General features: G+C 37.5%; 1 protein-coding gene across 2 annotated transcripts; it reads right to left on the bottom strand.

Moving 5' to 3' along the window:
- Positions 1 to 34,597: 34,597 nt before the first annotated feature.
- LOC131195528 (desmocollin-2-like) lies at positions 34,598 to 68,690 on the bottom strand. 2 transcript variants are annotated; one of them, XM_058177503.1, is made up of 17 exons: positions 68,143 to 68,689; positions 58,615 to 58,699; positions 57,181 to 57,383; positions 56,399 to 56,509; positions 54,878 to 55,033; positions 52,841 to 52,985; positions 51,640 to 51,812; positions 50,646 to 50,780; positions 48,630 to 48,815; positions 46,902 to 47,161; positions 45,852 to 45,991; positions 43,935 to 44,147; positions 43,598 to 43,840; positions 41,933 to 42,060; positions 40,130 to 40,399; positions 39,521 to 39,566; positions 39,296 to 39,433 (listed from the first exon to the last, which is right to left on the bottom strand). In XM_058177503.1, the coding sequence occupies exons 1-16, from the start codon at positions 68,218 to 68,220 to the stop codon at positions 39,531 to 39,533; spliced, it is 2,562 nt and encodes an 853-aa protein (XP_058033486.1). In that variant the 5' UTR covers positions 68,221 to 68,689; the 3' UTR covers positions 39,296 to 39,433; positions 39,521 to 39,530. The 2 variants fall into 2 exon arrangements, with proteins under 2 accessions (XP_058033485.1, XP_058033486.1); XM_058177502.1 differs by lacking the exon at positions 39,521 to 39,566 and having other exon boundaries at positions 34,598 to 39,433; positions 68,143 to 68,690.
- Between the last annotated feature and the right edge of the window lie 3,399 nt (positions 68,691 to 72,089).

Genomic DNA, 72,089 nt, shown 5'->3' with positions numbered 1-72,089 from the left:
AAAACCATAAATAAGCTTAATTTTAGACTAGGGATCCAAGCTGGAATAGCAGACACATGTGTAGCTTTGAGTGTGCATGTGGAACATTTGCACAAAATTATTTGTTTATTAACACATACCTTTCTAAGATGGATACATTGACATTTTAGCAGAAACAGTACTGTTGGCATCAAAGACAGCATAAATCTTGCAATGGTGGAGAGCACTTAAGCTGTAAAGTTGTTAGAAAGAGCGGAAACTGAAATAAGCACTCAGGACAACTACCAAGGTAAATGTGGACAATTGCAACATATCTATGTATCAGAAGGCAACCCAAGAATCAGGCAACAGCCACCCACTATTTTATTTCCTAAGAGTGCCCATGAGGTCTATGTGAATCTCCGAATCCTTGTTAGAGATATAGGTTAGGCTTCAGATTGCTGCTTTTAAACAAGCAAGCAGCTTCCCTTTTCAACTGAAATAAGGAGAAGAAGAAAAAAACCTAAAATGAGTAGGACAAGAAGCTTGGCACACATCAAGACATAAACCATATGTTACATCATTACAATATGTCATGGGCAAATTGAATGTTAGGACAAAGTGAAGATACTGTGGCTTTGCAGAAAGTGCCAATCAATCTACAATTTCCAGGATTCTTCACCAGACTGATTGGAACTATTAAGGAGATCAAAAGTTCCCTATCTTTATAAAGAGTTCCCATTTTCTGTTCTGTAATCCATGCCTTGCAAAGCTAATATCAGGACCAATTAGTACCCAGTGCTTGGGTGGAGGCTGAGAGAATATGAAGACTCAGCTTCAAATCACTTCAGTGCTGAACAAAAAAATCTGCAAAAGCCTTTTACCTTGACATTTAACTTGTGTATGCTAACTAAATTCTCTTATCCCCCTTTGATTAGTTTGACGCTATGTGCTTTGCCACCCAGTGTTTCTATCTATACAAATAGAAGAACCCAGGGGTGCTATTCAGCAGGTTCTGACAGGTTCTGGAGAACTGGGAATAGAAATTTTGAGTAGTTCAGAGAATCAGTAAAGACCACCTCTGGCTGGCCCCAGAGTGGGGTGGGAATGGAGATTTTGCAGTATCCTTCCCGGCCACACCCACAAAGCCATGCCACGCCCACAGAACCGGTAGTAAAAAAAATTGAACTCTACCACTGGAAGAACCTATTTGTATATGAACTTGGGCTGAATTTGTTTACAGTACACATGTTGATTGGGGAATTATGGGAACTGAAATCCATGCGTCTTAAAGTTCCTGAGGTTGTAAACACAGGGTTACACACACTGAGACAAAGAGCACAAGGGACTTCTAGAAGAAGGAAGAATTGACAAACATTGCCTCCATCCCTTTTCATCTGCAGGGGCTCCCACAGTATTTGCCTCAGTTCCACGAACAGGACAACTTATTATACACACAATGTAAAATAATATAGAACAGTGATTCACTGCTGCTCCAATGTCTTTTTAAGTATCCATTTTAATTTGCTAGATTTTAAATATAAACTATAGCTTGCAGCAAGTCTTCCACTCAATACTTTACAAGATTCCTTAAATTGTTTTAAATATATGAATGCGAGATGAACCTAGTCCATTTTTAATTAACTTTCCCATTTTTCTCATTTACCAAAATGTTTTCACCCAGGATCAATCAGAATTCTTTTATCCCACATATTTTTATTTTTATTATTAGAATTTTTTTATCCTGCGTTTATTATTTTATAACTCACTTAAGGCAGCGAACATGTATAATAATAGTCCTTCCTTCTTCTATTTTCTCCACAATAACCCTGTGAGGTAGACTGTGATGAGAAGTGACTAGAAATCCCAATCTCCTAGTTTCTAGGCCAGCACTTAATCACCATACCAAATTGACTGTATGAGTAACTAATCAGTTGATAGTGTCAATTATGTAATTCAGTGCAAACCCAAGAACTGTGAAAGAGAAATGCATGAGATTTTCTACGCTTGGTTTGTCTGAGCCTGAAAATGACCTGAAATGTTTCTTTTATTTATTAATGAGAATTATATAGCTATCCATTCAGCACATGACTCAGGTCAGAATAAATCATCCAAAAATGACAATTATGAGCATATAAAAATGATGCAATGTACCAGTGATAAAAATATATATATAAGGATATAAAATGCCAAGAAAATTTCAGCCAATGGGCTCATATCATTGTCTATCCTCAATATGGAAAGAACTAGATCTTTAACACTTATAAAAAGGAGGCACGGTCAAGGCCAAACCAAATTCCAGAGGTGACAACAGCAAAGGTATATCTCTTGGCTCCCCAGATTTCACTGCCTAAACAAGAGGATCTAAACTTCACTGACCTTATCAGAAGTTAAAGGATACGCAGAAGTGATAGGAGATGGATGATTCCACAAATAATTTGGACCTGCACTATGAAATAATAAGTAGCTTAGGGAGAAAATTATTTATCATGGCACATAGTTTTAAATTTCATTGAAATCCAAAATATTCAGGATAATCTGATTGTGAACAAATACTGCAAGGCATATCCTTAGAGTTACTTATACACTTGTTTGTTCTCACTATGTGATCTGCTGAGCGGGTGCTCTTCATGAATAACAATAAGATAGATATCTCAGTTACTTCAACTTACATTTCATTCATATTATTACTTTTTTGCGTTATAGTTTTTGGATACTTATTTTTAGTATCTTATGTTTTCATTTCTTGGTTTGTCTGGGAGATGCCCAGCATGACTGCTGTGAGTTGAAAAGCATGTGGAATATTTAAATTAAGTAGATATTTAAATAAATGACTGAAACTATTGGGATTTAGGAAGCATGTCTTCTCTTTCTTCTGGAATAGCAAAGCTGGCTGTTCCTTTGTGTGAGGGTGAGTCCATCTGCACGGTAAGTGGGAGGGGCAGATATGGCGGAAGGGGGGGATCGCATCGGTTTAGGGGCTCACGCGTTCGATGTATACAGGCGATCGCGTGCCCCGATCCCCCTGACTTCTCCCGTTCCCCGGATGGTCAAGACCCTCAGAGCCTGGGCCTTCGTCTGATGTTATGCAACGCACGGTCCGTGGCCAATAAGGCCCCCCTAATACATGATCTGATTCAGGGGGGTGCCGCGGATATTATAGGCATTACGGAGACCTGGTTGGGCACTGAAGGGGGCGTGCCCCTGGTTGAGATGTGCCCACCGGGTTTCCGTGCATTCCATCAGCCGAGGGCCCAGGGTAGGGGTGGTGGGGTGGCGGTTGTTATTAAAGAGAGTCTAGAGCCGAAGGAGACCACTGTACCTCAGATTGCCGGGTGTGAATCCCTCTTTGTGAGGTGGGGTCATAGATGTCAGATGGGCTTGCTGGTCGCGTACCTGGCTCCTTGCTGCGTGACAGCCGCCCTGCCCGAGCTTCTGGAGGTGCTTGCCGGGGTGGCAGTGGAGACCCCCAGACTTTTAGTCATGGGGGACTTTAACTTGCCATCTGCCGGCCCGTCATCGACAGTAGCTCGGGAGTTCATGGCCTCCATGACGGCCCTGGACCTGACCCAAGTAGTGGATGGCCCTACTCACATCGGGGGAGGCACACTGGACCTGATTTTCATCTCTGGTCAGTGGTTGAAGGATCTGGACTTGAGAGATATAGTCACAGAACCTTTGTCATGGTCAGATCACTCTCTCCTTCGCCTGGACTTTCTGACCGCTACCCAACACCGCAGGGAGACGGAACCACTATGTTGGTACCGTCCCAGGCGCCTGATGGACCCAGAGAGGTTTCGGACGGAGCTTGGGCCATTCCCTGAGGGTCTGGCTCACGGCACGGCAGAGGAACTAGCCGCAGCCTGGGAACGGGCTGCGGCTGGGGCTTTAGACCGTGTTGTGCCTCTGCGGCCTCTGACCCGCGCAGATCCCAACCGCCCTTGGTTCTCCGAGGATCTGAGGGGATGAAACGCCGGAGAAGACGCCTAGAGAGTTCCTGGAGGTCCAGCCGCTCAGAGGTTGATCGGACACTAGTTAGATCCTATACTAGGACCTACCTAGTGGCACTGAGGGAAGCGGCTGCTACGCCTCCTCCCTCATTGCGCCGGCAGATAACCGCCCAGCTGCCCTGTTTGGTGACCCGCTCCCTCCTTCACCAGGGGAGCGGGATGACCCGCAGGACATGCTGAGGAGTTTAACGGTTATCCATACGATAAAATCGTTCAGCTTAGGGACGGTCTGGACCAAAATTGTGGCGATTCGGACGGGGCATCTGAGGCGGTCTTGGTGATGTTGTTTGGGATGAGTTTGACCCTGTGACTCCGAGGACATGGACAGGTTGCTGGGTAGATTGAATGCCACCACGTGTTTACTGGACCCGTGCCTCCTGGCTGGTGCTGGCCACCAGGAGGTGACACGAGGCTGGCTCCAGGGATTAGTGCTTCCTTGTTGGAGGGAGTCTTTCCGCCGCCTTGAAAGAGGCGGTGGTGAGGCCCTCCTCAAGAAGCCTTCCTGACCCGCTGTTTTAGGTAATTATCGTCCGGTCTCCAACCCGCCGCGGCAAAGGTTGTAGAGAGTATGGTGGCATATCAGTTTCCCTGCACCTGGAGGAAACTGTCTATCTGGACCTGCTCCAGTCCGCTTCCGCCCGGTTACAGCACTGAGACGGCTTTGGTCGCATTGGTGGATGATCTCTGAGGGCCAGGGATAGGGGTTGTTCCTCTGCCCTGGTCCTATTAGACCTCTCAGCGGCTTTCGATACCATCGACCATGGTATCCTGCTGCGCGGTTGGAGGATTGGGAGTGGGAGGCACCGCTATCGGTGGTTCTCCTCCTATCTCCGACCGGTCGCAGACGGTGTTGACGGGGCAGAGGTCACCCGCGCGCCTCACTTGTGGTGCCGCAGGGCCGATTCTCTCGCCCCTTCTGTTCAACATCTATATGAAGCCGCTGGGTGAGATCATCAGTGGCTTCGGTGTGAGGTACCAGCTGTACACTGATGACACCCAGCTGTACTTTTCCACACTGGGCCACCCCAATGAAGCTATCGAAGTGCTGTCCCGGTGTTTGGAAGCCGTACGGGTCTGGATGGGGAGAAACAGGCTCAAGCTCAATCCCTCCAAGATGGAGTGGCTGTGGATGCCGGCATCCCGGTACAGTCAGCTGAGTCCGCGGCTGACTGTCGGGAGCGAGTCATTGGCCCCGATGGAGAGGGTGCGCAATTTGGGCGTTCTCCTGGATGAACGGCTGTCTTTTGAAGACCACTTGACGGCTGTCTCCAGGAGAGCTTTCCACCAGGTTCGCCTGGTGTGCCAGTTGCGCCCCTTTCTAGACCGGGATGCCTTGTGCACAGTCACTCACGCCCTTGTGACGTCTCGTCTGGACTACTGCAATGCTCTCTACATGGGGCTCCCCTTGAGGGGCATCCGGAGGCTACAGTTAGTCCAGAATGCAGCTGCGCGGGTGATAGAGGGAGCCCCTCGTGGCTCCCGAGTGACACCTATCCTGCGCAGGCTGCACTGGCTACCTGTGGCCTTCTGGGTGCGCTTCAAGGTGTTGGTGAACGTCTTTAAAGCGCTCCATGGCATAGGGCCGGGTTACTTACGGGACCGCCTGCTGCTACCGAATACCTCTCACCGACCTGTGCGCTCTCACAGAGAGGGACTCCTCAGGGTGCCGTCGGCGCGACAGTGTCGTCTGGCGACGCCCAGGGGAAAGGCCTTCTCTGTGGGGCTCGCCTCTGGAACGAACTCCCCAGGACTTCGCCAACTTCCGGACCTCGGACCTTTCATGAGCTTAAAACTCACTTATTCACCTCGCTGGACTGGGTTAGTTTTTAAGTTTATGGGTTTTAATGGGTTTTATTTCTAAATTTTAATTGTGGCCAATTTAATAAGTTTTTTAAATTGTATTTTAATTGTATTTATAGTGTATTATGTATTTTTACTTGGCTGTGAACCGCCCTGAGTCCTTCGGGAGAAGGGCGGTATACAAATTTAAATAATAATAATAATAATAATAATAATAATAATAATTATTATTATTATTATTATTATTATTATTATTATTATTATTATTATTATTCTGGGAGTTGAAGTCCTCCAGTCTTAAAGTTGCCAAGGTTGGATATCCCTGTTCTGGAATATCATATCTCCAGAGACTTTGATGGTCCTTCCACTGTAAGTCTTTTCATAAAGTATTAAAGATCTGATAGCTAAGCTACTGTGTGAACCCATCGTAATATTGTATTTTAATTGTGGCCAATTTAATAAGTTTTTTAGTATCTTATGTTTTCATTTCTTGGTTTGTCTGGGAGATGCCCAGCATGACTGCTGTGAGTTGAAAAGCATGTGGAATATTTAAATTAAGTAGATATTTAAATAAATGACTGAAACTATTGGGATTTAGGAAGCATGTCTTCTCTTTCTTCTGGAATAGCAAAGCTGGCTGGGGAATTCTGGGAGTTGAAGTCCTCCAGTCTTAAAGTTGCCAAGGTTGGAGATCCCTGTTCTGGAATATCATATCTCCAGAGACTTTGATGGTCCTTCCACTGTAAGTCTTTTCATAAAGTATTAAAGATCTGATAGCTAAGCTACTGTGTGAACCCGTCGTAATATTGTATTTTTAGTCATCCAAAATATAATGTGCCTTTTTAATATATTTGGTTTATTTTTTATTTTAAACTGATTGTTAGCCACTCAGAGTTCTGTTTTGAATGGGCAGCCATGTAAATTCAAACAAACAAGCAAACGAATAAATGAATGGGGGGTTCTTTCATTCTCTATAGTCATCTCTTAATCACTCCTTGCCTATCTCTTCTTTGAATCCATTAAAAACTTTCCAAAAAACTTTCCAAAAAACTTTCCATTAATATAGCAGAACCCCTAAGCATAATCTTTGATAAAGCCTTCACTACCAGTTCCCTTCCCAAACTTTGGTCACAAGCCACAGTCATCCCCATCTTCAAAAAAGGAGACCCCAGCATAGTCGGAAATTACGGACCTATCTCTTTGTGCTGCGTCACCTGCAAAGTCATGGAATCAATCATCAACCAATCCATTACCTCACAATTAGAAACTAACAACCTACTCTCCAATAAACAATTTGGTTTCCGGGAAAAATTATCAAGTAACTTACAACTACTCCACTGTAAAAACATATGGACTACAAATCTTGATCAAGGCAAAACAATAGATGCAATCTACATAGACTTCGGGAAAGCTTTTGACTCAGTAGTACACGATAAACTTCTCCTAAAACTAAAATCCTACGGCATTTCAGGACCCCTTCACAAATGGATATCTGCTTTTCTGTCTAACAGACAACAAGTGGTCAAAATTGGCAATGCTTTATCAAATCCTGTTCCTATCAAGAGTGGCGTCCCTCAATGAAGCGTCCTTGGACCAACACTCTTCATACTATACATTAATGATCTTTGTGACCATATCTCAAGTAATTGTGTTCTCTTTACTGACGGTGTCAAACTATTTAACACCACAGACAATACATCTATCATTCAAAAAGACCTTGATCATCTAACCGCTTGGTCTAAAACTTGGCAACTCCAAATCTCAACCAGCAAATGCTCAGTCTTACATATAGGAAAAAAGAACCCAAACACTAAGTACATACTAGATGGACATTACCTTACAGATGACCCCATTCCCGTTAAAGACCTTGGAGTTTTCATGTCAAATGATCTAAGTGCCAAAGCCCACTGCAACTACATAGCAAAAAAAGCTCTAAGAGTTGTAAACCTAATCTTGCGTAGCTTCTTTTCCAAAAACACCACACTACTAACCAGAGCATATAAAACATTTGCTAGACCAATTCTAGAATACAGCTCGCCTGTTTGGAACCCTCACCACATCTCTGACATCAATACAATTGAACATGTCCAGAAATATTTTACAAGAAGAGTTCTCTATTCCTCTGAAAACAACAAAATACCTTATCCCACCAGATTTGAAATCCGTCGCCTATGACAAAACCTAAGTTTAACTCACAGAATCATCTATTGTAATGTCCTTCCTGTTAAAGACTACTTCAGCTTCAATTGCAATAATACTAGAGCAACCAATAGATTTAAACTTAATGTCAACCGCTTTAATCTAGATTGCAGAAAATATGACTTCTGTAACAGAATCATCAGTGCTTGGAATACTTTACCTGGCTCTGTGGTCTCTACCCATAATCCTAAAATCTTCAACCAAAAACTGTTTACTATTGACCTCACCCCATTCCTAAGGGGACCATAAGGGGCGTGCTTAAGCGCACAAACCTGCCTACTGTTCCTGTCCTATTGTTTTTCTTTTCTTCTTCCTATATACATATATGCTTATACCTCCTTATATTTACCCATATATGTGTTTATATATTATATAATCTTTTTGTATGATACCTACATATATTGTTATGACAAAATAAATAAATAAATAAATAAATAAATCCCAAAGTAAAACATCATGAAGGAATTAGTTCATTGTTTCTTAATTTTTAGAGTAAGAGTAATTATAAAAACAAAAAATAAATAATAGAACCCTTTATCACCTTATAAAAATATAGTTACAATGGGAGAAAAGGCAGGAAGCTGTGCTAATCCCAACTGAAATTGACAGAGAAATTTAGGAAAACAGTTCTGCCAGTTTCACTGCTGAAAATTAACATGCATCATTTTCAGAATCTGTCCACCCCCAGTTGAATAGAAATTCTTTTAGGATTTTGGAAAAAAAAGTGGGGATAGAAAATCATTTGGTTAGGGGAAAAAAGAATTTGCAGTTGGTATGGCAGCAGACTAACCAGTCTTTGCTGAAAATAAAATAGACAAATCAGGAATGGGGGACTGGTTCTCAACAACAGAAGAAAACTATTGCTAGTTACTTTCTTTAAGTAATACGTTATAAAGTTATACTTTTAACTCAGGAAGCTATTCTTAATCTGACCCATCCATTGCTCTAGCCACTAGTCTGCCAAAAGAGAAAAAGAGAAAAGATGCCTCAAAGTGCAGCACTTTAAAAGTTCAAGAGTATCACTTGTGGTATATGTGTACATGTGCTTATGCATTAACCATATATTTACTAATTAATGTAGGTTCAAAGATACACGTACATCAGTCAAGGCAACTCATCCCTGAAAGCAGGACCACATAATACAGTATATGACATTCTGCCACAGATACCATTGGGAATGTAACATTTGAGTCTTGGTGAATCCATGATGACATCATCAACATTACAAGAATAATCAAGTTAGCATTTGAAGTTGCTATGAGACTGATGAATGGGAGGGGATTTATTTCATTCACTTGTAAAGTAACCATGGCAGCATATGCTATCCACAAAAACACTGTCTCTCCCGCAGTGCTTTCTGGAGTGACCATGTAAACCCATACTATCAGATTGTTGCATGATTGTGTCAGGAAACACTGCAGGAATAACACCAAGACAAATTCCTTGTGTGTCCAATCACACTTGGCCAATAAATTCTATTCTATTCTATTCTATTCTATTCTATTCTATTCTATTCTATTCTATTCTATTCATATCTGTGATGAGTCCCAACTTCAAGAATTTTAACTTATAAGAAAGGGAGAAAAAACTAAAAGATAAATATATTCCAGCTATCTTGTTCAGGAAATAAATTAATCAGGCTAATTTTCTGGGAAGATTTAATTTAAAATCTGTAGAGAAATCTATCTCCAAAAGCATACTGTAGAATGTGGCTGCTGGGCTGTTTTCCTTAATCTGCACATTTTTGCTAATGATTAATAATGGCTAATTATTTAGTGATATCTGGAGCACAAATGTTTTGGGGAAACAGTTCTGTTTTAAGTCTAAAAACGTATCAATTATTAGGAGAGCAGCATTCAGCAGCCTTGAAAATATGCTTTGGGAACATGGAAGGAATTGCTTTTTATTACGTCTTGATGATCTTCACTCTGAAAGTTTCCTAGAAAGGCCTGTTGTCTTTTAATCAGCCTGTTTCGGGGGAGGGGGTCTTGTCAGCAAAAAGAAAATACTGGGAAGTAATGGAGGAAATCATGACTAGCTCACCAGATAATCTGTGGGGAATACCAGGTTTTAGAACGCAATATGTTCTTTATATCCCAACTGATTTTCTTGTTACACTATCCACCCTGGGGAAACACTTTCTATTTTGGCATCTCAGGAGACTATTCATAGCAAGGTTAAAGGACTGGTTATGGAATGTGCCTAAATCCATAACTGAGAGGAGAATTATCTTCCTGTGTTTTTCAGCAGGAATAAAACTTTCCCTCCACTGCTAAGGAATAAAGTCAGGTTTTAGTTTTGATGATACTATAAGACATTTGCCATTATTGGAGGAAACACCAATGAGTGTTCAAACTCAGGTAAGCATGCCAAACTTTTTTTAGCTTTGTTATTCTGTCAGCTCATACAGTGGGGCTAAAAAGAAACAGCCTGACAATAGTCAATGCAGGGGTGGTATTCAGCAGGTTCTGACCAGTTCTGGAGAACCAGTAGCAGAAATTTTGAGTAGTTCGGCAAACTGGCAAATATCACCTCTGGCTGATCCCGCCCGCATTTATTCTCTACCTTCCCTTGCCATGCCCACCAAGACATGCCCACAGAACCTGTAGTAAAAGTTTTTGAATCCCACCACTGATTCAGTTCTCTTTCTCTTTCTCTTTCTGCTTCTCTTTCTCATTCTCTGTCTCCCTCCCACTCTCTGCTTCTCCCTCTCCCTCTCCTTCTGTGGCTGAGTGTGTACATGTGTGGATCTTTGTGGGTAGAGATTTTTTTTAAGAGTGTTTATTAGGATATATAAGGAATTTCAGCTTTTTAAATATATCTACTTTAGAGTGGGTTAGGTACGACCATTACTTGTTTTAAAAAAAGAATGCATATTTTACAATGTGTTATGAGTTGCAATATTTATTTAGAATATACATTGGAGATTTTATAGATACAAAACAAGATATATTAGGGAGTAGTATAGGGAAAACTAAGTAGAAATGAAAGTTATGTTTAAAACTATGTAAATATAAATTTGCAAAAGATAATGAATAATGATTGTTCACCTACAGTATGTAAAAAAATATGAAGCAGAATAGATTTAAAAAGTTCTACGGACATGAGACTAATCCATATATCTCTTCTTGGAAAAGTAGATTCTCATATGATTTCTGGCAAATTTATTGCTCGCATATTGGATATGAATTCTTGGTGTATGAATGACTACATCATTGTTTATTTTTATCCTCAAAAGGTAAATTTAGTGGGCATTTACTTTGGGGAAACACTTCTATGCGACAGTGATTTTGTGTTGGCACATACCAAGTTACAAAGTTCTAATATAATTATGCTTTTGCTAAGTATGCCATTACAAGCAAATTAATATTTTATCACAATAACTCCTAGCATTAATAATGAAATTAGTGCCACAGTAAACACAATGGAATCTGTGTAATTACTATGAGTAATGTGAGCTAATAGTTAAAGCTAATAGTGTACAACCCCCTATATACTACAATTGCAGTTAAGGGGCAACTTAAAGAGGATTTAAATCCTTTCTGAGAGCTTTAAGTTAAATAAATGACTAAATTAGGGTAAATGAAATGAAAAGCTTTGTATGTTTTGTGGGTCTGGATACCATAAAAGACCATTTGCGGCTTACCTTAGAAAAGGAGGGCAATTACTGCCAAGAAAAATAGCCGAACTTCATACATTCTGATTATAGTTACAAACCAAATATTCCAGGCCAGGTCCATTCATGAAATCCAAAACATTTGAGCAAGCAGACTGGCTTAATTAGGCAGGATAGGTAATAACTCATTAATCTTATTCAAGCATTCTCTTGGGGTCCTAACTCCTTTTTATGCCTTGGAAATAGATCCTACGTTCTGTTAGTTTAAGTCTTAAAAAGGCAGGGCCCAGTGCCACGACCTTGGAAATGAGACAGATAACAGAAACCAGACAGCTGTCTTTTCTTCCAAGTAAGAATGGAAATGTCTAAAGGGATACAGATACAATAAACAACGTTGTTGATGGTATGTGCTGATAATATTCTGCTGGTGTGAAAAGAAACAGAAAGGTTCTAATAGTTTATCAGAGATGTAAGAGCCACTTTCTTTTATCTTCCTAAGGGTAACAAACCAAACATAAATAACCTTCAGTTGTTGCAACTGGAGCTCTGTGTCTCCCACAGTTCCTTGGCAAGTGGCTGGGTGGTCACTGGAATATGTTCCAATAAACAGTATACTTGTATATCTTGGATCATTTTGGTTTCCTTGTTTAAAGAAAAACTGCATTTTTTTCCCTCACACCGACAACACACATGAGAAAGGATGAGGTTGTATAAATCAGGGGTCTCCAACCTTGGCAACTTTAAGACTTGTGGACTTCAACTCCCAGAATACCTCAGCCATAAAAGTTGGCTGAGTTGAAGTCCACAAGTCTTAAAGTTGTCAATGTTGGAGACCCCTGGTATAAATGATTTGCCCTTTATGAGCAGCCTCCCTGTCCCAAAACTTCCATAGTAAATACCAGCTTGGGGTGAAGATAAGTGGTATATTTAAACCAGCGGGCTGAACTATGGCAACTACATGGTGCACCAATTTTATATCATTTCCTAAAATTGGACTGTCAGCCAAACCAATCAAATGATGTTTTAATGGATACTTGGGCAATGAGAGCACTGAAATAGTTCCACTTGTGAATGTGAATGAAATGTTCCTCAAGTGGAAATCTAATCTGTACAATGAATAGTGAAGCAGATTTATAATCACAACATAAAGTTTTGTATAAGAAAATGCCTGATAGGGAGAGGCAAAGGCTAACACCTACCTACCTACCTATGTCCTACCAAGAGGAGAGTCAGAGACGAAGAACTCCACTATAAGGCATTTTGTGCATGTCTGGGAACAAAAGCAGAAGGAACTTCTGCAATGCATTGCTCTTCTTTGGATTCTGCATTCCTAGGGATTTTGTGGTGCATTTCTTAGTGACAGCACCAGGCTGACCCTGCTGTGGGTTCAGAAACTAAGCTGGTCTGATTAGCATCTTGTTAGAAAACCACCAGGAATTCCAGGGCTAAAAACTGAGAAAATGTCTTGGAAGCATACCATTGCCAACTCTAAACTTCACTGAGATATCCATGTAATACTGTAATAATATTGAATACAGAATTGGAAGTGACCTTGGAGATTTTCTGGTCCAACCCCTTTAAGCAGGAGATCTTATACTGTTCTGGACAAATGGCTGTCCAATCTCTTCTTCCACTGTTCCACTGGTTAATTGTCAGGAAATTTCTCCTTAAGTTCTAGGTTGGATCTATCCTTGATAGTTTCCATGTGTTACTTCTATCACTAGGAGTCCTGATCACATTGAAGAAGAGTTTACTATTACATTCTTAGATAAAAGTAAAGCGTGTAAGGGACATTGGATGGACAGAAGCACTCAAAACTGAGTCTAACTGGACTCAGTATAAATCCAAACCTCAGTATCCACCATCCTGAGAATTTCAAACCCTTGCTTTCACTTATGCTCACCTTTACTAATTACTAATTATAGCTCTCTTTTGTCACATTAAAAGTTTATTTATTTATTTAATTATTTGTCAACAAGTACAAGGAACAAGTATTAGTATAGACATAGACATGAACATGAAAATTGGCACAAATAAATGGATATAAATAAGGAGAACATAGCCATAAACACATAAAATGAGTACATATAAATGGAGACAGTAGGACAGGGATGGTAGGGACGCTGGTGCGCTTATGCATGCCCCCTTAGGGACCTCTTAAAAAACATGTGAGGTCCACAGTAGACAGTTTAAGGTAAAAGCTACAGGGCAGGGGTGAAATGCTCCCGGTTTGGATCAGCTCGCCCGATCCGGTAGCAATGGTGGCTGGTGGTTCAGAGAACCAGTGACAAAAATCCCTGGCCCCGCCTCCTGCCTCTGCTGAGCTGTACCATCAGCAGAGGGTTTTTTTCCTTTTAAAAGCAGTTTTTCTTCAGCCGAAAACATGCCTTTAAAAGTAAAAAAAAAGCCTTTGAGAATCCCGCGGCTCAGCTGAGATCATCAGAGCCTTTAAACTCTTTTTTTAACAACCTCTTTAGCGACGAGGTTGTAAAAATAAAGGCTTTAAAAGGCTCCTCTGGCGATCCCAGATGAGTTCCTCATCACCAGAACCTTTAAAACCTCTTCAGCTGAAGAGCTTGTTAAAACAATTATTTTAAGAGGTTCTGGGCTGCTATGAGGGAACTTCAGCTGAGATCGTCGAGGAGCTTTTAAAATCTTTTTTTCCTCTGGCAATCCCAGATGAGTTTCCTGATCCTCACAGGCTTTTAAAATCATTTTTAACAGCCCCCACTTACAAGAGCGCCCACCCAATGCCCCGTCCTCACTTACCTATAATTGTTGCTCCTTTCATGCTTTACTTCAACTTTTGTAATCAACTGATTCTGCCTGCCTAAAATCCATCTCCTCGTGAGCAACTCAATCTGCCTGCTTTGCTGGCTGAGGAACTCTGGGAGTTGAAGTCCACAAACCTTAAAGTTATTAAGATTGGAGACCCCTGATCTAAAAAAATAATATAATATAATATTTGTGCAGCTTTCTGAGAATTGGTGTGTTTCTGTAGTGTTTCATTCTAACTACACAAACACACAAAATCTCATAAAGCTGTATGTGGCATTTTATGTGTGTGTGTGTGTGTGTGTGTGTGAGTTGTGGTGTGTGTGTGTGTAAAATGTGAAAGTGTGAGGTTCCTGCTTGTTGCAGGGGCCATTTTGAGTGAAGTGCAGCTGCTTTTACATTGTGTGTGAGTCAATCGTGTTGTGCTGTGTGTGTGTGTAAAGTGTGAAAGTTGGTTTTTGGTATATCTTATTGTTTCGTATACTTTGTTTATTATTTTTATTATTTATTGTTATTGGCCACGCCCACCCAGTCATCTGATCACCAAGCCACGCCCACCAATTAAGCCACGCCCACAGAACAGTAGGGAAAATTTTTAGATATCACCCCTGCTATGTGGATTAGAGAGACTAATAACAGAATCAGATAGAGTGTTCCAGACATTTACTACTCTATTGCTGAAGTTGTATTTTCTGCAATTAATATTAGAGCAGATTACATTTAGTTTGTATCTATTGATAGCCCTTGTATTATTGCAGTTGAAGTTAAAGTAGTCATTAACAGGTAGGACATTATAGTAGATAATTTTGTGTACTAAGCCTAGGTCGGAACATAGACGCGTAGCTCGAGGTTATCCAGGCCTAAAATTTCAAGCCTGATGGTATAAGGAATTTCATTGCGAGCAAAGAAGTTGAGTACTCCTCTTGTAAAATACCTTTTTGAATTGATAGTTTTATTCTACAACCACATGATGGCAGTACATTCCATAAATTGTCTTGCTAATGGCTAAAATGTAATCAGCCTTAAATGTTCTTCTGAGTGATGAATTATGGTTACCAAATTTTTGGAGTTGGGTTTACTATCTGAATTAAATATTAAAATTTGTACAAAAGTAGAAAAATAGATAATTTAAATGCTAAATGCTAAATTATTGTCTACTTTCTTTCACTTTCTTTTGACAAACATCCTGACCAATTCAACAAGGTACATCTGCAATATATGTTTATATTTCAAGATTCTTATGAATCCTGGAACAAGCGGAACAAGCACGTTGCTCACTTTTCCTCCTCTCTCTTCCAATTTCCCATCTCATTTAATCTAACAATTCTCATATTATTTTTTTAATCTTACAAATAATATCATGCAGAAATATAACATATTATTCCATCCAGATTTTGGCTTTCAATATGCTTCTGTTAAATGATTTTTTTTTAAAAAAATGCAACTGTTTTGCTTTAATGGAAGCAACTTTTGATTTTTTGTTTTCTTTAATTAATGATGTGTATTCTTTTAGGCTCCCTAAGGGATAGGTAACTCACCTTGCGTAACAGGGTGAGCTCCTGTTACTTGTCCCAGCTTCTGCCAACCTAGCAGTTGGCTAGGTTAACGTAAAAAATGCAAGTAGAAAAATAGGGACCACCTTTGGTGGGAAGGTAACAGCGTTCCATGTGCCTTTGGCATTTAGTCATGCCAGCCACATGACCATGGAGATGTCTTCGGACAGCACTGGCTCTTCGGCTTAGAAATGGAGATAAGCACCACACCCTAGAGTCAGGAATGACTAGCACATATGTGTGAGGGGAACCTTTAGCTTTACCTTTAAGGGATAGGTGCTTATGGTTCCTAAAGGACGTATATGATTTAGGATGTTTCTCCTTTATCAGATAGCATGGAGAGTGATATTGTGTGTGTGTGTCTGTAAATGCATAAACATTCCTTTCAAGTTTCATCAAAGTCTGTTAATGTTTACCCATCTTCATGCAAAACCTTAGACATGGAGGACTTTGAAACTACCAGTACAGGGGCTATAACAAAGAGATTCAATTAACCATGTAGACAATCTAGAGAAGCTTCCTTCACAATCTTCTCCTTCAACTCTTGATAAATTTGAAATAAATCATTTTTTTAAAAAATTTTTAAATAGTTTGTAGGAATTTTTCTCTTACAGCCACATCTTAATGGATATTAGTCTGAAAGCAACTGTAGATTCCATGACATCAAGCAGTATCAAAAAAACTGAACTGATTGTAGCTTATTTATTTTTATGAATCTCTTCTTCTGGACCACTCCAATGAGAACAGACTGTGAAAATTATGCTGTAGATCCAGTTTCCCATTGCAGACTTTTGACAATTTTTGGTTCACTCTCTTCAATCTGGCCACTGAGTTTCAGATCGTGGTACAGAAACTCTTGCTTAGCAGCTTTGCAAATTTTCTCTACTCTTTAAAGAAAAAGATTAGTAACATTAATTATTGTGCTTTCTCTGTTTCCATTTAATCTTCACCCCTAGAGCAAAGCAACCAAAGGGCCAGGCTGCTATGATTTTCTTTCTTTCTTTCTTTCTTTCTTTTCTTTTCTTTCTTTCTTTCTTTCTTATTCATTCATTCATTCATTCATTCATTTTGTGTTGCAAGGATTGTAGAACTTGAAAGAGGGCAGTGATTTGGGCTACTTGTTCTCAGTATTTTTAGTCATCAGAAATAAAGACCATATTAGATCACCTGCAGACAGTTTATGAGAGTTTGGGGAGTAAAAATGTTGATGGCATGGAAATGCCCTCCCTCCCTCAACTGCTCTTGTTCATCTTGTCTTTCTGGCTGTTGAGCAGGCTACTATGACACCAAAATTACTATCAAAAGAGAAAAAAATGAGGTCTCTGTTATTTATAAACTAAGCTGTAATGAACGTCTATGAATATTTCAGTAGTATCGCAATTACTCAGAGAATGTGCTGCAAATAAAGAGTTGTAATCCAGGTGCTAGAACTAAAAAATATTTTGCTGGGATTAGTATCTCACTGAGGGGATGATGGAGTGATTTCTTCCCACCCCCCACCCCCCCACACACACACTTTTTCCATTTCTTCTTTTTTGCAAATTGAAAAATAGGAAGGTAACTAGAAAAGAGCAGTGAAGTTAAAAAGGCAGAGAATTTAAGAAGCAAGACTATCAGAGGCAGAATGCCTGAAAATCATCAGAAACTGATGGTCAACAAAATTTATTCTGAGGAATTTTTTATTGGCTTTTAAAAAATATCCAGTGCATATTAAGATGAAAAACCAATGGCAGTCAAGGTTATAAAAGATGATCAACTCATTCAGTTTCAAATATTAAGATTTGAACTCAATTTATAGCAAAGTTTCAGTAGTCTTATAATTGTTTCCATAGAATTATTAATTCACAGCTGATTTTTAGAGAGAGAGAGAGAGAGAGAGAGATAATAGACAGAGAGACAGATAAAAGATAGATGATAGAGCTATAAATAAGATAATCTTCTAAGTATTCCCTTTAATTAATGCTGTATTTTGAATTGAATTGTTGTGCATAATTCTATTTTAACATACACAAGGGCCATGGGACCCTTTTATTTTCCATCACATACTGACATCTTGTGGCCAATTCTTGCTATATAAGCTTAAGTACCCTGATAAAATTACTCATCAGATTATTATAGGAGAGAAGAGTAAATCTTTATCTCTCCAGATACCATGGAACAATATCTTTTGTCTTTTTTCATCACTGATTGTGCTGTCTTTGATTGTGAAGAGATAGTTCAGCAGAACAACTCTTGGAATGCTCCAAGTTCCATGGCTCTGTTTTAAGATATTCTTCATTATAGGATTCAAAACACATAGATGAGATGTCTATTTATTTATTTATTGAATTTGTATGCCACTATCTTATAGATCCCTTAAAACTGCTGCCAAAACATTGTACATTGCAGTGAATGTTCCTCCTCAAAAATATCTGTAATTATGCATTTGGAGTTCTGTAAGTGAAGAGTGGGAAGTTCATAAAATGTGATGTTCTGCAAAGAAAGATTTGGAAATATTTCTTACAGACAGCTGGATATGAAGTAGTTTCTGAAGCAAACACAAAAAGAGCCTGAAGGGTATTGTGCCTGTTCCTCTGGCTCACACAAGTACGCACATAGAGTTTCATTTTCCTGGGATAGCAAAATACTTCTGAAGAAAAATTTGGCAAATCCTGGATGACACTCCCATGCTGATACTTCCATAAATGTGATCCAACCCTGCCTGGAAGGGAACATTTCAGTCAGTGCACTGATTCAGCTTCCATTAGCATTCTGTTCTCAGGTTCCCAACACAGCCTTTCAGCCACTCATTCATTACCTTTCTCATACATTCTATTTTGCCCAGTATTGCTGCCAGGATGTCAGATTTTAATACGCAAGTAAAGTTCAATAATGGGTTTGACCAATAAATGTTCATTAGTATCATAATAAACAGCTGCAAAGAGATTTGTCTGAATCTTTCACTTTTAACAGGGAATCCTAAACGAGAAATTCATTTTTCTCTGTAGCCTAAAGTTACTTTGTCTTAAAGAATAGAATAGAATAGAATAGAATAGAATAGAATAGAATTTTATTGGCCAAGTGTGATTGGACACACAAGGAATTTGTCTTGGTGCATATGCTCTCAGTGTACATAAAAGAAAAGAGACGTTCATCAAGGTACAACATTTACAACACAATTGATGGTCAATATATCAATATAAATCATAAGGATTGCCAGCAACAAGTTATAGTCATACAGTCATAAGTGGAAAGAGATTGGTGATGGGAACTATGAAACGATTAATAGTAGTGCAGATTCAGTAAATAGTCTGACAGTGTTGAGGGAATTATTTGTTTAGCAGAGTGATGGCCTTCGGGAAAAAACTGTTCTTGTGTCTAGTTGTTCTGGTGTGCAGTGCTCTATAGCGCTTTTGAGGGTAGGAGTTGAAACAGTTTATGTCCAGGATGCGAGGGATCTGCAAATATTTTCACGGCCCTCTTCTTGATTCGTGCAGTATACAGGTCCTCAATGGAAGGCAAGTTGGTAGCAATTATTTTTCTGCAGTTCTAATTATCCTCTGAAGTCTGTGTTTTCTTGTTGGGTTGCAGAACCGAACCAGACAGTTATAGAGGTGCAAATGACAGACTCAATAATTCCTCTGTAGAACTGGATCAGCAGCTCCTTGGGCAGTTTGAGCTTACTGAGTTGGCGCAGAAAGAACATTCTTTGTTGTCCTTTTTTAATGATGTTTTTGATGTTAGCTGTCCATTTGAGATCTTGCGATATGATAGAACCCAGAAATTTGAAGGTTTCTACTGTTGATACTGTGTTGTCAAGTATTGTGAGAGGTGGAAGTATGGAAGGGTTTTTCCTAAAGTCTACCACCATTTCTACGGTTTTGAGTGTGTTCAGTTCCAGATTGTTTTGGTTGCACCACAAGGCTAGTCGTTCGACCTCTCGTCTATATGCGGATTCGTCATTGTCTCGAATGAGACCAATCACTGTTGTGTCATCTGCGAACTTCAGTAGCTTAACAAATGGATCATTGGAGATGCAGTCGTTGGTATACAGAGAGAAGAGAAGTGGGGAGAGCACACAGCCTTGGGGGGCCCCTGTGCTAATTGTACAGGTATTTGATGTGATCTTGCTTAGCTTCACCTGCTGCTTCCTGTTTGTTAGGAAGCTTGTGATCCACTTACAAGTCTGTTCCGGTACCTGTAGCTGGTTTAGCTTAGTTAGAAGAATGTCTGGAATGATGGTATTGAATGCTGAACTAAAGTCTACAAAGAGGACCCTTGCATAGGTCTTTGGAGACTCAAGATGTTGTAGGATGTAGTGCAGAGCCATATTAACAGCATCATCTGTTGATCTATTTGCTCGGTATGCAAATTGCAAGGGGTCTAAAAGCGGATTCGTGATGGTTTTCAGGTAGGAAAGCACTAGCCTTTCAAAGGTTTTCATGACTACAGATGTTAGAGCAACTGGTCTGTAGTCATTCAGTTCCTTGATGGTGGGCTTCTTCGGCACTGGGATGATGGTAGAGCGTTTGAAGCAAGAAGGAACATAGCACATCTCTAGTGATTTATTGAAAATATGGGTGAAGATGGGGCCAATTGGTCAGCACAGACTTTTAAGCAAGAAGGAGTTATCTTGTCTGGGCCTGGAGCTTTTCCTGGCTTTTGTCTGTGAAATAGGTCCTGCACTTCCTTTTCTGTGATCACTAGGGGTTGTGAACCCAATGAAATGGGGTCAGTTGTAGGAGGCTTGGCTGTTGTTGGTGTGTCTGAGATGGGGTTGTGGAGATAGGTGGCTGTAGTTTCCTTTCAAACCTGCAGTAAAACTCATTCAGGTCATCTGCCAGTTGTTGATTACCTTCAGCCTGGGAAGGAGGTTTGCCATAGCGGTGATATTTTTAAGAGTTTTCCACATGTTTGCTGGTTCATTTGCTGAAAATTGATTCTTTAGCTTTTCAGAGTAGCTTCTTTTTGCTGCTCTTATCTCCCTTGTTAGTGCATTTCTGGCCTGATTGTACAGCATTTTATCACCTTTTCTGTAGGCTTCCTCTTTGGAATGTCGTAGCTGCTTAAGTTTAGGTGTAAACCAAGGTTTGTTATTACTGTGTATTCGCAAGTTCCTTGTAGGTACACATAGGTCTTCACAGAAGCTGACATATGATGTTACAGTATCTGTGAGTTCATCCAGGTCTGCAGAGGTATCTTTAAAAATATTCCAATCAGTGCAGTCAAAACATGCCTGTAGCTTTAATTCTGATTCCTCCGTCCAGGTTTTCACTGATTTAATTATTGGTTTTATGGCTTTAAGTCTTTGCCTGTAAGCAGGTACAAGGTGAATCATGCAATGATCAGAGTGTCCTACAGCTGCACGTGGTAAAGATTCTGTGCAGCACCTTTTATATTTGGTAGCTGAATCGATAGGTATGTGGACAAGCTCCATTTTAGCCCAAGGTTAAATGGATATCTTGCATCCCATCAGGAATGGATTACATGAAAGTTTGAGCTAACAAGAAACCAGTCCAGCCACAGGACCTTAAGAGCTCAGTTTTACCCACAAACTCTCCATAGCTTCCTTTCGTAAAAGGGAAATTGCTTAAACTGTAATTTGAGGTACACCACAAGTAGGAAATCAATGAGGTCACCTGAACAGAAGGCCTGTGTGCTTTTTCTGCCCAGCCTTTTATAAATATCAGTTGCTCACGGCTGCCTGAATACAGGGGTAGATGACATTGCCCTTTTCCCATTCCTGATGGGTTATGTGCCATCAAGTGAGTGTCAGTTCTTAGCAACCTCAGAGACAGATCTAGCCCATTGTAAATGTATCCTGTATCCTTGTTTTCCAACTTCAATTCAATGCTATCCAAAAATCCAAGCTGTGTTAAGTGCTTCAGAAAGTCATAGTCCCAAAGTGCTTTTTCGAGAGGCAACTGGACTTTCTGGTTTTCCTTTGAAGACATTTCGCTGCTCATCCAAAAAGCTTCTGAAGAAGCTTCTTGGATGAGAAGCAAAACGTCTTCAAAGAAAAACCAGAAAGTCCAGTTGCCTCTTGAAAAAGCACCTTTGGGACGACCATGACCTGGATGACTGAGAATCTCCATAGACAGAAAGTCATAGCAACTCTAGTTCTGATTAGCTGCAGTGCCTGCACGCACCCTCCCTTCCAGTGATTGCACATGACATTATGCAGCCTATTCATCCTGGTCTGCTTGGCTGCTATGTTCTCTACTGGTCAGCAATTGCTATTTTTTAATGTAATTTTGTAATTCATCCAACAATGACTCATTAGATCAGTGAACTATCTTCCCCCTAGAATAGGAGTGTCAAACTCGCGGCCTGGATGTGTCACGTGCTGGCTCCGCCCCGGTCTGGTTTAGCAAAGGGGAGGAAAGTCCTGATACATCACGTGATGATGCCATGATGATGTGAGTTTGACACCCCCTGCCCTGCCCTAGAAACTCATGCTCTATTCCAGGGGTCTCCAACCTTGGTCTCTTTAAGACTTGTGGACTTCAACTCCCAGAATTTCTCAGCCAGCTTTGCTGGCTGAGGGACTCTGGGAGTTGAAGTCCACAAGTCTTAAAGGGACCAAGGTTGGATACCCCTGCTTTATTCAACACCTATATCACCCTTTCTGTTCCTGTCCAGGCTTCTTTTCCATTCTGCCCACAATACTGCAAAGCTTGTTTTCTTCCACTCTACTTTTTAACGATAACAACAAAGTAATGTCCCTGCTTTTTTTCCATGAAGCTAGGTTACCCATTCTTCCTTGCTGTAAAATTTCCACAGGTCTACAAAAAATAATAATAATAATAAATCATAGGAATGTTCCTCTGCTCCTACCTGTTCCCCTATTGGTCTGATTACTGTGCCATCAGAACAATAATGGTACCACATGGAGAAAAAATAAAAAATGTGTTGGTGTTAAAAAAGATAATGTGGGAAGGAGGTTGAGAGCATGCATGTGTACAAACATCTGAAAAGCATAGGAAAGTAGGCTAGTGAAGACAGAACAGTCCCTAAAAGTAAAAAGAAGGCAATGCAAATCAGTCCATACCGGAGCCAGCAAGCGAGGTTTCTCTTCCCTGCCCAGAATCAAGGAATGACCAGGCCATGTAGTGACTATAGTTCAGACTGAGCCACCCCCACATCAATCCAGAATGGTATTTCTTCAGTTGGGTGTAAGAAATAGCTGGTAACAGTCAGGAGATAAGCTGCTTAAATTCCAGTGTGGAATTGCCCAAGGACAGTAGCCTGGAATCACACAACTGCAAACATCTGGTATGCAGACATCCAACTTTTATTAGCACAGTAAAAGTCAATTTTCTTTTTTAGAAAACATCTTTTTCTAAGCATGTTTGCTTACCGGGATATTTTTTAAAAATTTGAAGTTTATAATTTAATATGGCTGTGCTGTCCTATTATAGATATATTTCCTACATTTTGCACTTTGCTTTTATATATAGATTATACTGGAGACTGTCCAAAAGCCAGAACAAAATTATTATAAATAATATTGTTAACTTATTTAAATAACACTTAAGGCCATATCATAATGTAAAACACTAATCAAACCATCTAACTAAAAACAAAAATTCAAGAGGGCCTCTGGTGGCTCAGACTGCTAAGACAATCTGTTATTAACACAGCTGCTTGCAATTACTGCAGGTTCAAGCCCCACCAGGCCCAAGGTTGACTCAGCCTTCCATCCTTTATAAGGTAGGTAAAATGAGGACCCAGATTGTTGGGGGCAATAAAAGTTGACTTTGTATATAATATACAAATGGATGAAGACTATTGCTTAACACAGTGTAAGCCGTCCTGAGTCTTCGGAGAAGGGCGGGATATAAATGCAAATTTTTAAAAAATCACCATCTTTATAATTGTAGTACCCTGATATACAAATGTGGCTCTCAATTGCTCTGTTTCATTCAAAGAAGAGACCATTTTATATGTAAAATTTGGATTCAGACATGTAGCTCCAGACTCCAGGTCCCAGTGAGCCATCCATCTTATATATGTTTCAAGATAATGATAACTTCCAAATGCAATTCAAGATTCTGGTTCTCACTTGTACAACCTTCAAAGCCTAGCTATCTGAGGAACCACCTATATCCAGTTGTCTCTGCCTACCCAGGACAGTTTAGTACTGTACTATAAATTCTTCCTAAATATACACTTAATTTATTTCTTCCAATCCTCAATTGCAATAGTCCTTTTATTTTTATCTTATTTGTCACAACAGTATATGCAAACATTGATATAAAACAACAACACATCATAAAAGAAAAACATATATATAAGCAAAAGTATGCAACAACTATATTAATTTGATATAATGAAAGGGAACAATAGGGTAGGCACTTTTGTGCTCTTAGGCATGCCCCTTATTGTCCTCTTAGGAATGGGGTGAGGTCAATAGTAGACAGTTGAAGTTGAGGATTTTGGGATCCTCAGAGTTTTTGAGGAAGCTTTGGGATTTTGAGTAGAGACTATAGAGTCAGGTAGTGAGTTCCAAGCAGTAACAACTCTGTTACAGAAGTCATATTTTCTGCAATCAAGGTTAAAGCGGTTGACATTAAGTTTGAATCTATTGTTTGCTCTTGTATTATTGCGATTGAAGCTGAAGTAGTCTTTTATAGGAAGGATATTGCAATAGATGATTCTGTGTGTTAAACACAGGTCTTGTCAGAGTCGGCGGAGTTCTAAGTTTTCTAATCCCAGGATTTCAAGTCTGGTGGCATAAGGTATTTTGTTGTTTTCAGAGGAGCGGAGAACTCTTCTTGTAAAATATTTCTGGACGCATTCAATTGTATTAATGTCAGAGATGTGGTATGGGTTCCAGACAGGTGAGCTGTATTCAAGAATAGGTCTAGCAAATGTTTTGTATTTCTTCCTTGCTGTAAGACTGAATATTAGCAAGTCTGATCTGAATCCACTGACTATGTATTCAAGGACTCAATTGCTGCTCCAAGTAGTAATGAACTCAGGCTGTCCCTCTCATTTACTAAATAATGAGAGCACAAATTTCCTTTCTTCCTCCCCCTCCTCCTCCTCCTCCTCCTCCTCCTCCTCCTCTTCTTCCTCCTCCTCCTCCTCCTCCTCCTGCTCCTCCTCCTCCTCCTCCTCCAAAACACAGTTGGAAATCCTTTATGTCTTAGTTGACCTAGAATTCTTCCATTTCTCAAATCTTCCGGGTGTCACCATTTGCCTTTATCAACTCATTGCTTCTTAGCCTTTTGGCTAAGATTAAGTGTACCCAACATTAAATAACAATTAAATAAGAATTGAAATGCTCTGGAAGTATTTCGGCGGAAGGTTGGGGTGCTCGACAGACTTGAGCCAGGTGCCCTTCTTCTCGCACCGCCGACATGTAGCGCCCTTGAACTTGCATTGTTGACGCTGGTGTTGTCCTCCGCAACTTCCGCATTCCTCCCGGTCTTCTTTGCCACGTTTCGGTTCGACAAACCCTTCCTCATCCTCGCCGCCTGATTCGGGTCTGGATCTCTTCTTGGTGCACCGGGTTGATTTTGTGCTCGCCGGTGTGAGTGGCTTTGCAGGGTCTCCACCGCTTGGGTGGACATTTCATGCGCCTGGCTTCGCCCAGAGCGTTTGCCAGCGTTAGATTGCTTTTTGATAGCAGCCGCCCGCAAACGCATGTCTCTGACCCCACGGATGAGTTGCTCAGCAGCCTCGTCCAGGTCTCGGTACCCACAGTCTTTGGAGGCTTTCCGCAGGGCGGCCATGTAGTCGCTGATGGATTCGCCCTCAGCTGTCGGCGCTCTCCAAATTCAAAACGCCGCACGTATTTGGACGGCGTTGGCGCGAAATGGTTTTTTAGCAGGGTTTGCAGAGTTTGCCATGATACCGATTGTACCGGCGTTGGCTCTGCCAGGGCTTCCGCGATGTCGATGACCTCGGGACCGCAGTGGCTCAAGAAATATGCCCTTTTGCGGTTGTCTGGAACTCCTTGCAGTTCGCTTGTTTAGGAAGCTCAAACGGGTCATGTACGTTCCCCATTTCTCTCTGGCTGGGTCAAACGGCGCGGGCGGAGTGTAACTGGCCATCTCCGCGTTTCTGCCCTGTGTTTGCTGGGTTCGGTTCTTCCTTGCTTCAGCTCGGTTCTGGTGCTCCTAGCCTCGAGATCCCACCTTCGTCGCCAGTGTTAAGTTCGGGAAGTAACGAGGCTGGAGACCAGGGTAGTGACAACAGCTCTTTAATATAGGGTGAACCCAGCAACCTGGCTGGGGAAAAACCTCTCCTTATATACTGTTTAACCGGCGGCTTCAACCAATCAGCAACGTGCTTGTTTCCCGCCAAAACATTTAAAGATACATAACAGTACCACATGGAGAAAAAATAAAAAATGTGTTGGTGTTAAAAAAGATAATGTGGGAAGGAGGTTGAGAGCATGCATGTGTACAAACATCTGAAAAGCATAGGAAAGTAGGCTAGTGAAGACAGAACAGTCCCTAAAAGTAAAAAGAAGGCAATGCAAATCAGTCCATACCGGAGCCAGCAAGCGAGGTTTCTCTTCCCTGCCCAGAATCAAGGAATGACCAGGCCATGTAGTGACTATAGTTCAGACTGAGCCACCCCCCACATCAATCCAGAATGGTATTTCTTCAGTTGGGTGTAAGAAATAGCTGGGAACAGTCAGGAGATAAGCTGCTTAAATTCCAGTGTGGAACTGCCCAAGGACAGTAGCCTGGAATCACACAACTGCAAACATCTGGTATGCAGACATCCAACTTTTATTAGCACAGTAAAAGTCAATTTTCTTTTTTAGAAAACATCTTTTTCTAAGCATGTTTGCTTACCGGGATATTTTTAAAAAATCTGAAGTTTATAATTTAATATGGCTGTGCTGTCCTATTATAGATATATTTCCTACATTTTGCACTTTGCTTTTATATATAGATTATACTGGAGACTGTCCAAAAGCCAGAACAAAATTATTATAAATAATATTGTTAACTTATTTAAATAACACTTAAGGCCATATCATAATGTAAAACACTAATCAAACCATCTAACTAAAAACAAAAATTCAAGAGGGCCTCTGGTGGCTCAGACTGCTAAGACAATCTGTTATTAACACAGCTGCTTGCAATTACTGCAGGTTCAAGCCCCACCAGGCCCAAGGTTGACTCAGCCTTCCATCCTTTATAAGGTAGGTAAAATGAGGACCCAGATTGTTGGGGGCAATAAAAGTTGACTTTGTATATAATATACAAATGGATGAAGACTATTGCTTAACACAGTGTAAGCCGTCCTGAGTCTTCGGAGAAGGGTGGGATATAAATGCAAATTTTTAAAAAATCACCATCTTTATAATTGTAGTACCCTGATATACAAATGTGGCTCTCAATTGCTCTGTTTCATTCAAAGAAGAGACCATTTTATATGTAAAATTTGGATTCAGACATGTAGCTCCAGACTCCAGGTCCCAGTGAGCATCCATCTTATATATGTTTCAAGATAATGATAACTTCCAAATGCAATTCAAGATTCTGGTTCTCACTTGTACAACCTTCAAAGCCTAGCTATCTGAGGAACCACCTATATCCAGTTGTCTCTGCCTACCCAGGACAGTTTAGTACTGTACTATAAATTCTTCCTAAATATACACTTAATTTATTTCTTCCAACCCTCAATTGCAATAGTCCTTTTATTTTTATCTTATTTGTCACAACAGTATATGCAAACATTGATATAAAACAACAACACATCATAAAAGAAAAACATATATATAAACAAAAGTATGCAACAACTATATTAATTTGATATAATGAAAGGGAACAATAGGACAGGAACGGTAGGCACCTTTGTGCTCTTATGCATGCCCCTTATTGTCCTCTTAGGAATGGGGTAAGGTCAATAGTAGACAGTTGAAGTTGAGGATTTTGGGATCCTCAGAGTTTTTGAGGAAGCTTTGGGATTTTGAGTAGATACTATAGAGTCAGGTAGTGAGTTCCAAGCAGTAACAACTCTGTTACAGAAGTCATATTTTCTGCAATCAAGGTTAAAGCGGTTGACATTAAGTTTGAATCTATTGTTTGCTCTTGTATTATTGCGATTGAAGCTGAAGTAGTCTTTTATAGGAAGGATATTGCAATAGATGATTCTGTGTGTTAAACACAGGTCTTGTCAGAGTCGGCGGAGTTCTAAGTTTTCTAATCCCAGGATTTCAAGTCTGGTGGCATAAGGTATTTTGTTGTTTTCAGAGGAGCGGAGAACTCTTCTTGTAAAATATTTCTGGACGCATTCAATTGTATTAATGTCAGAGATGTGGTATGGGTTCCAGACAGGTGAGCTGTATTCAAGAATAGGTCTAGCAAATGTTTTGTATTTCTTCCTTGCTGTAAGACTGAATATTAGCAAGTCTGATCTGGATCCACTGACTATGTATTAAGGACTCAATTGCTGCTCCAAGTAGTAATGAACTCAGGCTGTCCCTCTCATTTACTAAATAATGAGAGCACAAATTTCCTTTCTTCCTCCCCCTCCTCCTCCTCATCCTCCTCCTCTTCTTCTTCCTTCTCCTCCTCCTCCTCCTCCAAAACACAGTTGGAAATCCTTTATGTCTTAGTTGACCTAGAATTCTTCCATTTCTCAACTCTTCCGGGTGTCACCATTTGCCTTTATCAACTCATTGCTTCTTAGCCTTTTGGCTAAGATTAAGTGTACCCAACATTAAATAACAATTAAATAAGAATTGAAATGCTCTGGAAGTATTTGCAAGAAGGTGAGAATGGAGCAGCAGCAAAATACTTAAGAAAAGCAGGAAAACCCCTAGATTAAAACCATTTTTTGCTGCTTGTTTAAAAAAAGGAGGGCGCAGAAGAGTCATTGGAGGGGGGGGAGAATTCAATTCTGGAAAAAACTGAACCTTGAACTGAGCCCAGACCCATAGCTGGGAATCAGCCAAGCTGGCAAAATGTTTTGCAATCTAAAACTTTATAGATGTACTGAGATAACACTTAGAATTCCCAGCATATAACATATGAGAATTTGAGGAATTGCAGTCCTAACATGTCTGAAAGGTGCCAGATTAGGAAAAACATGTTTGGTAGATCAAATCACTTGGCTGTGGAAGCAAAAATTTAAAAAAAGCCTTTTGAAACAACTGTGAAGACTGACTGCAAAGGATCTCTTCCACAGAGTATGTTAGTGTAATAACATCAGTTACTATTTAGCCTACAATCTGAGTTATTTTATAGTTATTGAGAATAAATCATTCTTGATTATAAAAAACCAGCAAAGATCCTGAAGAAAATCCTGAAAATGTGAATCTATTGCAACAGGGTTTGTAGGGGTTGCAACAACATCTGGAACAGGCCTCTATCTAGATTTAGATCATGTGATGTTTGCAAGCAGGCTTATTTTAATTCTTATTCCTCCACAAAGCTGAAATAAAAAGTTACTTAAATCTATGCATTCAAAGCCAGACTTGGAGCCAGGAATACACTAGTTGAGTACAAAATGCTGGCTTGGTAAAAAGGAGAAAGATTAATGACATAGCTAAACAAGCTTTAGCAAAGATATCCATGCTAATTGAGCAGATGCATATTAATCAAATGGGCTCCTCCCTTTTACTTTTGATAAAGGTACTTTAATCTCTCTGTCTCTTTCATTTCTATTTTTCTTGCTGAGGTCTGCAAAAAGTCAAAAATCCCTACCTGATTTGACACGTTGTCCATACATTTCTATCTTTAAGTTTGTATAAGAACCTTTGAAAATAGTAACAATTTTGGAGGTTTTATTTTTAAGAAAGTTTGAAAAAAGAATCCTTCACATGGCAGCAATTAGGATTGTGTGTTCTTTGGAGTTTGTTTTAACCTGTCAGCAAATGAGTCATGTCGAAATATTATTTTGCAATCTTTGTTTGTTAGTATTGCAGTCACTTGGACTGATAAAACATGTTTGAACAATCTCGTGGATCTTTTTCTAATAGCAGGGTTGAATCACACTAAACATGAAAAATCATGTACAGTACCTGCATTTTCAAACACGTTTTGTGGGAAGTATGTGTAGCTCTGCAATAATGTCAAAATTTCCAGAGAAGGAGGATGTTCTTTTCTGTAGTTTTGGCTACCTAAACTAGGTAGGACCAGTTTCTCTGCCAGAGACCAACTTTGGCAAAAGAAAAACTAGAATGTTTATCTTTCTTAAAGACCATAATGAATCTATAGCCCACCCACGGATACAGCCCAAAGTTTGGATCCAGTACGTAGATATCACAATAAAAAAGACCAACTAGAGAAAACACACAAAATCAACATTTTCAAAAGAATAAAACACACAAGAGAAGAAGACAACACCATGCAACCTTCCTGACTATCCTTATCAGCAGAAACAGTGATAGCAAATTAAAAACACAGGTCTATTGTAAAACTACCCACACCATCCAAGTGCTCCACAACCAAAGTAACAACCCAATCTCCCATAAGAGAAAGTCTGTAAGTATGCTATTCATATTAGCACAAACACACTGCAGCATCCTTGAACATTAGAAAAACAAAACTAGAAGACATAACCCACATATAATCACAATAGTAACTAAGAGATGGGGAGAGTGAGAGAACAGAATGTACAGGGGTTCATCAACTATTGCTATTGATCCATTGCTATTGCTATTGATCAGTCTTCAGGCTCTTGTGGAAGTCAGGAGGTTGGTAGCCAATTTTACCTCAGGAGGAAAGATGTTCCAAAGGGCCACATCAGATTTTTTTCTTGGGTCCCACTGGTCAGAATTCTCTGACCAATGGGGTTTGTATTTGGGAAATAATTGGAAAATAACCCTAAAAATCAGACACCAAAACATAAGAAGAGTAATATAGTGTATGCAATCCGATGTAGTGAAGTGTGCTCAGAGCTCTACATTGGAGAAACCAAGCAGCCTTTACACAAGGGGATGGCCCAACACAGGAGAAGCAACACTTCAGGACCAGAATCAGCAGTATATCTTCATGTAAAAGAAAAAAGAACATTCTTGAGGATAATAATGTTAATATTTTGCACAGGGAAGATAGATGGTTTGAGGGAGGAATGAAGGAATCCATTTATGCCAAAGTGGAAAATCCTTCCCTCAATAGGGGTGGAGGCCTCTGACACAACCCGGCCCCTATTTTTTATGCTGCTTTTTCATCAATCCCCAAGATTGTTTAGGACCACTCCAGAGGTTCACCAGAGAGGTCGCACTTAGTGACCTACCTAGGATAAAGGATTTAGGAGTTGGAACATTTACCTTCCAATGACTCTTTGTCTAGTCACTTAATAAGCATATCCAGATTAGGTGAGAAATGAAACTCCCTGGAAGACATAACCCCCTAACCAACTTGCTCAGGCTGAAGAAGCTACTTGTATAAGCAGCAAAACCTTTCAAAGCAACAAGAAAAGAAGTTCAATTGCCATGCCTCGACTTCCAGACAACTCGACCTGAATGACTGAGAATTTTAATCAACAACAAAGGAGTATGTGAGATGTTTGCAGTCTTTGAACTGATTTTCTGGTTTAACTTTAATCAAAGATGCAAAAGATAGACAATAAAATTTGCACAATTCTAGCTATCCAAATTGAAGAGCAGGATTTGCAATTTTATATAAATCTTGCAAGAACATGTGTTGAAATTATACACTTGCCTTTTCTTTAAAATGTCATTTCTTTGCCACTAAGGGAAAAAGAAGCTGGTTTTTTCCCATTTTATATCCATCTCATGCACAAAACCAGACTGATGGCCAAGCTAATCTCACTTCAGTGGTGATTGGCTTATGTGCAGCAAGTATCATAAGTATTGCTGGGCAGACTAAACAGTCAGCATACAACAACTTCTAGTGACTCACACTGCCTCTTCTCCCCAATCATCCATTGTCCCTTGGGACAAATGACTCACCTATTGGTAGAGCTAAATTAATAACTAAAGGAATGTGGGTTGATGCATGAAATGACATTTCTATATAATTGCAATTACAAACAGCATTGTGCGACTTTTCTGTTTGTTCAGCATGAAAGCTATAATGAAAAGTTAAATGCTTGAGAATAATGATGGATATATATTTTGGAGTCCCTTGAAAAAGTTATTGCATAATTCATATATAGTGCAAATATTGTACTTATAAAGTCAAACACAGCGGGCAAAGGCTTTATGTATGTAGACTTTTACTTTTATTTCATGTATTTTACTTTTACTTTATTTATTCAGCTTAATTTCAAAACTCATATGCCAAACATATTATCATGATTCTCATCAGGTTCCTCTGTCCTTTCACTCTCAATAGATTCGTGTGAAAGAAAAGAGGAAGGGGGGAAAAGTAAGAGGGGACAGTAACCACTTTAAGCTCTGGATTAGAATTGTAAATAAAAAATGTGAATAAATAAATAAATAAATTCACATTCCAATTAAATAGTTTCTTTGCCTTTTCAATCCATTTATGCTGAATAGTAGCCATGGATTCTATTTGTGTTGAATAAAGCTTTTCAGTTTTTCATGGTCCTATTAATAGAAACATCTACTTGAGGCTGTGTTTGAAAGCAACTTAGTACTTAGACTTGGATAGAATATGGCAGTTCAGAATCTCATTGGAGTTATACAAATATAACTTTTTGTTCAATATGTTTTCTCAATGTATTTAAATGCTTTATATTTCACCTGAGATTTGCTAGAGATCCTAGCTTAAAGCACCTGTTCTGTTTTATTTTGGAAAAGGGTTGCTGAGGTAAGAGCAGCATGAAGATTTGACAAGAAGAAAATGGATTTCCTTGGATGTTTTATTATGCTCCTGTGTGCATAACTAAATCAAGGAAAATAACCTATACACTGCTGTTGATTAGATTCTGGATAATTTCTCCAAAATAGTAGAATTATGCCTTCCATATCTAATTAAAAACCACTACCTTGCCTGCCAGCCTACAAAGGCTAACTTCTCAATTTGCCAAGCCTGGCAGCAAAACAATGCAATGATTAAATATTATGATGCCTGCTAATGGCAGGACAATAGCTCCAGGAGTCTTTACAGCAATACTTTGTTCTTAGCCTTCTTCCTTTATTAGGTAGCTCTGGAGAAAAATAATTTGAATTTTCTTTTTACTGATCAAGTCATTTACCAGCTATTTCTCTATCAGTACAAAATGAGGTTTAAGGAAGAGAAAGACAAAGAACATCATCCTGTCCTTTACTATGCTATCCAAAAGTCAAATTAACGATTTATTATAAACACATTATCATTTTTATCTTTTTAAAGCATGGCCCTTTTATGACTTGTGGACTTGCACTCCCATAATGTCTGAGCCAGCATGGCTGGCTCAGGCATTCTGGGAGTCAAAGTCCACAGGTCTTAAAGGGGCCATCACCCCCCACCCCACGTTAAAGGAACATCGATATAGGAATGAAGGGCTTCCAAAACCTAGGAAGAACTTAAAGAAAGCCATGATGGTGGCAGTAATTGGTCAAATTTTAATTCCTGTCCCTTTGATTTGCTTAGATTTTTCTTTGTGAAATAGTGTAGGAGAAATTACAGAGTTACCAATGAACTATGGAAGATATATGGACGTGTATCCATATATATATTTCCATTTGCTATGAAGTTTTTGTTTCTCCAGAAATCATGAATGATACTGGAGTACATTCAAGGGGAAAATAATTAATCAGGGTAAGTCCTAAGTACAGAGCACATAATTATTTAGTTAACTATAGCATGTACATTATTTCTTCTCCCATTCAATCGTGTCCAATTCTCAGAAACTGCCAGGAAAGTTCTTGTAGCTTTTTTGCAAGGTTTTTCTAGAAGTTGTTCGTCATTGTCTTCTCCCTAGGACTGAGAGAAAGTGACTGGCCCAAGGCCATCCAGCTTTCTTTGTGCCTAAGGCAGGACTAGAATCCAGTCTCCAGATTTCTTTATGCTTTAATCACATTACCAAACTGGGTCTCTTGTTCAATGTTCAGCCAATGTATTTAAAACACAAAGATTGCTTTGGAAATTTCTATTTAGGGTCCATTTTTTCCAGATTAATTTAGATCACCTCTTTATTACGCTGTTTTATTCAGAGTTGGAAAAGCACCTTAAAACCAATTTTTAATTACCTATAACTAGCAATCAGATATATATTGCTGACTGAAAGAGGAAAACAAACATGAAACAAAAAAGCAAAGTGAAACAACATAAGACTATACTTCAGAAGAGCTATTTTTCCAGTTTTGTAAAACAAAGAAGTTAGCCCCTTCATTAGACAAAAGATCTCTCTCAAGAGCAAGTTCTAAAGTAATTCAGTTTTTAAAATAATCCACATTTATAATCTTGGTGCACCATAACAGGAAAATGATTACTCAAAGCTATGATGACTGACTCCTTAAATCTTAGTAAAATGTATGAATGAATGAACAAACAAAATATCAGCTCAAATATTCACCCAGAATTTTGTTTTTCTTGTATTTCCTTCAGGATAATTAAAATGACAAAAGGAATGGTTTTATCTAGCTCTATCAGCTGAAACTGTATAAGATGATAAAACTGTGCAACCACCTATGAACTGATCAGATCACCATAATTAACTAATCTGAGCTGTAAATATTCACTGCTTAATTCAACATTTGTTGAAAGAAAAAAGTGAAAGCAACAATGATTTTCAGTGATCTGGGAGAATGTGATATTTCAAAGCATGGCATATCAAACTCCAGTGAAATAGGGCAGAAATAAAATAACTTAGAAAAATACCTTAGTAAAAATGCACATTGTGCTTTTAATCTGATTTGCATTACAATTTTTTTACAGGCAGATGAATTTTACTATATCATTTTATATAAAATTGGCTAAATGCAAATATAATATAGCTGATATACAATAATGAGATATAATCCTTGATAAATCAAGGATTAAATACAATTGACAGAAATTGTTATGTAGTAATTGGTGAAGATTGTAATTTAAAAATGTTTGTGTAAGAATCAAACCCTTTAACAGTTAAGAACCATTTTGGCTCTATTCTTAATCTACCATCATTGAAGTTGACAAAATCCATACAATCAGAAAGTTCTAGAAAAGATTTACATTGTGCACTCTGTGCTTGGATTTTTCACTCATCAACTCACATTTAAAAACTGTTTCTGCATTTTCTTCTCTGTTAAATGTCATTTGATCGACAATGGTATTCAAAGCGCATCATAGTTATTATATAACTGAGCAACATTGCAACACTTGTAAAGGATGTTGACTGTTAATTATTTTTCTGCATTGTAGACAGAAAAATGGTAAAGCCTGAAAAATAAATAAGCTCCAGCTACAACCTCAAACTATATCTATTCTTCCCAGTGAACATTAGTTAGAACATTAAAGAAATAAGCAGATTTTACAGAAGTTATCTTTATTTTTACACAAAAGACATTGTATTATTCATGTAAAAATGCTTTGAAGATATGAAGTTATACAGTATGTTTAAACAACTAGAAACTACTTAGAAACAGTTGCAAAAAATAACAAATCATTTTACATTGGAACATACTTTGGTGGTCAATTGTGATATTTTTAACTATATTTTTGTAATTTAATACATAAAACCTTTACATATTTAGATTTAAACAAGCATTATTTCAGTCTTTACCTCTTTCCAAATTAGAAATTAAAGACTACTACAACTTTTAACATTCTTTTTAAGGGAGATTTTTCTTATTAATCTGGCAAAAATGCAGAGAAGGGGGAAGTATATGTCCCATTCTAGCCTGATCTTTATGTCTCAGCATTGCTGCATGGAAAAAAAATCTGGATAACAACCAACAATTGCTTTTAGAAAGAAGTTTGTCTGCTATTGACCTCTGATAAAAACATCCCTAGTTTTAAAAAAATACAGACACCCTAATATCTTTGCACTCCAAAGCAATGAAGAATTTCAAATAATATAATTAAAAGATTTGCTAGTACAGGAAGTCCGACTTATGACCACAATTGAGCCCATTTCTGTTGTTAAGTGAGACATTTGTTAAGTGAGCTTTGTCCCATTTTACGACCTTTGTTGCCATAGTTGTTAAGTGAACCAGTGCACTTGGTAAGTTAGTAACCTGGTTGTTAAGTGAATCTGGCTTTCCCATTGACTTTGCTTCTCAGGTTGCAAAAGGCAACCACTGGACACTGCAACCATCATCAGTCTGAGTCAGTTGTCAAGCATCTAAATTTGGATCCCATGATCATGGGGATGCTGCAAAGATTGTAACTATGAAAAAGATCGCAAGTCACATTTTTCACTAAATGAACTGTTGCAAGTTGAGGACTGCCTGTACTAGGTAGTTATAAAAAGAGGAAAGCAGAGAAAACCCATGTCTAAGCTACTTAAAAACCAGAAACTATAATAATATATGTACAAAACTTTGCTTGAACATTCGAAGCACTGCAAATACAGTGCAATACTAAGTATTATCCCTATATTACAACTACAGGGCTCAGAAATCAACAACTTGGCTTAAGCCAAGGCCAATTTTATGACCAAGAAAGTTTAACTGAAGATGTCTCAGTCCCTGTTACATGATTTTAACAATACTGCATGTGTTCTTATCAATTTTATTTATGTTGTCTCTGAATTTCTATTTTATACTTAGCACAATATTTTCTTTTTTTCCTCCCTCTTAATTACAGCCATAGGCTTTTACAATGACCGTAATTTTTAAACTGACAAAAATTGAAACTTGTTTCAATAAACTACTGGTAACACAGGCACTGACAAAAGTTTGATCAGGAGGAATAAATTCAAATCTAATTGCTATTTTAAGACAATGTAGCATTCTTTAGAATATAAATTATTCTGGAGGGTTTTATTTTTTATAATAGTTATGAAGAGGATACATTTAAATTATAAATGTCATATATCTGGGAGGAAGGGAAAGGAGCAGAAGATGGGAAACCACAACTACCCTCAATGGTTATAGTCATATAACAGTTAAAATTTACATGGAGTACTACAGAGCCACCAAATACTGCACACTCCAGTTATACTGGACTAGAATTCACAGAATTCCCATCCAGCATTTTTTCTTAAATGATGCATATGTTTATCAAATAGCTAAAGTAACTTTAGTTTCTTTTTTTAAAAAAAGGTTTCACAAAACTTACAAAGTAATCCATTCTCTATTATCTCTGGAAAAATAGTTAAAGAATGAAGCCTTGATAAAGTCCGTTTTTCTTGCTTGTACTTAATCTTTTAAAATTCACATTTGTTTTTTCCCTTACTTTACAAACATACGAATAAGCTAAAATTAGTGAAGTCTACCACACTAAAACCAATGCAAAACGCATTGTTCCACATTGTATTAACTTGTTCCCTGCTTTGAGCATGGCTTAGTATGATTAAGTGGTCACCTAGCCCAACTAGGTGGCTCAGTAGCTAAGACACTGAGCTTGTTGATCAGAAAGGTTGGCAGTTTGGCGGTTCAAATCCCTAGTACAGGTCTCCTGCATGACCACGGGGTTGGACTAGATGACGTCTAAGGTCCCTTCCATTACTGTTACATATGGGATGGGCTGTGAGAAAACACTATTAAATTTCAGAAATTGGAGTCAAGTTGTTTAGTAAAATCTTGATCCATAATTTATTTCCTATTTTTCTGAGTTTTTTTTTAATATTTAAGATATTAGGTGCATCAAAAGTAACAGCATTTTGTGCTTTTATATCCAAATATATCAGACCTGGTCATTTCCTATTGATGCACTTAAAAGTTCATATCAGGAATACAATATTAGTTACAACAGCAATAGCAACAGTACTTTCCTCTGAAACTATTTATATTCAGTAGTACATATAGCCTATCAGAACTTTATCTCTTATTAAAAGATCTGTAAAATGTATCTGGACTCGAGAGCACCTTAACCGAAATTAATTAAATAAATGAGTTATAATTTTTCCAATTATTTACTTTAAGGAAGACTAGAACCAGCTCCATGTTGAGGCTACACCTGTGAAGATAAAGCTTCAGTCTATTAAAAAAAGTACCTTCAAATACTATATACTTCTTGCCATTTTTTATAATTATAGATTTCTAGCACCCTATGTATTTCTCCAGTTCTCTAAGTATAGATAAACAAATGTCATGAATCTATATTACACCAGGATAATAAGGATCATGTTAGTTCACGCATAAAAATTGCAAAGCATGATTCATTACATGAAATGGGGAGTCAGCATACATTGTCCCTTAACCAGTTTGGCTCTCTTTTTGCTTTTGATGAAAGACAACAAAATGCAGCGTTGATATTAGTAGTTTTTCCAACCCCAAGTTTTATCTCTGCTTATGATGTGATTAAAAATTACACTAAAGGAATAGCAGTAGTCCTCCAGTGAAAAACAAGGCAAATAACACTTTGCAATTAATTTAAGCTCTTAGAGAAAATGGTTGCCTTTGCATTTTCACTTCTATGCTTGTTTCTGCAATGACATTAAATACATCCCTTTATGCTAGCTGTACTGTTAAGATTTTACACTAAATCATTTCTGCTTTTCATTCTGTGTATTATCTAATTGAAAAGAGTTATTTAACACAGACATTTCATTGTATATAAGCAATTTCTTTGTTAAAATATCTTTATTAGTCAGAAGAACAACATCCACATAAAAGAGGAAACCATTAGCAGGCTTAGGGGGAAACCCAAACTTTGCCAAAGTACCCTTGCCAGCCTCCACTCCCAATCCTAAAAATGCTCAGTGATCATAAAACACTGGGTATTTGCTAAGGAGAAAAACAGAGGAAAGCTAGAGGTTATGTGACTATAAAGGAAGGTCTTATAGAAAAAAATGACATCTTGTTTTGAAAATAGGATCTCTATTTTCGTAAGATGCAAATAATTAATAACTGAAATCCTTTGTCATTTCTTTCTATAAAGCTAAAGATTTTGGTAAATTAAAGAAAGCTGCTGACACCCAGACAAAAATAGCTATCTTAAAGCATAATTCCTAAAAGTAGGAAATAGTGAACTTCGCTTTCCTACAGTCAAGTTCCCCACTGGGGATATTACAGGTGTGGCAGAGCCGCAGCTCCCAAAATTCCTAGTCATCATGGTTGAAACCTGAAAATTATGGGAGTAGCAGCCCCAAATAAATCCCCATGAAACCCAGAAAAATAATAAAACGAGAATTGTTGCATTTGGGAAGCAAGTTGATTACAGATTGACATTACAGCTAAAGAGAGTCTAGAACAAAATAGAATGCAGCACCTGAAGTTTAGATATAGAAACCTTAGTCCTGACAAACCTAATGTTAGGATGTACTTTTGATTCACCACACCCATTACAGGAAAAACAAGAAACATAAATCTGGTGTATTCAAGATTTGAAACAGCTATTCTGCATAGCAGTGACGATTTTCCACCCTGTCATCTATCTCTTGACACAGGTTTCTGCTAATGTCCTAAACTTTGGTTCCAACTGATCTAAAAAGTCAAGTGCCTCTTCTTCTTGCTGATCAGTACAGCAGCCTACAGAGCCCGCTGGCGATCCTCTTCCTTCATAGTTATATGAAAGAATATAGTCATCGGAATGCTTATGCTCTTCATCTTGCCCACACAGATATACTTTCTGCATAGGAAAAAGAAAAAGAAAAAGGTCATTTGTTTCCTTAAACTAATCACAACATATGCCATAAAATAAATTTCATTGATTTACCTTTTAATGTTTAATTTTTAATCAGAGTGTGTCCTCTAATGGGTTCCTATATATAAAAAATGCACATGATTGGTCTATATCATTCAATCTATGAAGACTTTAACAAAAAAAATTCAGATTCCCACTGATCACAAATATACAACTTAGCATTTCTAAAGCAATTGCAAATTAAATTAAATAATATTTGTATATAAATTAGTAATATACACTGGTGGATCATACTGCCTTAGATTTATTGTTGACATGTGTACCTAGCCCTTCTACAACAAGGACTCTCAAATTTTTAAAAATCACTAGTTTGGGTCAAAGGAAGAAGAATGAATAGTATGACAGGTAGGAACAAAACAAAGCAAACAGAAATTACAAATCCCAAGTCCAAATAAACTATCTTTCTAAACAATATGGTAACAAGCAAAACAAAGCAAAAAGTATTTCACCTAAATCCAGAGACAAGAAGGCAAATAAAAAGAAGGTTCTATAAACAGTAGAGAATTCTCTATTCAGAGAATTCAGTGAGATCCCAAATAACTTATCAGTCTGTTTCACAGATTTAGACAGTTAAGTCCAACTCTAAAAATACATGCTGAAGAAATTGGTTAGCAACCTTACCTCAGTCAGACGAGGGTGTGTGAAATTCTGCCATTCTGAATAATTGTATCTGTAGGTATCCATCATGGACTGCCCGTATCCTCTTCCATCTATAGTATGATGCCCTGCTCCTTTGACAGATTCCAAGGTGTGCTGTCCCCTAACCGAGTCCATGGTCTGGTTTCCTTTGACCATTTCAAAACTTTCCTGTCCCCCAGTTTTCACTCCAGAAGCAACGCCGTGATCAGACATAACTATGTTTCCTGTTTTCACAGGAAGTATGTTCGGATCCTGAAAGAGGAAAAATAGCAAAGCTTTTTTTAGAATGTTTGAAGAGAAAGCAATGAAGATTTAGATGTTATTTTACAGATGGTTTAGATATTAGAAGAACCGTAGAAACAAAAAATACAAACTTTTCCAAGATATTCCATTTATGATGTATAGATTTACTATGTGACCAATTTATTCAGCATCCCTGAAGCTGCTTAATTGCAAGTAACTGTAATTTGTTTATCTTCATCACCCTTGTGTATGGCAGAATCTGGAAAGTTCTGTGATATTAGGATTAAATTATAACATCTCATTTCTACCAGGCTGCATAGATACTTGAAGTCATCACATACAACCCAGGGTAGAATACCAATTTTGATTCAAAAATCATAATCCAGTGGAAGTTGATATTACATTTTTGTCAATGCCATATACATTCAGAAAACCATTAATCTAATGGCCAAAACTGAAAATGTTGCTCAGCATGGACAATTCTATTTAAAACAGGATAATACATGCATTAGAAAGTAACATATTTGCATTATTCTTGAGCTATTAAAATAATTCTATTGAAATAGCAGACTCCCATGCAATATAAGAATCTAGTTTATACGCAGAATTTAAGAATTAAATGAAAAGATCTATTTTTCAAATTAAAGCCATGATCACTTTTTAAAAAGTAGCCTGATATTAATAGGAATATTACAAATTATTTGTTGAATCCCACCCACAAAGCTATGGCTTTCCTTTCCAGCCACTTTAAAGAATGAGAATTATCACATCACAACTGACATTGTCACTAATCTCCAAGATCCTTAGGAAGAACGCAAGGTTGCATCAGTAGCATCACAAAAGTTATGGTTGTTATTGTTGTTGCTATTATTATTTTATATTTAAGGGGAAGTTTAAGATTTCTTCCTCCACTACAGATTTCTCTATCCCAAAAAAGGATTCAGAATTTGGGAAGGCTATTTATACGCTGAAGTTTACATAATTTTTAAAAAAATATTTTCACTCTTTCAGTGTATCTTCTTCACTTTCTCCTTTCCCACATTGCCCTGTGACTGACTTGCATCTTTCTTTTAACACCTGGACGAGAGGCTACTTAGACAAGCTGGCCCTACCTATTTACTCTTGCAAGCTGTGAGATAACAAAATTCTACTTTAAATCCAATCAGATAATTATTTTCTTCTTTTGTCTTAGCAGCATCCAATGCCTACTAGACAATCCTCACTATTATCTAATCTTACTTTGTAGGTGCTTACTCTAGTGGTGGAGGTTGAAAGAAAGGTTGCAGGGCTGTAAAGACTGCCCACCAAATCTGCTCCTTTACTCAGGCTCACTGTGGCAGATGGAGGAGCAGCCCTGGTGCTGTAATTAATAGGGATAATTTAAGTAAATATGTTACAGTTCTAGCACTTGTTTTAATAGCTTCCTGCTTTGGTAGCCATTCTATAAATTCTAAATTAATCAGCAATACAAGAATTTCAGAAAAGGCTTAAGTACTGGCACCTATCACAAGCCCACTTACTAAGCATCATAATGTGACTTACCATCACTTCTTCTCCAGGTGCTTCAGTATTAGATATGATTAAATTCTGATTGGCTAAATCGTCACAAACATGCTTACTACCAGCCATGGGTGCACCACCAAAACATCCACAAAGCGTGATCAGGATTACTACAGAAAGACAAAAAACAGTAGTAATGAGATAGCAATAGCACTTAGACTTATATACAGCTTCACAGTGCTTTACAGCCCTCTCTAAGCAGTTTACAGAGTCATCATATTGCCCCCAACAATTTGGGTCCTCATTTTACCAACCTCGGAAGGATGGAAGGCTGAGTCAACCTTGAGCCTGGTGAGATTTGAACTGTCAAATTGCACCCAGCTAGCAATCAGCAGAAGTAGCCTGCAGCACTGCACTCTAACCACTGCGCCAACATGGCTCATATTTAATATCAATTAAATATCAGCACATTTGTTAGTAATATTTATTACATCTACTATCCATCAAAGATAGTGTTATCTTCTCTGTCTCCCTCTAATACAGCCATTTCACTCTCTAAGTCTCTTAAGTTTCCAGAAATTGCATGCTAACTATCAACATGTCAAATTTTAAAAGCAATAAACTTGCAGCTTATTATTTGCCACTGCAAATAACAAGAAAGCTTTAAGCTATTTGTAGTTCTCCTGTCATTCAAACTATGACAGGGAGACAAAAAGAGAGCAGTTCCATCAAAACATTGTACATTAATGTGGTCTACCTACCCTACAACAAGACTTTCTCTAAAGGGCGAATGGAACCACTTTCCTCACTTTTCCAAGGCGTGGGAGCAAACTAGGAGAGCTTGGCAAACAGGTAGAGGAAAGATGCAGGCTGAAACTTGCCAATGCATTCAGTGTGCAAGAAAATTTACTGTTTTAACATTTGGCTGGCCCACAGAGACTCCTAATTTGGAATCATTTGTTCTAATAAAATGCCTGAAGTTGATTTAAAGGGGGGGGGACTTTTCAGCTTCTAAATAAAAAAAATTACCATTGGGAACATGTGTAACATTATATAACTATATTTAGTTTCAACAACCTTCAATACAGAAATAACTGGAAATGTATCTTTACGGCCAGTCCAAATTCAGTAGCATTTTAAATAAATAGTAGTTGGCCCTGATTTATGGTGCTTCTGATACAATAAATATAAAGTCTTATATTGACTGAAAAAGAAATACTAAAGCTTTTTAAGCAGAAAATTGCTCAAGTCTGAAGTACAGTAGACTGGTGAAGCTGTTATTAATGTTATTTACAGTCTCTGGCCTGTTTAAATATGAATCCACCATTTGTTTAAGTTTTACAGATTAGCAAGTTGTTGTGTTATATGTTGATGTAAAGAATGAGAAAAGGAAAAGACTGGGATAAATATGCAATAAATGCACCAAAACCGATTCCCCTACAGCCCTATCTAAGTATGCCATGCTGACCTCCCTGCATTAGGATAGGACACAGTCATGCAAAACCAGGGTTCAGTATTGCAGCATCTAGCTAGATTGAAGTACAGTCACAATATTTTTTACTTGCTTCAAATATTTCAATGGACAAATTTATACATGGATGAATTATAAATACTCAACTAATTTGATTTGCAACCCTTAAGATGTCAAAAGGATTCCGTAATTCAGTACCTCCGTTTTATAGTCAAAAGAAGAAAAAGTAAGCTTACACAATAGTAGCAGCGATCCCAAAATCATAGCAAGGATGGCCCAAATACCCAGAGTAACATCTGAACCCAGACGTGGTACAGAGTCTCTTGGTGGGTAAACACACTCATTAGGAACTGTACAATCACACAGTGAAACTTTGATTTCAGAAATCCCAAAGTTGCCTTCATTATCAGCAACTTTGATAGGAATTATGTACTGGCCATAGCTTAAAGCATCGGATGGTTCCAGATACACTGATTTGTCTGCAGGGAAAAAAAATATTAAAAAGGAGTGAATATTATTTCAAACGTATTAGATCAATTGTAAAAGATTCAGATTTTAGAAATGAGTACCTACCATCATTTTCAGTTAATTTCCAGTTTTGAGTGTCTCTTTCAGAAATGGAAAAAGTAAATGGAACTGTGTGAGGATCTATGTCAGCATCCACAGCAGTAAGACAAATTGGTTTTCTGTCTCTGCATATTATATACTCTTTTGGAACAATGACTGGGTAATTATCGTTCTCATCGAGTAGATTAACTATAATTGTTCCAGTGCCTGTTTTGCCACCTAAAAAAATATAAGCAATTTTAGAAATAGATGAGAAGCTCTTGTATTCCTGGGTTACCCTATCCATGTTTAGCTTCTGAGCTAAGTTTTAAACAAAGTAAAAGCTAATTCCAGGAATGAATACCACATCTAAAAATTTCACAAGGCTTTTCAGGTTTCAATTTTGCATATGATCGCTAGCATTAGGAAAGGTATGACTTTTGCAATCAATATAAGAATATATAATTGGCTTCATTCGCAATATAAGGAAGACAGTTCTCTTTTTCACATGGAAGACTGGGAATATTATGCAAATCCCAAGAGAAGGCCATACACTATATCATGTAAATAAAGTGACATTAACAAAGGTATTAACACAATGGCTATATGTGGCTCCTCCAAATCCAAGTAAATTAAAACCTGCTTATTTGCCCAATATTTTGTGCCCTCTATAATGTTAACATTTTTTCAAACTAATATTAATAATCATTTTCTATATATTGCTTTTAACTTTGTTTTACACTGCACAAAGACATTAGTTTGTGAGCAAGGCAGCCATGTACATATGACAAAAAAATAAATGAATGAATAAACAAATAACAATACTAGGAACATGAACATTTGGGCTTATTTCAACTATATGTATGGAACTTCAGTCTTTGCTATGCATTTTTACACTGAGGGCAGATTCTCTTTTTTTTAATGAATGAGGAGGAAGCATTGTATAGGTAGTCCTCCACTTACAAACATTCGTTTGAAGTTACAATGGCACTGAAAAAAAAAACGACTTACAACCAGTCCTTACACTTATCTAGCATCTATTGAGCATCTCCACAGTTGCAGGAACACATGCTTGACAGTCGGCATGTATTTACAATAGTTGCAATGCCCAGGATCCTGTGATCACTATTTGCAACCTTGTCAGCCAACTTCCAACAAGCACAGTCAACAGGGGAAGCCAGGTTCACTTAATGATCATGATTCACTTAACAATAGCAATAGCACTTAGACTTATATTCAAGAGTGTTTTACAGCCCTCTCTAAGCGATTTACAAAGTCAGCATATTGGTCCCAACAATCTGAGTTCTCATTTTACCAACCTCGGAAGGATGGAAGGTTAAGTCAACCTTTAGCCAATGAGAATCAAACTGCTGAACTGCTGGCAGTCAGCAGTCAGCAGAATTAGCCTGCAGTACTACATTCTAACCACTGCGCCACCATGGCAATTATGGCAAAAAGGTCCTAAAATTGGGTGCAACTCACTTAGCAGCTACCTTGCTTAACAACCCAAATTCTGGTTCCAATTGTGGCTGTAATTACCTATACTATCAAAGACTACTTGAATTGGAAATGCCAGATGACAGCAGCTGATGTTTGGTGGTAATAAAAGAATGGTGCCACTGCGTATTAAATCCTTTCGACTTTCAATTCACAAGCCTAAATTTTGATTTGAAAGTGTAACTATGTGCAAATGAGAATAAATTTGTATCTTTTATTCCACTTAACAATATCACTTAGCGATTGTGTTGCCAGTCCTGATTGCCATTTGTAAGGACTATTTGTATATCCAATATATTTGAAAAATAGACTTATATGCTGCTTTACTTTTATGTTTCTCATCAATACTCCTGGAATTTCTTTAAGGGAGGATCTTTCATAGAAAATCATAATAAACATATAGCAGAAAGTGACTTAAAACATATGATTTGTGGCATTTCTACTCACTTCGGTCTACTGCTGCAACTGTTACATTACATTGATATAGCTGTAAATCTGGTGCATCCCTGTCTAACATTTTAGTGGTGCTGATCTGACCATCATTATTCATGGTGATCCAGTTACATGGGTCCTTTATTATTTTGTAACTACAAAGGGAAAAATAACACATTAGAAATGAACACATGAAATGTTTTCTTCATAGTATCCTAGATATCTTTAAACGGTTTGCAAAACAGGCTAGTGCAAATGTATCATTACATCAGTTCCACAAAACAGCTAATTCAGGAGTATACTTTTATGATTATATAGGCAGAAAAACAATTATTTTGAATCTTTTGTCATCAATTTGTCTCAAATATTCATGAAGCGGAATGACAGTTTTCCTAAATTTGACCCATCCCACTGGTGTTCGGGAAATATGTTAATAGGAAAATAAGGCTTTGTAAAGATTTGTACAGCTATATATGCCAACAGCAATGGAAGTGCACATATAATCTCACCAATAGGATGAAGATGGAACAGCATCCTTATCTGAAAATGAGGTTTTTAATTCAGGTTTTAAAGGTACCCTAATCCCCAGCATACCATATTTGTGCAACCAAATGAGAAAATTTCTGCTTTTAAAAAAAATATATATGTGGGGAATCAAGGTTTCAATCATCCAATCATGCACGCCATTTTGACACCACTAACCCCATCCTCCTGCTGTGGAAGGAAAATTCTCCCATTTTAATTCTTAAACTTTCTCCCAATCCCCTTCCACATTGCAAATTGAATTTTGGATCATGGAAGGCTATTTGACGATCTGAAAGATGAAAGTGGAAGCAGTTTGATCTTTTTGAAGTTTGCTACTTCCATTCTCACTCTTAACACAAACCTGAATTGCTTCTGTCACATTCTGTAATCTCACTAGCTTTCCAGCACAACAGATCCTTCCAGTCCTCCAGCTGCATCAGAAACTTGCCAGTCTCTGCTCTACGCCTATAATTCCTTAACAGCAAAATTTGTACATAACAAACAGGACAAGAAAGTGAATTAAGTCACAAAGTACAATACCGTATGTCTTCACTATTTCCGGTCTCTGGATCACTTGCGGAGTAATGTCCAACCACTGTTCCAGCTTTCAAACATTCTTTAATATCCAAAATATATAATTTAGGATGGAATTCAGGTCCTTCATCCACATCTCGCACTTTAACAACAACAACACAAGTACTTGTAGAAATTGGTCCTGAATTCGGTGCTAAAACGTAAGGTACTTCATTATTCACAACAATTTCTAATCTTCTCTCCTTGGTCTTTTCATAGTCCAGACCCTAGAAAATATATTACAAGATTCGCTGTAAGTTAGTAGAGTTCCATTCTAAGTTATAATCATGAAAGTACAAACCTGCATTTTTTTTAAAAAAAAAAAGCAATTTCCTGTTTAGCAACAATTTGAGGTTTAGGAAAGACAGGAAGCAAAGGCAAATCTATCTCCTTTCTTTTTGCTGATTATAAATTCTATTGAGGAAAGAATGTTCATCTCTATGCTTCTGTTAATATAACAAACTCAGAACAAACAGCAACACAGAATCTCTAACAGTGCTAATATAGAATGCCATTAACTTTTTAAAGTATCCTCATCTTATTTGACTTTAATGAATAATTTTTCAGATCAGGCCCACGCAAAATAACTGTTACAACCATCACACTAGTCGCTGAGGTGCTTGAGAGTTTTTTTAAGAAAAAGCTTAAATGTTTCTGATTCTTTTTTTGTGTCTCACATTTTGATTGTTCTGTAATAAAAAGAACATTTCATCAATAAAAATATTTTTATTTGGCCCCAAGAAGTCATTTTGGTTAGGAATAAGAGAGAGTTTGGGTAACTTTAATGCCTTGGATAAAACAAGTGGAATCCGTACAAAACAGGATAGCATAAAGAGGGTTCCATTTATGATTCCTTTTCTCCAATCAAGTTCAATGGTTTGTTTTCTTATTATTTCTTTTTCTGCAAACCTGCTCCCATTTCCTTTTTGTGTAATGAAAATGATAGAGCCATGATATTGGAAAACCAATATAAAGCACTCAGCCATGAAATTGGAATAGCGTAAAGAAAAACAGAGTGTATTCAAATGTTCATAAAATAAAAACTACATCAGCTTTATAATAAAAATAGTGAGAAAACTAAAATATGTAGTCAAGACAGAAAACACAACTACCTGGAAAAATTCAATACTGAAAAATTATTGCAACTGTAACTGTTAGGGGAAACTTTTAGGGGAAACTATAGCGGTGGCTCAGGGGCTAGGACGCTGAGCTTGTTGATCGAAAGGTCAGCAGCTCAGCAGTTCGAATCCCTAGTGCTGCCGTGTAACAGGGTGAGCTCCCATTACTTGTCCCAGCTTCTGCCAACCTAGCAGTTTCGAAAGCATGTAAAAATGCAAGTAGAAAAAATAGAGACCACCTTTGGTGGGAAGGTAACAGCATTCCGTGCGCCTTTGGCATTGAGTCATGCCAGCCACATGACCACAGAAACATCTTCGGACAGCACTGGCTCTTTGGCTTTGAAACGGAGATGAGCACTGCCCCCTAGAGTCGGCAACGACTAGCACATATGTGCGAAGGGAACCTTTACCTTTACTTTATACAACTACAGTGTTAGCAGTGTTAAAGTATCATGAAAACCACTGCCACCTTCAATACTGGAAAACAGGACTGCAACTCCTAATACAACTCGAAATAAAGATAAAGATAAATATATATATATCCTGTAACGTTTTGCAAAATCCTTTTCCTTATTACCTTTTGAATGCATAAGGTGCCAGTGTTTGAATCCCGGTTTGTTTCAATTTTAAAAGAACCATCTTCATTTCCCTTTATAATATTGAAAGTAGCATGCCAGGCTGGAGTTCCATGTACGTCTTTGTCTATCACACCAATTCTCGTTACTTCTGCATTAACTGTGTTTTCAAGTACAAATACTTCATACTGAAAGTAGCAAAATGTTCATAGATTAATTTCATTATGCAAAGTTTAAAAGCATGTTATTATTAAATCAATAAATCAATTTTATTACAGTCATAGACCAGAGACCAGAACAAATAAAAATACTCAGTGAATATCCAGTTAAAAATTTTAGAATAAAATAATAAATAGCAGATAAAATCTATATTAAAATCCAGTCTGTCAATTACACATGGCCTAACTGTACTAAAATAGCAATCCATAAACTGTGAGGCCCTTAGTCAATTAAATACTAAAATGCAAAGGAATAAGCAGTGCAAAGGGTTTGCCACATTTGTTGTATAAAACAGGTGTGGTGGATTAGACACGTGTTTCTGATGAATCCACAGTGCTGCCGTGCAGAATCTAGCCAGCTGCGCTGTAGTTATGGACTATTCATCCTTAAGCAGCCACAGGAGATAAGCAGTGTTGGAACGGCCAGGATACCTAGCAATTATTATTCCAAGATGCAATAATCCCAGATAGCACCCTATTTGCTTTTGCGCATAATTATACAGACTATATCTAAATCAAAAGACTATGAATTCTGTTCCTGCCTTAAGTACAAAGCCAGGTGGGTGACCCAGGACCATTCACTCTTTCTAAGACCTAGGAAGAACACCAGATCAAATTACTATTGAAATCTTGCAAAAACAACAACCACCACCACTCTGCAGGGACTTCTCAGGCAATCATCAGGCTTCAAAACAATGGCTTGAAGGAATAAAAATAAATAAATAAATGAAACCCCTTCCCAATTACACTCTCCCTCTCCTTTAGTTAGCTCTATTAATGATCTCCAGTTTTAGCTTTGTTATATATTATTTGTAGATTAAGTCATTCCAAACTAAACACGGAAGTGGTTGTGGGGAAGATCATTTGTTTTCTCTGCAACCAAGAGGACGGCAGGATGCATGGCTAAATAAACAAGATAACTTATAGGTTTCCTTGGGGCAATCATTTTATGTGAAGTTTTTCTGGCATGACCAGTTTACAAGTTAAAATACAATTCAATAATCATATCAATATTTGAGTTCCACACACAGATTTCAATTGTGCTTATTTATCTGTCAAAAATAAATTGGGGAGGGGGGGTAGAAGGGAAAAGCTTAATGGAACATTCCCGCTGCACCATCCCCTTATTAGGTATGGAGAATACATTCCCATGGATACAAAAGAGAAGGGAGAGAGAACACAATCAGATCAGCAAGATCATTTTATTATAGCCAATCTAAACTAGTTTTTAGTCTAGGGCAGGGGTCTGCAAACTTGGCTCTTTTAAGACTTGTGGACTTCAACTCCCAGAGTTCCTCAGCCAGCTTTGCTCTAGGAGTTGAAGTCTACAAGTCTTAAAAGAGCCAAGTTTGCAGACCCCTGGTCGATGACACTTATTTCTTGGTTTCATAAAGATGACCTAAAATTGCAAGTCTGGCTGTGCTCCCCCTCCTCTCTGTTATATACTTGTGGAAATTAGGGAGATATCTGTCTGAGATGTTTGCATACAGTATGCTTTCTACATGTGCGAGATATGTATCTAGGGAGATAGGGCGGTATAAAAGTATAAATAATAAATAAATAAATAAATAATAAATAAATATAATGTATGTTTTCCTTCACATCTCTTTGGTAAAAGATCTCCCCTCTCTTCCGCAGAGCCATTCTTTTTACTCACTATACTAGGCTAATCATACAGGAATAGCTTTAAAACATGCAGGAGATATACGTATATTCAATATACACATATGTATAGGCACACACACACACACAGATAATGACAAAAGTAAAAGAAAATTAGCTTGAACATGTCAGACATACCACACCATGTTCACACATCGGTGCATGATCATTTGCATCACCAACTTCAATTATAACTGTTCCAGTGTTGCATAAACCAAAACTCTGACCTCCCATATCTCTTGCTTCCAGTAATACCGTGTATCTATCTATTTTCTGAAAGAGAGAATTGTAGATATCAATATTGTTTATTCATTCTTAAAAACCAAATAAATTACATACAATTTATAAATATAAAGAGTAATGAATCATGAGGGTTTTAAAAAATATATAATGAATATTATAGAAGTCATTATAGAAGAGATAAATTTGGATAAGGCTGGAATAATTTTTATGATATTGTTGCACTGCCAATTACATACTGGTGACAATTTCTGTGATTCCAGAAATCTGTTTAACATACTAAATGTTAGTATGGAAGAAAAAGAAAAATAGCTTTTGCCAATATATTATTAATGGGCACGCTCGTCTTTTATTCATTCTGTGGAATTAATAGCCTTACAACACATAGAAGGAAAGGTCCTCTTTAACACTGTAATTATCTCAAAAGTATAAGATGTCAATATAGAAAATTACAATCTTTTCCCTCAAACCATTTTCTACTGGGCATTTTTTCTTCCAGTTCTACGTACCTGGCTAGCAACTGACTTACCAACCCATTTCCATTGCTTCCCATACTCTTTGAAAGTGCAGCCCAGAGAATTTGCATATGTCCTTGACTGTACTTCAGATACAAATAATTTATCCACCATCTTTCAGTCAAGTCAAGATAAAGGACATAAATCCAATTTTGTTAGCACTATCAATCAAATCTGCAGCATGCTTAAGAATTTGGAGGTTCAAATTGGCTCCATGATCAATAAAATTTCTGTTACAAAGAAACTGTAAATTCCTTAAAACCACTTCAGTCTATAGTTCAAGGGCAGGATTCTGGTTCCAAACCCTCTTTAAAAGTTGTCCCTGAAAGTTGCAAAGATAAAGAACAACATCACTGGGTTTCAGGGGGGAAAAATACCTCTCTATCCAAGGATGGGCTATGCAAAGAAATATCACCAGTATCTGCTTGTACAGTAAATAAAGAGCTTCGAATTGAAGGAGGGGTTTGTCCCACAATTCTGTATTTCAGTTTAGTGTGCAGGGTGCCAGGTTCATCTCTGTCTGTTGCAGTCATTTGCCCAATGAAGGTTCCTACATGGAAAAAAAATGCAGTGGTCTACCATAATATGCTTCTCACATTATTATTAGAGAGCTAACTTCCAAACAGTATTGTATATTGTATACGAATAACCACCCGCGAAAACCTCAGAAAACATATACATACATACATACATACATACATACATACATACATACATACATACATATATTCAAATATATAGATATATATATATTCATATATAATGCTTAATGAAGGTTATAGCCATTTCTGACTGTCAATTTTGCTACAATATTACAGTGTATCCTTAAAAATAAAAAAATAAAAATATTCAACAAATTAATAGCAAGTCTGATTTCACTGTTCACATTAAAATGCAATACTCGAAACATATGATCTAAATACAAACTTTCATGTTCTAACCCTAACCCTAAATAACAGAAGCTTCTTTAGTTTTTTATTAATGGAGTCAGAAAAAGATTCAGTAATGTATCAAACTGGCCCAAATCATCAGAAACCAAATCATATTGAGCAGGCGTGTCAAACTGGCGGCCCATGGGCTAGATGTGTCACACGCAGGTCATGCCCACCCCAGCTCCACGAAGAGAAAAAACATCACGAAACGTCATGTGACGGCAATGTGACACCATGAGTTTGACACCTGAGGATCCAAGGAACTTCAAAGCAGTAGAGGATAACAGTCTCTGAGCAACACAGATATAAAGTGACTCAGATATTTAGGTGAAGATATTTTCAAGATAGAAATGGTCATCTGCGACTGTTTCCAAGGTAGAGAATTTTACCTTGAAATTCCAAGGTAGAGAATTTTATGGCTTCATTCCACATAAAAATATTAATAGCTATATGTAATTAATGTACTTGTATTTATTAAACTATCTAATTCCAAAGAGTTGAAGTAATTATTCTTTTAGAAAAAAGGTTCAGTAACCATTCACTCTTCATTGGCTGAATCTTATCCATTAAACTGCAGTCCCAACAAGGGATTAAATTGTTAACAGAATATAAAACTAAAATGTTTCCAAATTATATGTATGCTTACCAGATTTGCTATTCTCTAAAATACTGAAAGTAACTGTATCAGGATTAAAAATTGGAGGATTATCATTATCATCCTCAATTCGGATTAAATGTACAAGTGGAATCTCTGGTGTGTAGCCATCTAATGTCTTTGCATAGCAAATTATCTGTAAAAAAGAAACTATTTTAATTTGCTATCTATGCAGAGTTGATTTACTTTGCTGATCTATTTTAACAATTAACATATGTTATTACATTCCTTACACACAAACCTTAGTATTTATTGATTTACATATTTAATTTGCACACAAACAAACTTCCATAACTCTGGGCAGTTCATAAACTAAAAAGCAACAGAAAAAAATAACAATAAAGCCATATGATAAGAAAGACAAGAGCAAAAGATGACAAAAGTGTGCAACAATGAAATCATTACAGAGTGCTCAGAAAGGACTTCAACCCTCTTAGCCAAAAGCCTGGGTGAAAAGCCAAGTCTTCACCACCCTATGAAACATCAGTAGATTTGAGGGCAAAGGGGATTTCATTCCAGACTGCAGACTCTATGACAGAGAAGATGTCTGGCATAGCTTAGTTTCATTGAAGGAATCCAGAGTGCACCACCTTGTCAGATCAAAGGAAGAGAACCATCAAAACCCAGTCCCCCATCACTAAGTCATGAAATCAGCTCAGAAGGACATCATGCCAGTGATAACAACAGCCTCTGAGAGATCAAAAAGAACAGACACAAATGAACCATCCCCATCTTGGCTCTGCCACAAGACATCTACAGTGCAACCAAAGCTGTCTCATTACTAAATCCCAGCCTGAAATCTCACTGAAATAGGTATAATCTGCTTTCTCCAGAGTACTCATCAATTTAAGGACAATCATTTTCTCAGCAACCTTCCCCAGAATTAGAAGGTTGGAGTTTGGACAGTACTTATTGAGAACCACTGAATCCAAGGACAGCTTCTCGAGGAAGACATGCAACACAATTTATTTCAAGGAAGGAGATTCCACCCCCTCTCTGTCAAAGAGGCTGACACTTCAGCATGAACCCAAATGCAGGTCATCTCCCTTGATCACTTTTATGATGCAAGAAAGACTCTGATTCAAGACACTGGTAGCTCAGTTGACAGCACAGAGAACCCTATCAACTTCCTCAGGAGTCACCAGCTAAAGCTTATCCTAGATCACATCACAGAACCATGTTACAGTGTATTTGAATGATGCTATCCATCAGATAGCCTGAATAATTCTTACAGTGTCCCAATAGATGTTCCCAGGGGCCCTCCCTTCCAACAGAGATCAAGGGATCTTAATCAGAGCTGCTGAATGGCAATCAGCAAATGCAATAAGGGTGGAGAAGTAATAATAGCTTAGCAGCCAGGAATGTACTAGTATGAAATGAAATGTACTAGTATGATTAACTTTAAATAGAGTCTCCAAGGGATGAAACTGCTTTTCTGAGTTTCATAAAATCTAAATTTTGATTTTCTTCTAATTATTAGCAACATGAACAAGTCATACTGAAGACCATTCCTCAGCATTCCAACGTTCATGGTATCCGCGCAATCATGTGATTGTGATCCAGGTGCTCAGCTTGTAATTGGTAACAGGTAACAGTAACAGAATTGGAAGGGACTTTGGAGGTCATCTAGTCCAACCCCCTGCTCACACAGGAGACCTGTACTAAGGATTCCAACCGCCAAACTGCCAACCTTTCTGATCAACAAGCTCAGTGTCTTAGCCACTGAGCCACTAAGTCAGGCTAGGTGAGATTAATTATGAGACTGGAGCATCCAGCACTCACTGTGACCTTTTTTTTTTTTTCAGGATCAATGGGGAAATCATAATGGTTGACCATGGACATTCTTGCTTAATGACCCATAGTGATGCACTTAACAATAGCAACTACAACTGCTGAAATTTCCATAGTTAAGTGATTTGGTCACATTAAGATTGCGCTTTACAACCATATCAATTAACCAGTCCCAATTGTTATCATGAACTGAAGACAAACCTATGTTTTAGAAAATGGTAAAATTATGACGCTTACCTGAAATTCTGCATACTCCTCCCGATCTATTGGGCAAGTAACAAAGAGATTTCCAGTTTCTTTTTCAATGTAAAAATAATTCAGTGGTGGTTGATCCACACCAGGCCCACCAATGGAATAGGTAATGTTGTATTTTTGAGCTGTATCAGAAGATAGCTATAAAAAAAAAGTGGGGGGGGGAGAAAGGAAAACATAACAATACCCGACATCCCAGAACTGAAGTAAAACAATCCTCCCCTCCACAGAAAATATCTAAACATTTAAAAAGTATTCAATATATATGCCAAAAGATGATAGCATAGTCCTTTAGATGTTGCTGGATTGTAACACCCAATTTCTCATTGCTTCAGATAGCAGTTAAAGAAGATAGGAGTTGGAATTTAATATCTAAATAAATTATATATTGTTTGCTTTGATATTTATATTTACATTATATATAGTAAATATTATATTTCTTAAGAAGACAAATATAAACACCCAATATGGTTTTAAGGAAATTTAAATATTCATATACCCTGCAAATAGTTGGTGTACAGAGAAGGGGATAGTTAGAGATAAAATATCTATAATTTTCCTATTTTTCCAAATAACTTTTCCCTTTTTAGTTTCTATAAATAATAAATAATAATACAGAAGAAGTTAGTATTGAGTTCAATGATAAAGATTTTTCATATTACAAAACAATTCAATGCACTTTGCATCAGTATTATATTAAACATCAATAATATTTAATATTGTATAATACCTGTATAATAGGTGTGGGTGTGTGGGTGTGTGTGGGTGTGTGTGGGTGTGTGTGGGTGGGTGTGTAAATGAAACACTGATATACATTTGCTATTCGGAAGGCTTAATCTACTTTAACCATTACAGCATTAACAGTACACCTATCAAAATATACCTCAAAAATTACAAAGATTATTAGTGATTTAGATTGTAAACAAACTAGTTTTGCTGCTCAACTTTCCTTTACTGTGTTTGAGAGCAATGTCAGACTAGATGTTTACCACACATCTGCATCAGGAAAATAATTTAAAAATCAATCTCTTACAGAAGGTCTTAGAAATCTCAGTAGGTACTACACATATTGCAACTAATCACATTCGAAACTGCAAAATTAATTTATATTCTGTTCAATCTCAGTATTTGAACAAGGAGATGAAGTCTGCCGATAGCTTTATTTAATTTAATTTAATTGAAAATAGAATGGTAAGCAAATTGGTAATTGTATTCCTTCATTGCAGAGTTTGATACACCATTCTAGCAAGGTGGTGCCAAAATAAAAAAGGAAATTAAAATCTAGATTTGTATTATACTGTGGTAACATTGAAACAACTTGAATAACAAAGTAAGTTATTATCAGCAACCATCTGTACAACTTTTTATGTAATTTGCTATTTGAGCAAGATGAGCAAATTATTACTAATATTTGTGTGACCACACATGAGACTAATTGTATTACATATAGGTTGCTAATAATACACATTCCTACTTAAAATAGGAAAAGGAAGTTTATTAACTTACCTGCTGAATTTGCATTGGGAAAGGACCCAGTGAATTTTCCATTATAGTGGTTGGCACAGGAGCCCATCTTCGTTTACTGCGTCTAAGAACTATATCTCCTGTTTTATGTATCTAAGTTCAAAAGATATACAAACAAGCAATAGTAATATATTTGCAAAATGTATAATTTATTCTAGTATATTCAGCTGACTTCCTCACTTATATTTTTCAGTGGCCCAAATATACTTTTTTCATGGAATGTCTTTACTATCATCATTCTTTCTCCAAGACAACAATTCTAACAATCTAAACTAAGAATTTATTTTTCATATATAGCTAAAGGGATGCTAAAACCTTTTGTTAGAACTATATATTCTAATGAACATCTTATAGGAACTGCTAGGCTATCAGAAGAAGCCATAGTGTTCTCTCTCTATTATTCTCCTTTATACAATGTGCTTTTAAATACATCATGCATTTAACATTCATTCACACATTGCCAAGATCCCAGAAGAAACTTCATGTCTACAAACTCTCATTGCATTTCATCAGTCAAAGTTCCTAGTAGAATATTTTGATGTCAAGCATTTTGATTAATTCAAATTTCCACAATATGATCGGTCCCCATCAGGTTGTCAGCTCTGAAACTGGCTAATGTTGACTGATTAATCTAGAAGTTACTAGGTTTGGAAGAGCTGATTTACATATGAATGAGGCTAGAGTAACAAAAAAAATCATCAGGATTTTCTTAGAATCAGTTACAATCAATTAACTTTCATAACACCTAATTCCAAACCACTTACTTTTGTAGACCGTGAGAGTAAATTAACATGGATTTGCCTTTGTTGACTATTTTGCAAATTCTTGAGCAATATGGTGAATGTTTTCTTTCCAGAAGACAAAGAAACTGCATTTGCTGTAAATATAGAACCATCTTCCAGAACTATGAAATCAGGGTCACTGGTACTGATCAGGTGAGGAGCTCTAAGACACCCTTTCAGATTTACTAATAAAAAGATGAAAAGAAAGTTGTAAAAAAATCATTCTCAATATCACCCAAATAGACTAAAGATACATGTGTATAATCTAAACATTTTACACTGTAGTAAATAAGTACATTAAATAAATCAGAGTGTAGTAAAACTGCTTACAATCCCCAGAGAAAATATATGTGAAAAACAAAAATTAAATGTCACAATGGCCAAAATGGCCAAATGTCACAAGATTTTAGTCTTTGCGATGAGACCATGTAAAAGTTCAATCCAGAAAGAGAAAACATTTAGGAATGCATAAAATTCCAATAGCCTCATATGACATCATACAATCAGCAATCTGTACAACTCTGTCTGTTATTTTTAAATGTATTGGCACCAGAACTTGAAAAGGGTAGGAAGATGGGATTGGAAATCATATCATATACATAATACATTTGATCATAGATAAATAGACAAACAGACATACAAAGAAAAAACTTAAAAGGAATCCAGCTTTAAATGTCTATTTTCACCTATTTACCTTGTCTTAAATTATCTCTAAATAATACATTTTAAATTAATATCACCTGGTTAGACATTGCTCAGAAATGCTGAATGAAGCAAGTGAATTGCAGAAAATAAATAAAAGAAAATGTATGACAAATATATGACAAGGTAGAAGCAAGTAATGGGCCGCGGTGTGGCTCAGGCTGTAAGAAGCCTGTTATTAAACACAGCTGCCTGCAATTACTGCAGGTTCTAGTCCCACCAGGCCCAAGGTTGACTCAGCCTTCCATCCTTTATAAGGTAGGTAAAATGAGGACCCAGATTGTTGGGGGGGCAATAAGTTGACTTTGTATATAAATATACAAATAGAATGAGATTATTGCCTTACACAATGTAAGCTGCCCTGGGTCTTCGGAGAAGGGTGGGATATAAATGTAAAAAAAAAAAAAAGTAAATAACTCGCTAGTTCCATTTATTTCAGGTAAAAATTGTAATTTTAGTACATTTTATCCCAAGTTTACATTTGGTCTGTTAATCAGTATATTTTTAAATTTAGAATCCTAAAAACTTGCTATGTTTGCCTGGCTCACTCTTCAATAAACATATTTAATATCCTAATACTCTTTAATCAGGAAAATTATCTTTCAAATACAATACTTGAAGAAAAAATCTTGGTTAGGGAGGAGGAGAGGGACGAAAATAACCACAGATATTAGATTCTAATTATTATATTTAAGAAACTTGCCATTTTCTCACCTTGGCCAATTAGTGTGTCTGGATTTAGTTTTGGAGGCACATTTAGGGTAACCTTTTGACAAGCTTCACAAGATAAACTTAATACCTAGATGGGGACAAAAGAATTAGCATTCAATTATATTTGTATTGCAGAATTATAAATAATAGAAATATAGCTTTGCACATTTCTGCTGTAATTTTCTCATTATTTAAAATAGTAAACATGAATTATAAATAATAAAGCATTTATTAGCAAGAGAGAAACTAGTCGTACTATTTATTTTTCCGTATAAAAGGATCCGATGCATGCTACATCGCCATGCATAGAAATTTCCAACATTATGCAGAGAATAGATAAAAGATGTATCTGGTGTATTACAAGCAAAAGTTGCAACACGTCAGTTGTACAAGCAGAACAACTTAATAGGACTCCATGATACTCTGACCCTACATATTCTTTATTTAATTATTTAATGTATTTATTTAGTTTAAATAATTTATATAGCCGCTGATCAATATATATAAAAATAAATAAAAATAAAAAATAAAATAAAAAACCCACCCCTTTCAAAGTTTAATAATATTGTTTTAATACATGAAGATACAGAAGTTTTACAAAATGTCATTACTACAGTTGCGCCAAATTATATTTCCATTATGGAAGGGAATGCTATAATTTTCATCAATTAATCCATGCACATTTACCAGGGACTACAAACCACATCACAATGACATGCCACGGACTTCATAGGGGAATTAATTTAGGATAACACACTACAGGCAAAGACCATGTACATATAGTATGTTTGGGCAAGCAGATGAAACCAGTCAATATTCAAGCAACACATCACACATCAAGGAACACAATGCAAGGCACAAAAAATAGCAAGACCTTCTTCAATAGATTTGGAAGAATATACTCAGTTTTTAGCTGAACCAGAACTAATTTTGCCCCATATTATGACCCATTGATTGGGGTTAAAGAGCCTGCAGACTTTTCCAGCTACATTATGGCAACCATCATGCCCCATTTCAAATATAACTTATTTTATAAGGCGAAACTAACGAACAAAGGAGAAATGCAAATATCTAAAACAGCACTGAAGGCTCAACAAACTCTCATAATAAGCATTAGCAGTTTTCCTTTTTAAAAAAGAGTAAATCTGGCAACTGCTACAAACACAACAAAAAAACTGATGATATTGTTCAAAAGTCTTTTTCCTTGCCTTTATTAAAAAGACTTTTAAATATTGTATTGTCAAGTACTGGCAGTACAATACATAGTAAAAATCCACTGCTTTTGTTTAGATGTCGTCTTCTTATGTGGTACAGTAATTCATATAGCAAATTTGTAAATCATTCAATATTTTGTATGTTAACAATCTTGTTCATGTCTACCCTAAATGCAACAATAACAAGAAAATATAAACTGCATGGATTAATGTTGCAACTGAAGTGGAATGCCCAGTTGGAAAGGGATGCATGGAATTGCAGTTCAGCAATATATGGAGGGTTTGCAAGTTCCCCATATCTGCTCTAAATCAGTGGTTCTCAAAGTGTGATCTAGGGACCAAGGAGCTCCATGAAGTCAAATGCATAAATATTTTTTAAAATACTGTTTTAACTAGCACAGTAAATATTGATATAACTCGCGTAAACCAAAGCTTTTTAAGGTCTTCAATCATTTTTAGGAATATAAAGCAGTGGTGAAATCCAAATTTTTTTACTACTGGTTCTGTTGGCGTGGCTTGGTGGGCATGGCAGGGGAAGGATATTGCATAATTCACATTCCCTCCCCATTCCTGGGGGAAATATATTGCAAAATGTCCATTTCCATCCTACTCTGGGGCCAGCCAGAGGTGGTATTTGATGGTTCTCCGAACTACTCAAAATTTACGCTACCAGTTCTCCAGAATCTGCTGGATTTCATTTATTTATTTATTTTATTTATTTATTTATTTATTTGTCATAACAATATAACAATATATATATATATACAAGCGTTGCATAAAGGGTTATATAATATATGAACGTATATATAAGGAGAAACGAGGTACTAAAAACATATATATACATAGGGGAAGAAACAGTAGGACAGGAACGGTAGGCACGTTTGTGCTCTTATGCACGCCCCTTAGAGTCCTCTTAGGAAAGTGGTGAGGTCAACCGTGGACAGTTTTTGAGTAAAGCCTTTGGGGTTATGAGAAGAAACCACAGAGTCAGGTAATGCATTCCAAGTATATACAATTCTGTTACAGAAATCGTGTTTTCTGCAATCTAAACTGGAGCGGTTGACATTGAGTTTAAATCTGTTGGTAGCTCTTGTGATATTGTTATTGAAACTAAAAAAGTCATTGACAGGAAGGACATTACAACGGATGATTTTATATGCTAAACCCAGATCTTGTCGAAGGCGACGAAGTTCCAAGTTTTCTAGACCCAAGATATCAAGTCTGGTGGAATAAGGTATTTTATTAGTTTCGGAGGAGTGGAGAATTCTTCTCGTAAAATACCTTTGGACACGCTCAACTGTGTTGATGTCAGATATATGGTATGGGTTCCAGACAGGAGAGCAGTAATCAAGAATTGGCCTAACAAATGTTTTATATGCTCTGGTCAGTAGCGTGGTGTTTTTTGAAAAGAAGCTACGTAAAATTAAGTTAACAACTCTTAGAGCCTTCTTAGCTATATAGTTGCAGTGGGCTTTGGAACTTAAATCGTTAGATATAAAAACTCCAAGGTCTTTGACAGGGTGGGGGTCATCCACGAGGCAATGTCCATCAAGCATGTACTTTGAGATTGGGTTCTTTCTTCCAATATGCAAAACTGAACATTTACTGGTTGAGATTTGTAGTTGCCAAATTTTAGACCAAGCAGTTAGATGATCAAGGTCCTTTTGAATTGTGGATGTATTGTCAGTGGTGTTGAAAAGTTTGACATCATCAGCAAAGAGAACACAGTTACTTGAGATATGATTACAAAGATCATTTATGTATATTATAAAGAGAGTAGGTCCAAGAACGCTGCCTTGAGGAACACCACTCTTGACAGGAACAGGATTTGATAGAGCATTACCAATTTTAACTATTTGTTGTCTGTTTGACAGAAAAGCAGATATCCAGTTGTGTAAGGGTCCTGAAATGCCATAGGATTTTAATTTTAGAAGTTTATCATGTACTACTGAGTCAAAAGCTTTACAGAAGTCTATGTATATTGCATCTATTGATTTACCTAGGTCAAGATTTGCAGTCCATAGGTTTTTACAGTGGAGAAGTTGTAAATTGCAAGATAATTTTTTCCTGAAGCCAATGTTTATTTGAGAGAAGGATGTGTATTTCTAAGTGTAAGGTAATGGATTGGTTGATGATGGATTCCATAACCTTGCAGGCGACGCAACATAGGGAGATTTGTCTATAATTATCAACTAAGCTGGGGTCGCCTTTTTTGAAAACTGGAATGACTGTGGCTAGTGACCAGAGACTGGGAAGGGAACTGGTAGTAAAAGCTACGTTAAAGATTATACTTAGGGGTTCTGCTAGATTACTAGAGAGTTTTTTTAAAAAGTAAGCACAAAGTCCATCAGGTCCAATGGATAGAGATGGCTTCAATTTACTTAGAGCTTTACCAACATTTTCTTCTGTAAAATCAACATTAGTTAAGTTGTCATGCTCATTGCTTGTACAATTAGGAAATGTGGGATGAGTGCCATCACTGTTGACAAAAACTGATGCAAAGAATTTGTTAAAGAGGTTTGCTCTAGTTACTTCATCATTGTATACATTGCCATCAGAATCTTTTAGTGGTGGCATGCATCTGGAGTTTTTAAGCTTTCACCCCTGATGTAAAGGCATCTTGAGTTCAACCTGTTTGAGAACCATTGTTCTAAATCAAAGATGCCAATTGTAGTGAACAAAAATAGTTTTAATGCTTTAACAGAGTTTTCAGGGAAGTTTCTCAAGATGCTTTATTGGAAGAATATCAATACAGTAAACAGTAATTAGATCTAGGTCGTCACTCTGTTGTGAGAGTCTATAAAGCTATAGTTAACAAAATGGATATAAATAAGGTCAGCATTCCTTGTAAATTGCAATCACCATATAGACATAGACCTCTAATCAATAATAATGGTAGTCCTCACTTAATAACACTATTTGGTACCAGAAACTCAGTTAAGCAACATGGTCATAAGGCAAAAACCCACATGACCATACTGCTTAGCAATGGCAATTCTGGAAGTCCCAGCTGCCATTAAGCCAAGACTATGCATATCATTAAGTGAGGGTGTCATGTGACTGGGTCTTGTGACTTCCTGCCAGCTTCTCCATTGACTTTGTTTGTCAGGAGGTGGCATAGAAAGTTGCAAATCACAATCAGATGACTTTGGGAATGCTGTTACAGCTGTAAGTATAGAACCAGTCACAACTATCACCCATTCAGCATTGTTGTAAGTACAAATGGTCAAGAGCCAGCTATGTTTCTTCTATGATAAAATGCTCTTATAATTAGAAATTTAGAATTTCCTAGGACAACAACTGACAGAAAACTGTAAGCAATAAGTCCCAAAAGTGCTTTTTCAAGAGGCAACTGGTCTTTCTGTTTTTTCTTTGAAGAAGTTTCACTTTCTCATCCAAGAAGCTTCTTCAGCTCTGACTAGATGGTGGGGAATGGAAGGCTACCAGTCAGAGCTGAAGAAGCTTCTTGGATGAGAAAGTGAAACATCTTCAAAGAAAAACCAGAAAGTCCAATTGCCTCTTGAAAAAAGCACCTTTGGGACAACCATGATCTAGATGACTGAGAATCTCCATAGACATGTAAGCAATAAGGGTCATTACTGAGCCAATCCACTGAAAAGTGTCAAATTTATAGAGAAAAAATCAACAGCATTCTTCTTTTTTCCAAAAAGATATGTCTGTAAAGTGTGTGTGTGTGTGTGTGTGTGTGTGTGTGAATGACGGAGTGTGTGTGTGTATGTGTGTGAACGTGCTTCTTCAAGTCAGTCTTGACTTTTAACAAGTCAAGTTCCTGCAGTTTTCTTCGCAACATTTTCAGACTTGGTTTGCCACTTCCTAGGGCTGAGAAAGAAAGGTCACTCAGTTAACCTCATGCCCAAGGCAGGCGGGACTAATGCTCTAAGGGGTTGTTCTAAAAAAAACAGACCAACACTCAGGAGATTGAAAACAGTGGCATACATGTTTAAACTGAGGCAATATAATCAGAAGCTGAAATGGAATCTATGGCACATGTGAAGTATCTTTAGGCTTCTCTATATAGGATTGTAGAGATGCAGCCCCAACACGTCTAGCAAGACAATAGCAAGCATTTTGTTAGGCAACCAAGAGTTTCAGCCCAGTATGTTGAGCAGTTGCAGTAGAAGGTCATGATGAGTTGAGATATCCTATGCACTTAGGTTAAGCCAGTATTTTTGCTATAGTCACTCACAAAGACCATCAAGAATATTGGTATGGCAAAGTAGAAAACACAGATAATGAGCACCACCATCAGGAAACAAGGATTTCAATTCTGTATTCTTTATGGATCCAATTATTGTACGGAAGAGTAGCAATATTCATGCTATTTTAAGGACTATTAAAATGACTACAACAGCACATATTTATAAAACATACTCATACGCAGTAAGCTATGGTTCAATATTCTCACAGATTTTAATAACCTATTATATATTAAAACAAAGTAAAAATGTTAAATATTTGTATATTATTTTCTATTCCTACAGAAAGAAGTTTTTTTCCTTCACTTATTAATCACTCAATGCTAAGGAAGGATTCAGGAGATACAATTCTAAAGGCAAATCCTTCAATCCAATTCTTTGTGTTATAATAAAATTATAAAGGCTGAGAGAGGGAGAAGTGCAAATTGCATGTAAACCATTGAATGCAATGGAAAAAAAGGATGTTTGCCACTAAGATGAAGTCTTTTGTTCCTAAAAGGTTCTTGAGAGCAGATGATTCTTCCACTCTACTTAAATATATCCAATAAATGGGGGCACTTTATACTTCTGATTAACTGGTCCTATTGTCCTTATCGTAGGAAGGTTTTTGGTTTTTTTTTTAATATTCAAGGGAAAATACTTTCTGTAAGTTAAATTCTTTATCCCTGGTCCTAAACTCTGGAATGAAAGAGAATGACTTTTGACCTTTTCTGTATAACATCCCTTCTGGTATTTTAGAATGCTGTTCTATCTCTCCTCAATCTTCTCAGCTCAAAACTAAACATGTCAACTCCTTTAATCTTTTTTCACATAACTTTAGTTTCCCATTTTTTATTATCTTTTTGTCCTTCACTAAACCCATTTGTTTGTTTATCTAAATCCTTCTTAAAACGTTATATGCAGAAATGATATTGTACTTGAGATGGGCTATTGTCCCTGCTTTGGAAACTCTTTCAGGAAGAATTTCTTTTGAGTCCAGTTTCTTCATGAAACCATCCGTGCAATTTTGTTTGGAAGAAAAGGGGAAAGTTTGCCTTTATCTGGTTTTGTTTTTGGCTATTATTATTATTATTATTATATTTTTTGCTTCCTAGTCTAATTTTGCATTGTTATTTTCGGGTCTCCCATCAAGCATAAACAAGGTCCAGTTTTGCTTAGTTTTTCAACATTATCAGAAGAAATATAAAATTTATTGCTGCAAACACAAATGTCAGCAAATCAGTTACAAGTAGTGTTTAATATAAACAATACACATTTCTCATTAGAACAAAGAGGTTTCACTAACATTCTTGGAATGTAGCCAAGTATTAAATGTTAAATCCAAGAGCACACCACAATTTCATTAAATACTATTAACTCAAATTACTACTTTGCTTATAATATAAAATGTTATCAGTAGCAAAGAATATTAAAGGGCTACAAACAGAAAGCACCTTACCATAAAAAGGAAAAAAAGCATTTTATCATCTTGAAAGGGAAATAAATGAATGATTTATTTATTTATTAGATTTTATCCTGCCACAGTTCTGTGAGATGAGCTGGGTTGAGACAAAATAACTGATCATCCAACTGACTTCTGTGTCTAAGAAAGGACTGGAACTCATGGTCTCTATCTAGAATAATTAGACGCACATAAACTAGATGCATATAGTTAAATGCAATAATCAGTGTTTTAATACATAATTATTCATTGTTTTTATTGCATTAAATAATCATAAATATTCCTTAAAATCAATTATCTATAAGTTAGAATAAGCAACTGCATGGTTACTTGTGTCATTTAAGTTTTAAGAGTAAGCATAGTTCGACCATTCTAATTAGGAATGTACTATGAACTAAAAATTATATTCTATTAATATTCTCATTAATTTTCTGATAATTTTCAACCACTCATTTTTACCACCATTTTAATTACCTGGTTGGAGAAAGGTAATGTTGTAGAAAGGGTTAGATATAGCATAAATGCAAGTATCATAATTACCTGTTATTCATAAAAAAATTAAAGTATATGATCTAGGAATACAACTATAACAGAATTGTACAGTGAAATGTACATTTAAATATTATTCTTAGGAAGAAGCAGACAGCAACCTTGCTCATATATGGGCTGTCAGATTGGAAAGTACACCAATCAGTAAAAAGTGTTCAGAGTTAGTAAAATAATTATTACATTCATGTTTTATCAGAAATAAAAATACTAGTAGGTTTCTTTGAACAATGAATTATTTACTGGATTTACAGCAGCATCCAACTCGAAGTATGTGATGGTATACGACAAATCTAGCAATATTTCTTGCCCCAAAATCCACATTAAAAAAGTGTTCCTATATGAGAATACAAAAGCGAGATCATAATTAAACAACTAAAGAAACACCACTCAATCCACTCAACCCAACTGGAGAAAGAAGCCAGGTCTTAACAGCTTTTTAAAGGAAACCAGAACTGGGCCTTTGGTATATGGATAGGGAAACCATTCCAAAATTATTCCAGAATATGGGGGAGCCAACTAATTGAACTGTCAAACTATGCTTACTCTCAAAACTTAAACATAGATGTGAAATTCTGGAATTTATTCTTACAACATAAGCAACCACACCTAGTTTGAGTTAATTGTATTTTTAAATTCTGCTTCTTATTTGAAATAAATATAAGTAAAATGTACTAAACGCTTTTCAAAATCATTGCTATTTGAGCTCATTATGATTGCAATATATTATTTTTTGAATTTATCAGTCATCATTTGTACTGATTCAACAAAATTGAATTTTGTTCAATTCTATCTTGGATAAAGAGAGTTTTACTGTGTGGGGGTGGGGGTGTGTGATATATATAAATCCAAGGAAATCAGTATAAATATTCCCATTCAAAGGAATAGCATTCTAAAATGATTAAATATTTCAATTTCTCTAAACTGCGCATACACTGCCTCTTTTTGAAATTAAAGCAGGATATATTCTCATTAAAAAATACACTGCATTTGCAGAATTTGTCTAATCCCTTATTTTCCTTTTTGTCAATAATATAAACATTGTAATTCATAAGCAGTTAATTTATACAGCATGTGCTTCAACATTTTGTTAAATAACCACCTAAAATTATCATTCATGACAAATAAATACAATCATTTTCAATATTAAATTCATTTCTCCAAGATATGGAATACCACTTAAACGTTATAATGATCTTGCTGTCTTTCATGAGAATCTCAGACAAATCAAAGAAACAAATAAACTGTAGTGCAGCAAAGCCTTTCAAAATTATATGCACCGTAGAAGATGATGCCCTTCCAGGCCATGAAATATACAATATTTGGTTCTATCTTCTCTTCATTTGCATTATTTCTTCCCCCGCGACTCAGAAGCTGCTTAAAATACAACTTTTAAAAGAACTTCTCCAGCCTACCCATCCCTCAATCTTTGCATCAGGTTAAGGAAGATAGGGAAAAACTTTTATTTATCATCTTTTGTTCCGGAAGGGAGGAGTGTGAAGTAGCCTTGGACCGCCACCTTATTTTAAAAGCAAATTCCACGCTTGGTATAGTTTGATCCTCACTTCCAAGGGAAAGTCGATGCCCATTCTTTAAAACCAGCCATATTGTGCTATCTAATCGGCAAGGTGAAAGATGACACCCTCCACCCAATCCTCTTACTTCGCTGCCCTTCTTCACAATTTCATTTATCGTGGTTTTTTTTCCCCACTCTCTTTCCCGCACGTGCGGGCGAAAAAAAAGAAGTGAAAGAAAAGATTAAGCCTTTAAGGTTTTGCCTTTAACTGTGTAAGGCATTTTCTCTTTTAAAAAAGAAATGAAAGAAAAGAAAGCAGTATTTTCCCCCCAGTGTTATGCCAGGCATAAACTTTTGATCTCTCCAAAGGGACTTTCTACCGCGCCAGGGCGCATCCCGGCACAGGCGCTCCTCCAAGCAAACACTTCCACATCGGCGCAAACTTAACCTTTGCCACACGCGAGCGCAAACCTCTCAGGGTCCCCCGGCGGCTTCGTGGCTTTTGGCCTGCCACTCCCGCGACCTTCCTGCCTCCCCTCACCCCAGAAGGCGACCTCCCCCCACCCCCCGCCTCATTCCCAGGAGACCCCCACTCACCAGGAGGCTGAGGAGGAGCTGGAAGCAAGCGGCTCCAACCGGGCCCCCTCCGCGCCGTGTTCTTGCCCGCGGGACCATATTGGGAGGCTGGGGGTTTGGCGGGAATTGCGGCCACTGGGCTGCGCGCCGAACTCCTGACGGCTCCGACCAGGTGAGTGTGAGGTTCCCCCGCCCGGCTCACCGGCTGCAGCTCCCAAGGGCGGCCCTAATGAAGAGGAGGAGGAGGAGGAGACGACGACTTTGTTTTCTCTGCCTTTCTTGGTTTGCTCAGGCTCCAGCTGGCGGCTCCTCCCGTCCGCGGTAGGATTTCGCTTCAAGCCAGGGTGGGGCCGACGGAGGGAGGAAGGTTAGTACTAGCAACGCCACCTTTGAGATAGCCTAATTAGTTTCCCTCGTTCTTTCTTTCTATTTGACCAGGGAATGGAGCCCCAACCCCGCCCGATTTTGGGAAGGTAGGAAAAGAGCTGGAATTACATGCCCGGCCCCGGCTGTTTTGTCCCTGACTGCATAAGCACAAGAATGTGTGAGATCGGGGTAGGCGAACCAGAAAGGCGGCTCCTCCTTCAACTTCGTTACCTCTTAGTAATTGCCTTTGCCTTCGGGTGGCCTTACTCTCTTTAGGCAAGTCTGCTTTGCAGCGGTATAACTTCGAAACGACGCCCTCAAAACTCCCTCCACGAATGAACTCTCCTTCCTGAAAAAAAAGGGAGTTGCAAGGACGGAATATATTTGTTCCTAAATCCCATTTGGCTCAAGGCGTCGTTAACCTCGTTCGCTTTTTCAAGGAGCAAGTTCAATGATTTTAATTTCTCTTTAGCTGTGTCGTCCGGCAACTCAAGGATTGTTTCACCAATGGCGGTCATTTCTTTTTCCTGCGCAGCTATTAGTTAAGTACACGCTGTTTTTACAGAACTGGTTTATCAATAGAATTTGGAATTTTACAGAATAAACCATCGCCTCCCGGAACAAGGTCTTCTTCAAAAGTATTTCCTTAATATACACAATGGGATCAGTGTGTTGGCTAACACAATGGTGCCTGAGAAACTATTAAAAACATTTTAGCATTTGAAATTGTGGCAGTATAAATATTTGCCTATTTGAAATGCAAAGTTAAACACACATATTGTTAGCCCTTCAAATTACTTCGGGACCGGAAACCAAAAACATGAAGCACTTATACTACCTTTAACTCTAAGGTTACAGCAACAGAATCTTTAAGTCTGAAAGCACTTCTCCCTTTTGTTTACTTTCCAGAAAACAAGGGAGAGTCCCTTCAGACACACTTTCTCCCTCTCCATTCTTCCTTTGGACTCCTTTGGAAACCTTTTATCAAATTACTGTTTAGGCTGCTGCTCACATCCTCTTGTTTCCCAAGGGTATTTTTGCAGTTCATTACAATACAGAAGTGTTTTGTGAGCTACATATATTCTACTGATAGAAGTGTATGCTTGGGGAAAGACATCGTATCTGAAAACATTTTAATCAATATCTTCATACAGTACCTTTTTCATTTGATTAACTAGATCATCTGCATGAGTATCAAGGCAAGCATATTTTTGTCTTGATTCAGATCTTGGGAGGACAAGGGAATTGTACAGAAGAAAACTCCCCATTGAGCAAGAATGGTCAAATTGGTAATCTTTTGTAATATTTGTAATCAGCTATGCTAAAGCAATTTTATAACATGTATTTGCCAGATAAATAGTTTCAGAAGCTATTTTGGATGAGGAACATTAAGAAGCTTTGGAAAAAAGGAACTGAAGGTAGCAGATGGTAGGAGATTTCATATGTACACACAGGTGTGTGCTAATTAATAAAGTACAGGGAAGTAACTTCAGTAAAATTCCATTTACTGAGGGGCCATCTGAATAAAGGTATAAAAGAAGAAGATGGGTCTCAGATCAGGGCCATTGGCTGTAGCTATTACTTGCTGGACCTAGCTATCGTCTTGACCTCATTGCAATGGGTTATTGATGTAAGTTGTGCTATGATGGCTGTTCATGTTCCAAATGCTCATGAGATAAACTTCTGGATCTTAAAGTAAGAATTGTTTATTGTATTACTGTCTCCTGTTTTCGTATTGGAATATTTTTACGACAATAGTGATCTATTTCAGTAAATAAAATATGATGACAAACAAAGTATGCATCGCTATTCTTGAAAATGATTTTATTGAAGAAATAGAAATAAGTCTATTTTATTTTGATCCAGAGTAATCCAAATACATAACATATGTGTATTTAAACATAAGGCATCAGACTCAATATACCTCTTGTCATGGCTGTTTCTGTTTTGTTTTCTGCATCTGTATATTCACACTTTCTTGTATTTATGCATGCTTATACGTGTACTGAAAGTAGATATCTGAAATCTACACTTAATCTTCATTTTTCTTCCTTCATATTACCTATGCTTATGTGAAGCTGTATGTTAAACAAAATGCTTAATTTATTCATCTAGCAATAAATATTATATTCAATATCCCTGTTTAGATTAGTTAAGTACTAAAAATAAAGGTTCCCGTTGCACATATGTGCTAGTCGTTCCCGACTCTAGGGGAGTGGTGCTCATCTCCGTTTCAAAGCTGAAGAGCCAGTGCTGTCCGAAGAGGTCTCTGTGGTCATATGGCTGGCATGTTGTTAGTTGCGAAGTCGTGTCCGACCCATCGCGACCCTATGGACAACATTCTTCCAGGCCTTCCTACCCTCTACCATCCTCTGGAGTCCATTTAAGCTCACGCCTACTGCTTCAGTGACTCCAGCCAGCCACCTCGTTCTCTGTCTTCCCCTTCTTCTTTCGTCCTCAATCTTTCCCAGCATTAAGCTCTTCTCCAGTGACTCCTTCCTTCCCATTAGGTGGCCAAAGTATTTCAGTTTCATCTTCAGGATCTGGCCTTCTAAAGAGCAGTCAGGGTTGATCTCTAGGACTGACTTGTATGTTCGCCTTGCAGTCCAGGGGACTCGCAGGAGTCTTCTCCAGCACCAGAGTTCAAAGGCCTCAATTCTTTGGCGCTTAGCCTTTCTTATGATCCAGCCTTCACAGCCATACATTGCAACTGGGAAAACCATAGCCTTGACTATACGCACTTTTGTTGGCAGGGTGATGTCTCTGCTTTTTAGTATGCTGTCTAGATTTGCCATAGCTTTTCTCCCCAGGAGCAAGCATCTTTTAATTTCTTGGCTGCAATCCCCATCTGCGATGATCTTGGAGCCCAGGAAAATAAAATCTGTCACTACCTCCATTTCTTCCCCATCTATCTGCCAGGAATTGAGAGGGCCGGATGCCATGATCTTAGTTTTCTTAATGTTGAGTTTCAAGCCAACTTTTGCACTCTCCTCCTTTACCTGCATCAAAAGGCTTTTTAGTTCCTCTTCGCTTTCTGCCATTAGAATGGTATCATCTACATATCTGAGGTTGTTGATATTTCTCCCAGCAATCTTAATTCCAACTCTTGATTCATCCAGCCCTGCCTTTCTCATGATGTGCTCTGCATATAAGTTAAATAGGCAGGGCGATAGTATACGGCCTTGCAGGACTCCTTTCCCAATTTTGAACCAATCAGTGGTTCCGTGTCCAGTTCTCACTGTTGCTTCTTGACCTGCCTACACATTTCTCAAGAGACAAATAAGATGGTCTGGTACACCCATCTCTTTAAGAACTTACCACAATTTGTTGTGATCCATGGCCTGACTAAATGCCAAAGGCTCATGGAATGCTGTTACCTTCCCACCAAAGATGGTCCCTATTTTTCTACTTGCATTTTTACGGGCTTTCGAACTGCTAGATTGGCAGAAGCTGGGCAAGTAACGGGAGCTCATCCCATTACGCGGCATTAAAACTGCTGAACTGCTGACCTTTCGATCAAACTCAGCATCTGAGCCACTGCATCCCTTTTAATAAGTACTACAGAAGTTCAAACATAGGACTAAAGACAGACAATATAATAA

This window comes from Ahaetulla prasina, chromosome 3 (genome assembly GCF_028640845.1).
Source record: "Ahaetulla prasina isolate Xishuangbanna chromosome 3, ASM2864084v1, whole genome shotgun sequence".
NCBI classification, from domain to species: Eukaryota; Metazoa; Chordata; class Lepidosauria; order Squamata; family Colubridae; genus Ahaetulla; species Ahaetulla prasina.
The sequence above is the reverse complement of the archived record's forward strand: the minus strand, read 5'-3'. Positions and strand labels throughout refer to the sequence as shown.

What these genes read in the sequence shown, in the direction of transcription:
- LOC131195528 (XM_058177502.1), bottom strand. Translation starts at nt 68,220, where the DNA reads ATGGTCCCGCGGGCAAGAACACGGCGCGGAGGGGGCCCGGTTGGAGCC. An exon ending in AGCTCCTCCTCAGCCTCCTG is followed by an intron (nt 58,700 to 68,142) that starts GTGAGTGGGGGT and finishes GTCCCCATCTAG; the next exon opens with GTATTAAGTTTATCTTGTGA. An exon ending in GCCCATCCTTGGATAGAGAG is followed by an intron (nt 50,781 to 51,639) that starts GTATTTTTCCCC and finishes TCTCTCTTTCAG; the next exon opens with AAAATAGATAGATACACGGT.